Raw genomic sequence first — 64,441 nt, 5'->3', positions numbered from 1 at the left:
TTCTAAACGAAATAAATAGCGTTAGAGTTGGAAATTATTTGAAAAGGGCCTAAGGTGAAGTTTATTTTGTATTTATAAGGACGTGACGTGAAATGTATATATTTTTGTTTTATTTGCAAGTGTCCGTGAATTTATTTCTTAGAGTACAATTTTTATGCGCTCGCCATGTCCAATCCGATTGGACTGTCGTGATGGAATTGACTCAGAACTTTCCCTGGTAAAACAAAAGAGGCTTTAATCCAGATGTGTGACATTAACGGAGGGGTTACTTTTTAAAATATTTTGAGGAGTAATAATGCTAGTAACCTTTTGAAGGTTTCTTGCAATGCTGACTCTAAGGTTGACAACAAAGGACTTGGTGGTGGGATTTTGTGCAAGGGACTACTTACAAATCATTTATTCTACCACCAAGCAAGAATGCTTATTATCGTTATGTTTCGGTTTGAAGGGTGAGTGAGCCAGTGTAACCACTGGCAAAAGATATAACGTCATAGTGCCTAAGGTTTGTGACGCATTAGCGATGTATGGTGTGGTATATAATACAGAGCCAGTGTCTATGTACGATGGTGCCCATCAGGTGGTACATGTCTGCTTACCAATATCATTAAAAAAAAAGAAACAGTCCAGTTCTCATGTAGGTTTAACTTCAGAAATCAGGAATCGTCATTTTACAAGGTAATATTAAAATTAAGATTGAAATGAAGATTCTCTACAGAAGAACCGAAAGTAAGAACTTAGTCATACAACAATTAAAAAACGTAACAAGTTATTCTGTATAAAATGTACCTTACAACCTTCTTCGAATTTCAAGTTTGGTTCATCGATGACTTCAATCGAAGTATTGTTTTTCTATATATTTATTTACATATAGCTATATGTCAGACAATTATGGTACCTTGGAATAATTTGACTTGAAATTGAAAATCCTTACACGAGCCGCCATGTTTGTTTTTGAGCGGTAAATTCAAAGACTGGTTTTGACGTTATATAACGGAAATATTAAATAAGAATAATTGGTGGTAAAGCTTGGGGGAGGTACCACCCACTTATTATAAATTCTACCACCAATCAGCCACGTTTAATATTTATTTTCCGGCTAAATGATTTACAGAACAGTTAACATTTCTTACAGCACCAATATTCATGAGCAGTGATATCCACTCACCACCCGGTGGTCCATGCAGTGATAACATCTTTGATGAATGAAATCAAAGACCAAAAATCGCTTCCGCTTATGAATTGTACACTTTAAACTCTCTTATAATTCAAAGAATAATAAAAATTTTATTTTCCTGCTTCGACGTAACGACGCGAATTCCTGGACTATTATCCGACCAAGGATAGTGGAACTATGTAATAGCTTTGTAATATTTCAAGTGACTTTTAAAATGGTCGAGTTATATTGATCTGCGAACTTAGACAAAGTCGATTATTTGCAGAAGCAATGCGTATAATAGTAATTTAATTTTATAGAATTTTATAACAGTCAAGTCGAGTCTATGGATTTTTCACCTTCATTTAATAAATAATAATAATAATAAATATTGGACAACATCACATACATTACTCTGACCCCAATGTAAGTAGCTAAAGCACTTGTGTTATGGAAAATCAGAAGTAACGACGGTACCACAAACACCCAGACCCAAGACAACATAGAAAACTAATGAACTTTTTCTACATCGACTCGGCCGGGAATCGATCCCGAGAGACCTCGGACTGGCGTACCCATGAAAACCGGTGTACACACTATTCGACCACGGAGGTCGTCAAATATATATCATATATAATCTATGTTAACAATTTCGTGCAGGTCTACGATAGACCCGAACGAAAGCTATCCATAATTGTAGATCGTTAAAAAATAATGATTTTCAGTCGACAACATAATTATATCCGCGAAATTCGTATTATGGATATATTTCGATATTAAATCCATAAAATTCAGTGACGTGACAGTTCAACGGGCGGCCATGTTTGACGTTTACGGGTGCGTTCGGAAAGCTGTGTTCCAGATAATAATTTCGCACAGACTCGATGGAATATGATCCACAAAAAAATCAGATCAAACTTTTTAAAAAAGTTATATCAAAAGTAAAGTATAAACCGTATTTGTTTTTAATTTTATTTACATATTTTACGTGAGCAAAGCCTTTTCATCTATTTTTTTATTAAATTCATGCACTAAAATTTCAATTCATTTCGCGCCTCAGAGTTATGGGATAGACATTGGATACGACTCTTCTGTGTTTTTGGCTCGTGAAATCACAAAATCCTTACAAACAAATAAGACGATTTTATGGAATCTGAAATTGACAGAACTACAAATCGAATCTACATTAAACTTATATCAGAAGCGGCGCCTTCCGGAGGATGTTTTAGTATATAATATTACAATAATGGCTGAGGTCCGCAGTGTTGCCCGTTTCAAATTTAGACAGTTGACGTGGCCGTGAATATTATGTTCTTGTGTTGTATCTACAGGCAGATTTGAAGGGACCTCTAATACATACAAGTGATAGGTTAGTAATATCCTTGACGTAATTTGATTTAAGATTATTAAATGTTAACCATTCCTTCAGTACCGTCTTTACCATTGGGCTCGTGCCCAGGGCCCCCATCCTGAGAGGGCCCCGAAGATCCAACAATTTCTGCTATGTATATTTTCGAAAGTGATATATTTGTAAGAAATAACTAACATATTTATAAAAAAAGGCTATTGACGATAGTCTATGCCAAAATTAGAAAGTCGTGCTCTTCATGATATAAATAGATATACTATAAAATAGCCATAAGATTGTACAACCAATTAGATTCTTACGAATTTACGAAAATTAAAGCCTGGCCATTAGCAAATTATTTGTACATGGTAGTAAATATCTACCAAATGGGCCCCAAATTCATGGGCGCCCAAGGGCCCCAGCATAGCTTGAGACGGCTCTGCACCACCGATGGGCCGCCAACCTTGGGAACTAAGATGTTATGTCCCTTGTGCCTGTAGTTACATTGGCTCACTCACCCTTCATAAGCATTGTTGTTTGAAATGATATCCTGAGTTGGACTATCTCAGACGGACCCAGAACCATCTTCGTTTATTCTTCAAATACCAAGATTATTGGTAAATCTACTGTACCAAAAAAACTTGTCAGTAAAGAATCTAGAAGTTCAGACTAGTTCCAACTTTTAACGTCTAAACGTACGTGGATTTAACGCGAGACAGGGCGCCATTTTGAATGTCAATTCGTTCGAAGTTTGAATTTAACTTAGATTTATTTTGCACGAGAGATTTACTTTGAGTCTACTTTAATGACGTTTCCTTTTGGCTTCGGTGATGTTCATATCGTATAACTCAGCCACATCAATCAATACCGGTTTTTGTTACAAATCAGTTTCCACCTACGTGTGTATTTGTGTGTGTGTATGTTGTTAGGAAGCCTAAGTGTTTTTCTGTACCCCGCGCATGTGTGCACAATTTTATGATGATCAGTTTAGTAGTTAAGATGTAAATCTAATGAACTGGCTTTATATTTATAGTTGGTATTTATGGGATCCTGTGATTTATATAATTTTATCCATGGTGGATGAAGTGGCGGCAGGTTACGGGAACAATTTGTGACCGCCGTATTCCGCTTAATCTTGACAGACCCGCTGTTCTATATGGATCAGAGTGTTGGACTACAAAAGGGATGACTGAAAGACAATGGCGTGTGGCGGAGATGAGAATGTTGAGAGGAATTGTGGTGTTACGCGAATAGATAGAGTAAGGAGTGAGTACATAAGAGGAATGAAATATTTGAAAGTGTCACCGGTAACCGAGAAGCTATGTGGAAACCGGCTAACATGGTATGGGCATGTCATGCGGAGGAATGAGGACCATGTTTTGAGGAAGGTCTTGAGCGTGGACGTGGGCGGATATAGAGGTAGGGGACGACCAATGAAATGATGATGGATTGTGTGAGAGACGATATGGTTAGAAAGAATGTTACTTGTTAGATGACGTCCGACAGAGAAGTATGGAAGAAGAAGACATGCTGCGCCGACCCCAAGTAAAATTGGGATAAAGGCTGATGATGGTGGACGATGATTTCTGGGGTCCTATGGTTATAAAATCTCTTCACCTACAAATAGTTGATTCCTTTTTATATTACTAGCTGAACCTGCGGCTTAATCGGCGCGATATTTATAAAACACAAACTTCCATCCCCCATTTCCACCTTAGGGAAGGAGTTTCGTAAATCCATTCTCAGAGTCTTCACCCTATAAGTAACCTGCCTGCCAAATTTCAAGTTTGCAGGTGTTATAGTTTCTGACATTTCGTGATTAATCAATGAGATATATTTCGCTTTTATATATAAACATATAAAGATTTGATGAACAAATTATTTAATATTTAAATTTATAGTTTCTTGAAGTGTCTTCTCACTGGAAGCTACTTTCCGAAACGATGGTGAAGTCGAACTACTGTCCATTCAAAAATGCTTTATTGTACAGTTTACTTCAGAAAATATTTAATATTGGATTTGGATTTAAAATCGTCCGAGAATGTTTTGAATACATTATATCTGAAAAGAATACTAATTAAAACATTTCGATTTCGAATATTTTAATATATTTTTCCTTATTTGCTTTTGTAATCTCCAATTGTAAAATTAAAAAGGACTGCTCTGCTGTCTTTCTTACCGGTTCTTCTCAGGTCCGGTAATTATTACGGAATCGGTGGTAGACTTTTGTCAGTCAATAGACAAGTTTACTCTTTCTGAATTTAAGATAAGATCATGGAATTTCTTAGGTTTCCATACAAACAAATTTCACAAACCATGTTGGGTGGTAGGGCTTTGTGCAAGCCCGTCTGGGTAGGTACCACCCACTCATCAGATATTCTACCGCCAAACAGCAGTACTCAGTATTGTTGTGTTCCGCTTTGAAGGGTGAGAACGTCTCAAGGGACGTAACATCTTAGTTCCACCGTTGGTGGCGCATTGGTGATGTAAGGAATGGTTAAATATTTCTTACATCGCCATTGACTTTGGGCTGTGGTGACCACTTACCATCAAGTTACACATTTGCTCGTCCGCTTACCGATATCATAAAAAAAAACATATTTATTAGTACAAGTCCAACCCCTTAAATGCGTCAGCTCGCGTTTTAGGGATTGATCGTTTCGTGTGAGATATAAAGCCTATGTCTTTTCTTGGAGTTCAAGCTTCCTTCAAATCAAGTTCAACACAGCAGACAGAGTTACTTTATAATATTAGTATAAATATTTCGAATTGGCGTAAGAATTCGACGCCATGTAGTCGTCCAATACATTTTATTCCATTCAATTTAAGATCTCTAATAAAACTAAAATTGTATCAAGATTTGGCAAAGTTACAAATATTAAAAGGTTTTCCAGAAAAACTTCATGAACAGCATTATATAATAAAATGTAAGCTGTTAAGATCTCCTTTAATATTTCTGGCTGAGTGGGAAAAACCTTTGCTTGTTTAAAACATATATATATTTTTTTCATTTAGAATTAATTTTCAGGTTTTTGGCGTAACTTTCTTTGCGAAATCTATGACTGTATCTTACACTCTGTGACTGTTGCTAGAATAAGACATAAAGGATTTTACAAAGTTCAGCTCCTAAGGGATTTAAATAGGGGATGAAAGCTATATATTTAAGTATATCTGCTAATGCCTGTTGTATTGTTTAACTAACACAACTTTGTATTTTAAATGTTGAAACAGATTAACAACTGAGTTTCTCGTCGGTTCTTCTCGGTAGAATCTACATTCCGGACCGGTGGTAGCTTCAGTTAATATAGTTTGTAAAATGACGATTAAATAGTGCTCTTAAAAGACTACTTGGATCAAGTATATTTTGATTTTGGGTGTTACAGCATTACAAGAAAAAGTATTTTTAATATTTCTTTGTTTTTATTTTTTGACTGCGACTTTTTACATCACTAGGCGGTCCGTAAACTTTTGCTAAATTGACGCTTATAATTAGAATACGGAATAGTAGAAATTTAAATTGAATTAGAACATAAGAATGATAGCAAATACTCGTGTCTGTGTTGGATGATCCGGTCCGGAATTGTCCGGCGGTTAGAGGTGCGACGAAGTCTGTCTGTGTGTTGCTCTACCACCAAACCACTGAACTAGATGATATTTGGTATTAAGCAAAGTTGAACTCAAACGAAGAACATTACAGGCTACCTTTATGCCTAACGACGAACTCCTGAAACGCGAACGAAGCCTTAATTACGTATATTTGTCTGTTTGTACGTTAACTTCACTTTAACTTTGCCGTTTCATAAATTCAAATCATTTGTAAAAAATACATCGGTAAAGAAGGCAAATTATTCGATATTGATGATAAAAAAGCGTGGAGTTAAGGCTCGTTGACTTCCAGGCGGGAGACGTGACATACATATATAATTGTATTTAACTAACATGACTGTATTTTTAGATGTCGATAAAGAGTAACTACTCATTTTCTTGCCGGTTCCTCTCGGTAGAATCTACATTCCGAACCGGTCGTAGCTCTACTTTAAATAGTGTGTTAAATGACGATTCAAAAGTGCTTGTAAAAGCCTACTTGAATAAAGTATATTTTGATTTGATTTGATTTGACTACTGAACGGATATTCATTTTATTTTCTAGAAAGTTTTAGGTGTTGATTCATTATGGGTTTGTGTTAATCGTCTGAAATATGATGGTCTTCGACTTTTAGTAAGTTTGGTACCACCCACTCATCAGACATTCTACCCCAAGGGGCTGTACTCAGTATTGTGTTCCTGTTTGATGGGTGGATGAGCAGAGCCGTCTCAAGCTATGCTGGGTTCCTTGGGCACCCATGAATTTGGGGCCCTTTTGCTAGATATTTTTTGGTTTAATTTGATAAATTGTTAGTTCTTCTAGATTTTTTTTGACTTACATGGTCTATGTCTATGGAGGTGGTGAGCGGTGATGACTACTTACCATGAAGTTCATATGCCAGTTTACCTTATTCAAAATAAAATATATTTAAGTCTCCATTGTTAGAACAATGATTGTTTCCATTGTCAAAGAGAAAAGAGCATTTTCGTATTGTAGTCTATCAATCGCCCCTCGCTTCTGTTATATGAATTTCGAGAGGCATTTTTATTAATAAAATTTATGATTGATCTTTTTTTCATGTATTGTTAGAGATAAAATATTAGTACAGAGTCCATTATGATGATGTCGTTCTGATCGATTTTGGCCACGTCAGCCAATATCAGAGAATAATAGGCTCCATGGACATGCGAGCGACGCCACAGGCACCAACTAGTAAATAAAAATAAAATACCAAGCTGTAATTGACTTTATTTCGAAATCAGTTTCAGAAATTTATAATCAAATGTTTTTCATAAATAATTTGGAATTCCATGAGCCAATAACTATGACATATAATTGGGTTGTTGGCAGGATTGGCACGGCGACACCAACATTGGCCGTGGCGATATCGGACAGGGTGGTGGTACTGCAGGCGGTGTGTATACAGTCGCGGAACACGTGCATGGTGGCGATGGTCTTGGGATGCATATCGAAGGCTGCCCAATGATTGGTTTCCCTAAATCTCCGAAGCAAACCATAGAACCATCTTGTTGCTTCACACACCGCCAAGGTGCGGCCAGACTGGAGCTGATGATGGCTGTTAATCAACAAGTTCCGTTTAGAAATCTTATATATTAATAGCGTAAACCGATTTTTGTCCCAGTGATTATGGGATGATGGCTGCACATAAAAGATCGGTTATGGTCTTATTTCGAAGAGCTTCTGTCGTAGATGTGCAGAGAATTAAAGAGGATTCCTGATAGCAATTTATTAAATTGTTATGATTTAACAAAGAATTAATTTTAGAGAACGGAAAATAGTTCCTGACCGCGTAGAGAGCGGCGCTGTGGCTGTAAAACGTGCGAACAGGCGTCGTCAGTTTATAAAGAAATAAAATTAAAAAAAAACCTGTCACAGGTTTTGAAGTTTGTAAAAATCTGTCGAATAAACGAGAAGTTTCGCGTTTTTTTTTTTTTGCATTAGCAGCCTGTAAATTTCCCACTGTTGGGCTAAAGGCCTCCTCTCCCTTTGAAGAGAAGGTTTGGAGCATATTCCACCACGCTGCTCCAATGCGGGTTGGCGGAATACACATGTGGCGGAATTTCGTTGAAATTAGACACATGCACCACCGAGCAAGAGATCAACACAATTCGAAATGCCGAAACGAAATCAATACACAGACAGAACACTCACACATAAAAGTGTTCAGAATAAACAAATTAATTGGTCCTTGAATGTGATCAAACTAACAAGTTTGCGAGTCGAGTTTATTGGGAAACTTCGGTTAAAGGCCTTCGGCCGTCAAATAGTGAAGTCAAATTAAGAAAGTTCTGAATTTAAAGACGATATTCAACGGGGATGTATATTGAATACTCGAATACAAATTATTGAGATTAAATTCTGAAAAAGGTAGCTGAATGAATAAATTATTTCAGACACAAAGGGTTTTAAGGCTTAGTACTTAGTCACGGCTAAATAATTTAGAACTTTGAAACGAACAATTATATATTTCCATAACAGAATTACGTAATAACATAGTATAAAACAAAGTCGTTTCCCGCTGTCTGTCTGTCCCTGTGTATGCTTATATCTTTAAAATTACGCAACGAATTATGATGCGGGGTTTTTTAGTAGATTGAGTAATTTTAGAGGAAGGTTTTTTTGTACAATACATGTATAATATAGTAGAGAAATATTGATCATTTTAGAGGTTTCTAATGTCTGATGAAAACTACATTGCCATGTATAAAAAATTAGCTTCGCACGGATGCAATGCTGATACTAAACAGACTACAGACTGTCTTTATAAACAACGTTCAAAGCTTTTTTGTCATTAGACAATACAAACCGCTATGTGCCTGCATATTAAATCTGTAATAACTTCGAAAATATTAATAATGATTAAGGCTGTATTACTTAGAATCACTTTTTAAATAAGCAATTATTTCTCGTAGAGGATAAAAAATGGTTATTGTGGGCTATTCCTGATAGATATAGACACTCCATACATTTTTGTAGACCTTTCCAAGGTGTACAATAATGTAGTACATTATTTTGATCGATCTATTAAAAGAAATGTCTTTATTTACTACATATACAATGAGCCAATTTGAATGAGCCAAAATGTAAACAAGTCCGAACCCTAGAGATCGTAGTTAATTCAATTTACTCGTATAAAATATAAAGGCTCGTAAAATAAAGAAAATATTCCCGTTAATGTTACGCTATAGATACTGCAATCATGATTTTATTATACGAGCTGTTATATATTTTATGGCGGCAATGAGACTTATCACACATATGTATGTTGCTATTTACAATATATATATATATGCTTTGTTGGATAACCTACATAACCGATTTAGATGAAATTTGGTGTAGAGATAAGTTGAGTCCTCGAGGGTGTAAAATGAGGGGGGGTATGGGTAAAGTTTTATATATTATGCGCGGTTAAAGGAGCACGTTTATCTGGTTTTATATTTGTTCTTCAACATAGTGTTCTATTTATAAATAGTGAGCCACGATGTTTTAGTTGTTATAAGACGTGAATCTGAACTGATGGTTTTGAGTATTTTTATTAAAATGTGCGTAATTTGTATTTATAATCCCATCAAAAACATAAATGTAAAAGTGAGATACCTTGCTTGTTGACTTCAACGACAAAAGAAGTAAGAATGGGTGCCAAGTTCAATTTTTTGTTCAAAGTTCAAGTGGTTATGAAATTTGGAACACATATGTATCTCGCAAGTCTTAATATATGAGCCAAATTTGACATGTTTATGTCAAATAGTTTTTGAGTTATGAGGAGGTCAAAAGTGGCTCCAAATGGTTCATGTAATGTAACACGGTGCTGCTCGCCAGTTCTGTTACTTGAACTTGGCTGACACGCTACCGCGTATCCAGATTTATTTCAGAAACATCGTGAGGAGTTCTGCACGTGGATGCGAATCTGCCACGTATATTCACCAACCCATTAGTGGGCTATCCCTAAGAGTAGAGACATACCATCGCTGACTTTTGTGTAGACGTTTTTGAGATGTACAATACTGTAGTACATTATTTTGATATATCTCCTAGGGTTTAGCCAGCGTTTGCAATTTAAGCGCAAAAAATGTGTTTATTTACGACATCACTTTAGAAACCTCTAAAATTATCAGTGTTTCTCTACTATATTGTGCATGTATTATACATATAAACCTTCCTCTTGAATCATCTATCTATTAAAATCCGTTGTGTAATTTTAAAGATCTAAGCATACACAGGGACAGACAGCGGTAAGCGACTTTGTTTTATACTAAGTAATGATTGTGTCCTTACAAACTAAGTATATTAATATGTTATATTCCTCTGAGTATAAAAGTTTAATTTTCCGAATTTTTGGGCATATTTTGACGAAACTATATTACACGTAACAAAACTTAATTAAGAGATATACGAATATAAAAATTATGAACTAAAAGTCCTGTTTTTTGTTTGGTCACAGTAACCACAATTTCGTTCAAAAATGTACTGTTTAAAAGTAACTTTAGCTCAGTGTATTTAGTTACATTGAAATAAATAAAAGTTTTTTTGATGACAATCCGATTCATAGAAAACAATTTGGATTTACGAGGGGTCGCTCGACTACCGACGCAGGTATCGAACTTATAAGAAATATCTATGAAGCCTGGGAGAGGTCGCAGGATGCCTTAAGGATTTTCTGCGACTTATCCAAAGCCTTTGATTGTGTTCAACATGAAACTCTGGTCAGGAAACTATATCACTATGGAATTAGAGAATGTGCACTCGACCTTCTGACTTCTTATCTTAACAATAGAATTCAGAGGGTTTACATTAAAGGGACAAGGTCTCCTGGGGGTCTCAGTTGGTATGGGGGTCCCACAAGGATCAATTCTTGGACCTTTTCTATTCCTCATATACATAAATGACTTGCCCTTTCTTGTGGGGAACAAAAAGATATAGTATTGTTTGCTGATGATACCTCTGTGGTTTTTAAAATTAATAGGAAACAGGTACAGTATGACGATGTAAACAATGCTATGTCTGATATAGTACACTGGTTTAGCGTAAATAATCTTAGTCTGAATAGTAAAAAAAATAAAATTGTAAAATTTAGCACACCAAACGTGCAAAATGTAAAACCCGATGTACTTATCAATGGGGAATCGAGGGATCCAGTTGAAACAACTGAATTTCTTGGCCTTACTCTTTATGCCAAGTTACAGTGGCTCCCCCATATAAACGGATTGGCGGGTAGACTGAGTTCTGTGGCATTTGCGGTCAACAAAATTAGATTATTTACCGATGTTGATACGGCTCGCCTAGTTTATTTCAGTTACTTTCACAGTATAATGTCCTAAGGTATTATGCTTTGGGGTAACGCAGCCGCTATCCATACTGTATTTGTGCTGCAGAAAAGGGCTATTCGCGCAATCTATATCCTAGGAGCCAAGGAATCATTAAGGTATAAATTTAAATATATCAAGATATTAAATGTTGCTTCTAAATATATATTCTGTAATGTTTTGTATGTACGGAAAAATATTAATGTTTTTATGAGAAAAATGATTCTCATAACATTGATACAAGGAACAAACATAATCTTGTTACTCCTGTTACTACTACATAGAGTCAGTAACTCTTGTGGGGCAATGTATACGCTTCTACAACAGGATCCCAGAAACCGTTCAAAATGCTTCAGTTGCCAAATTTAAAAAAATTGTTAAAGAACGCTTGTGTGCGAAAGGTTTCTATACAATTAGTGAGTTTATGTTTGATAGCACACCTTGGGAATGAAACGATCGCCTCCTAGCTGTTTCTATTCATATACAATTATGTATCTAATTAATTTGACAAAAAAATAAGACCCGCTGAGTTCTTTCGCCGGTTCTTCTCAGGTCAGGGTGTTCCTTTTTCCGAACCGGTGGTAGTGTTTAATTTGACCATCAATAAGTAAGTGTAATGCTTCTATGTTGCATAAAGGAATTTGAGTTTGAGTTTGAGTTTAAAGATAACTTTCGTTTTTCTCCCCTTGAATTTGACACTGAGAGAGTCAGCGCTAACTAAATGTCAAGTCAATTGGACCTCTAGTTTTAAAGAGCGCATGATTTATTACGTGTAATAGCTACCCATCTGGACTATATAACATTTTAGATTGAAGAACAGACATATTTTTATTATCTCTGTCCTTGATTTGTGTTAATAATTTATCTTTGAGTAAGCCTGCATGTGTCTAATTTAAATATAATTTTACTACGTGTATATCCACCTACCCTTAATGTGAATTGGAACAGCGTGGCGTATACAAGTTCCGATTCATCTCCTCAGGAGGGTAAGGAGGCCTTAGCCCAGTACTGGTACATTGACAGATTGTAAATTTTCTTTTTTTTTTAATGATATTTAATACAGTTATTTGAAAGATTCGAAAAGCTGAAAGAACGAAAAATACCAGAAATGTTCCGTTCAAAACGTTGCTTTCATCGGAATTTAGTGAATTTACTAAAATTTTAATTAAATTGAAACACTTACCAAAGAGTACAAGTCCGTATAACGCCATCTTTATCGAATGCAAAATTTTTCATATCTACTTCCCTTATATACAATCATCAATTTTATTATTAATAAACAATAATACACTTTATATTTAAAACTATAAGGTATGTTTTGCGATACGAAAATTTATTTTTCCAAAACTTCCAAATGGCGAAGTATATCAAAACAGTGCATATTTGTGTATGAATGCTCAAATTGTTATGTTTTTTTAAACATATTAAAACGTTGAAGCATAAAAGCGCTTGATTTGTATAAAATGCTCAGATAGTCTTGATACTTTGACACGCAAGGATGGCGCGATCGGCTGCTTTGGGCATTATCGGTAATTATCTTGAATATTATTATTTTGAAAGTGAGTTTTGAAGTTTACTGATTGGTGGAGCTGTGTGCCGGTCTGGGTATCGTCGTATACTATCAAGCAGTATCTTGTACTGTTGGTTGTGTTGCGGTTTGAAGAGTAAGCCAGTGTAACTACAGGGACAAGTCATGATAACTTAGTTTCAAAATTTGGTGGCGCATTGGAGATGTAAGGAATTATTATAATTTTTTTACAGCGCCAATGATTACATTTGTGAATAACAAAACAAAATACTTTAAATAATATTTTATAAAAACGTATACGATAGAAAGAGACAGAGATAAAGGAAAGAGAGGGAAAGGTTGTCTCTCCCTCTCTCTCTTATTTATCAAGATCAGGTTGGCGATGAAGTGATGGTTAGTACTTAATGAGTGGTAACGTTTATGGGTAACGGTGACTACCTACCGTCAGTGCCACTCAGCCTACCTACAATTATGTAGCTGTCTAACTTCGTAATTTTATTATTTGAATTAATTTCGTTCCGCCGTAAAATTTTACCCTCGACGCGCCTAAAGATGTAAAACTTCAAAGAACTTGATCGAAATAATTCTCAACGTCTGTCGAAAAACATTTTAAAATCAGAATATGTATCTATGGTCAATTCCAACTACAAGAGGACAAAAGATAATCAAAATGTCAAATGGACATTAAATTGAAGCGATATCAGTCGAATGCCTAATCTATGATATTCACTATGGATTTGCGAAAACAATGGCGTTTTGAACGTTGACGAAGCTGTTATCGGAACTTGGATATAAGTATTTAAGTGCAAAGTGTCGTTATAAATAATAATATTAAACAAAAAATGTTAGTAGTGTACAATATATCATCACAAATCTTGCTTAGATTGACGTATTCCAAGCAAATTCTTTGGTATTTCTTCATTCCTTCTTCAACAGTATACTAACTTCTGCCCGTAACGCTCGAGGAAGGGAAGGAACCAAGTGTTAGGTTACCTATATGTTAAGTTAGGTTATAAGCTATGTCGACCTCCGTAGTCGAGTAGTGTGTACAACGGTTTTCATGGGTACGCCACTCCGAGGTCCCGGGTTCAATTCCCGGCCGAGTCGATGTAGAAAAAGTTCATAAGTTTTCTATGTTGTCTCGGGTCTGGGTGTTTGTGGTACCGTCGTTACTTCTGATTTTCCATAACACAAGTGCTTTAGATACTTACATTGGGATCAGAGTAATGTATGTGATGTTGTCCAATATTTATATTTATTTATTATTAAGCTATATTTCATACAAATCCGTTGCATAGTTTATATCTGAAAGATTAACGAAGATCCATTCAAGCATCATAAACTTTCTCGTTTATAATATTACTGCGGACTGGAAAATGGTACGATGGTAAATAATCACCGCTGTCCTTAAACATTGGTACTGTAATAAATAATAATCAATGATAATATCACCAATGTACCAGCCAAAAAACTAAGCTTTTATGTCCCTTGTGCCTGTAGTTACACGGTTCCCTCACCCTTCAAACCGAAACAGCAATACCAAGCATACTGTTGACGGTAGAATATATGATCAGTGGTGCCCTACCTAAGCCCTACCATAAACTAATAAACAAACTATTCGAATGAATCTTGTAAGCCTTCGTTAAGTTTCGATATAAAAAATAATGGTCGTGTAACAATAATCTGGACAATAGTTAATCCAATTTCCAAGTAAATCCAATCAACGATTCATCCAACTCTAATAAAACGAGTAGGCATCAATTCGATAAGGGAATCTTCAGACGTTTATGATATTTCTATCGAACGTGCAGTGATGTTTATTTTTATCTGTTTGATAATCAGAACTTTTTCATTAATATACCCGGGAAGACGGTCAAGTAAAACGTCTTAAGGAAAACTCGGATATGGACTTTTGTCAAGCATTGGAACAGTTACTTATTGTCAATATATTTTCAATTTGCTGTCTCGTTGATTGAGTGGCTAGATCGGGCCGTTGATCCTGAGTCCTGGGCTTAAATCCCAGCGGCTAGTTCGTATACCGAATTTCAAAATAATAGCCATTCGTCAATTGTTAAAATTCGTTCGATTAGTTGCGAGAATTTATAAATTTTGGGCTAAAATTTATAAATACAGTCTTGGTAGTTGTAGTGTTGCGTTCATGTGTTTGTTACCAATGGTATGAGAATCACATTTCCTCATAAAAACATTAATATTTTTCCGTACATACAAAACATTACAGAATATATATTGAGAAGCAACAGTTAATATCTAAATTTCTTTAAATTTATACCTTAATGATTCCTTGGCTCCTAGGATATAGATTGCGCGAATAGCCCTCTTCTGCAGCATAAATATAGTATGGATAGCGGCTGCGTTACCCCAAAGCATAATACTGTAGGACATTATAATGTGAAAGTAACAGAAATAAACTAGGCGAGCCGTACTACTTTCACTGGCAGATAGCTGATGTAATAAGGAATAACTTTGGCTACAACAATAACTTTTTGTTAAATTCAAACGCGCACTAAGTCGCGGGCCCAGCTATTAAGTAATATAATGGAAACGAAAATGAGTCTGTTTAGATGTTTGTTTGTTTTATACGCTCTAAATTTCATAATGATTGGTTAGTTGAGGTGTTCAACTAACCAATCATTATGAAGTTTTGCTTACATCGTATATTTTAAGTAAATAAATGAAAATCAAAATGTTCTTCATTCAAGTAGGCTCATAAAAGCACTTTTGAATCGTTATGTTACAACGTTAAACTAAATTTAAGGCTACCAAGGGTTCGAAAAGTAGATTCTACTGAAAAGAACCGCCAAGAACTCAGTAGTTACTCTTTTCCACCATTATTATACTAAGTTAACATTTTTATCTTTAATATAATCTTGTATTGAGTAATATGCCTTATTTAACAATGTTTTTGGATTTGAGCCGAGATGACCCAGTGGTTAGAACGCGTGCATCTTAACCGATGATTTCGCGTTCAAACCCAGGCAGGCACCACTGAATTTTCATGTGCTTAATTTGTGTTTATAATTCATCTCGTGCTCGCCGGTGAAGGAAAACATCGTGAGGAAACCTGCATGTGTCTAATTTCAGCGAAATTCTGCCACATGTGTATTCCACCAACCCGCATTGGAGCAGCGTGGTGGAATATGCTCCATACCTTCTCCTCAAAGGAAGAGGAGGCCTTAGCCCAGCAGTGGGAAATTTACAGGCTGTTTATGTATGTTTATGTTATGTTGGATATGAGCTTTAAATTATTTAATAGGTCTAGTTAAAATATATGGTCCGTGTAGGTGACACGGACAGATAGCGAAGCCAAAGGCGGAGACTAGTGGGTAATAAAACTAATCGCAGGTCTGTTTTCAGGTCTCCTGTCATCAGTGTTGGCTGCACCAGCACCACAAGTATGCTCGATGCTCTCAAACTTGCAGCCTCCCTCATTGCTACCGAACCCGAATGCTAATTCAAATCTCTATATCCCGATAATTCAGCCCAGTGAGTATTTTTTTTTTTAGCATTTCATCTTTTATACCCTTCATTTGTTCATGCCGATTTAATATATTCAATCTTCAGTAATTAACCTGAATCTTGTATTACTCAGATCCCAACGACGATGGAGCCATCAAAGTTATTATTCAAAAAGATAACGTGCCAGAAAGACTGCAAGCTGCTGGTTTCCGGACCTACCCAGTACCAGGCGGAAGTTTTTACATTCGTCCGAACCCTGATATTACCATTCAACCTCGTCCAATTGTTATCAGACCTCCTCATTTGAAACCAATCCAACCATGTCCAGTAGAGGTCCAGCCACCTCCCCTCGCACCAATAACGCCGCCCCCGATGACAATCCGACCACCGCGGTTACGGCCAATAAATGTACCACCAATATGCGTGAGGCCCAAGCCTTTGGGACTAATCACGCCGCCGGCTATCATGGTCAAACCGCCTTGTCAACAGCCAATACAACCACCAGCTATATTGATACGTCAGCCGGAGCTACCGTTGATAACTCCGTCACAAATAGTGGTGAGACCACCATCGCCAGCAAATGTTCAACCACCGACGATTTGTTTCAAGACATCAGCCTTGACGAAGGGTAATGACTGTCCATACCCTCAACCCGTATATCCTTCGAATAGCTGTTCGTGTTCCAATTAGTGAGTTCAATAAAAATTTAATTACTGCAAAATTATATAATTAATATGTTCTTTAAATAATGTTACTTTATTAGTTTAAATCGAATACTGTTTTTCCTAAGCCTGCCTTGACCCCTGAATGTTATCAAGACCCAATTTTTTTTATTACAACGATTTTGATGGACCATTCCTTAAAATTTTGCGACCTAGTAACCGTTTAAATTAGATATCGGAAGTAAAACTGAAAAAATCATTTAAGTCTTAAATGGATTTGTCAAGAACTATTCCAAAAATTTTGGTTTTCTTTTTGAATAAGGTTACGTCAAGAATTAAAAGTTAATTTTCTTATAGTTTTTATAAATTACTGTGTAATTCAATCTGTGTTATCTATCTTTAAAGTGTATTATTATTAACATATTGTTATATATCTTTGCGTAATCTAAATGTTTCTGTCTCCAGATCTCGAATACGCTTATGGACAACGGATTGTTTAATCTTGTATGATTTCGTTCGTTCGTTTTGTTTCAAATCTTGCAAATGTATGTCTTGCGTATAGTATTTATATATTACGAGTAATAAAATTAAATGATTTCATTGAAATATGTTTTTTATTTCTGACGGTTTTAAAGAAAACATTAATTCTCCTAGTTCTTCGTCTTTTTTAAAGTTTTTATGAGATGTTATAAGAAGGGATGATGATGATGGTTTCGTTAATATGGAGGGTAGGTTGAATTAACATAATAAAAACATAACATAATCAGCCTGTAAATTTCCCACTGCTGGGCTAAGGCCTCCTCTCCCGTTGAGGAGAAGGTATGGAGCATATTCCACCACGCTGCTCCAATGCGGGTTGGTGGAATTATAGATTCGGTTTTCTTTTTCAGGCGGGCTTGTACATAGCTTTGTTATCAAGTAATGATTGCGTTACATTCCTTAAAACAAATTAAGATTTTAATATTATACATTATAAAAACCAGAAGTAAATTTAAAAAATAAATAAACACGCAACTAATCTCTTTAAAACAACACGCAACTAATATCTTTGAAAAACAATTTAAACGTTAAAACTATTTCTTACACTTCCTAAAACCAACGCAACCGTTTAATCAATAAGAACATTACATACATAACATTAGCAGCCTGTAAATTTCCTACTGCTGGGCTAAAGCCTCCCCTCTTGAGGAGAAGATTTGGAGCATATTCCACCAAGCTGCTCCAATGCGGGTTGGTGGAATACACATGTGGCAGAATTTCGTTGCAATTAGACACATGCAGGTTTCCTCACGATGTTTTCCTTCACCGCCGAGCACGAGATGAATTATAAATACAAATTAAGCGCATGAAAATGCTTGCCTGCACGCGTTCTAACCTCTGGGCCATCTCGGCTAAATAAGAACAATTATTACGAATAACGAAACTAGCAAAATGTAATTATAAAATGAAAAGGACCATGAATACTACAAAAGCAACAATCTATCGACCACTGCTCGCAAAGGGCCGCACCAAAGTGAGCCTGAGGATGTCGTGATCCCTCTGACGTAGCTTCTTTCGTCTACCCGACACTGACGACCGTTGAGAAACAATTGGTAGGAAATGCTAGCTATGTCTTATTTCCTTGCAAATTCTCTAATAATTTATAATTATTTAAATTTTATATTTATTACAAAAATAATATACGATATACAATGAAGTATTATAATATATGCAAAACACACACAAGGGAGTAGAGAACAGCGGTGGAGAGGGGGCATGACGGCAACAATAAGATGTTATTGCTGTGATGACCAGCACATCGGTCTCTTCCCCGAGGTGCGCCAAGTTCTGCCAAGCATCCCGTGACGAACACATTTCATTATCTTTTATTTAATTTCATCTGTTTTTTTTTGAATAAGTTGTAGTGTTTAATACATTAAAGTTCCAAAATATTCATAAATAAATAAGAATTTTTACGTTTGAACCCAAATCGATCTTCTGATTAAAGCGAGATAAAAGTCTTCTAATTTTTTTCTTAATGATTACCTGAGCAAACGAATTCAGAAGATTCATCTAAATTATAATAAGCCTCCCGGGGCTCCGGTAAGTATGGGGGTCCTACAAGGATCTATTCTTGATCCATTTCTTTTCCCCATTCTTATAAATGACGTAACACTTTGTCTTCAAAATAAAAAGGCCTATATCATATAATATCCTACGATGTCAATAAGTTTAATATCAATAACTTACTGTGAATTAAGTAACGGTTAGTAATCAAATGTTAAAAATGTGAAAAGAATTGATGTACTACTGAATAGGGGAGCATTATACCTTATTGACACTATAAAATCTCTTGATACTTTAGATGCTCAAATGCCCAATGGGGCCCTTATATTAATGACTTGGATAGTATACAAAACTTTGTAGCAATGCTGCAAGACAACTAAATGAATATACATAGATAGACAGAATATATATATACAAAATGTGATCGTCATTTGTGAAGTTTATTACTTGTAAAAATTCCTCAATTCGTTCATCGATATTTATTTAAAAATTTGAAATTCATATTGGAAATTTATTTAAATTCAAAAAATTTAAAATTCATTAAATCGTTTCGACGCAAAGCTTAGTTGGCAGAGCACCCCGCACGGTTTGGAACTACTTGTTCGAGTCCTGGTTGATATTTAAATATAATTTGCTTAAATGTCAACTGGTATCGTTTAACTAAAGATTGCAGGTTTAAATCCAAGCTCGTCGGCAGTTTTTCCTATGTTATTTTATATGTTTTTAGAATTATAAAATTACATGAGTTTACGTGACACGAGTTCCTTTCGTACAAAATTGTATAGAACAAATTTTTGAGTTCTTTTTTTACGATATTGGTCACATCATAGTCATCAGCGCCTTACATCGTCAATGTTGTAAGGAATGGTTAATATATCTTAATACTTTGGCAACTAATATGTTATGTTTCTTGTACATGTAGTTGCACTAAGTCATCCTTCAACCCGGTGTTTGGCGAAAGAATATCTTAAGAGTAGGTATCTACCCAGACAGGCTTGTACAAAGCCCTAAAAATTAGAAGATTTTTTTCTCGCTTTAAGTATCTATATTCAAATAAAAAATGGTTAATTAAAAATACATTTTTAACTATTAATTTATTTAATTTACTATGTCAGTTTAGGTCAAAAGTTGGACATTGAATTAGAATCTTATCCTATGGAGTTAAAACTTGGCAAGTTGATCGTGAACTAATTCTACACCATTATTGGCATCTCAACTCATCAACAGCATAGACATTCTGTTTAACAATACTTATCGAATCGTGAGACTTTTATTTTATACTAGCTGAACCTGCGGTTTTACTCACGAGAAATTTATAAAAGCACACAAATGTCCTTCACCGGGACTCGAACTGTCTCCACACCAAATTTCATTTAATCGGTTTAGCGGATTAGGCGTTAAGAGGTGACAGACAGAGTTACTTTCGCGTTTATAATATCAGTATAGATTTTCGTAGAAAAGAGTTTGCGTGCCTTTGCGATGTTGACTAAATACTTAAATTGCCTCGTTGATATATTTAGACAATAGAGATAGAGTGACTTAGGAGCTTAAGAATTCAAACATCGGCCATCGAAGTCAAAATGGATCAGCAGTTAAAACCAGAGTAATTCTTAGTAATCGAGTATCTTATTCTCATCTAGAAAATGCTTTGTCTTAACCTAAATCCTTGAAAACCTTTAAAGGAAACTGTATTAAAATTGATCGCCCCTAAAAACGACTTTACGACGCCCATAAAAAAAATTTTAGATAGATTTTTATTACATTTTTAAAGACCTCTTCAATACATTGCATTTTGTATTCCTGTTAAAGTGACATCCTGGAATTACGACTGCAAAGGGCTTTGTTGAAATGGCATATATATTGACCAGCTTTCGACCATGACTTAGTCGACTTATAGGGGCACGTGTTATCCTATGTGAATAACCATAAGCAGTGACGGATTTATGGGATGGAGACTAAAGGTGAGTGTTCAAGCGCCTCCCAAAAGCTTCTGAATTTCTCATTCAACTTAACTAGCTAGTATTTATCCTTGATTTTCTAATGCATAAGCTCTCTGATCCGTTAAATACTTTTTGCGTTAAAGAGTAATGAAGATCCGTCCAGCATCACAAACTTTCCCCACGATCTTCTTCTCAAAAACGAGTGGTGGCTTTAGCCCAGCATTGGGATATTAACAGGCTGTTTCTTTTGTACTTTGTTCTTATATAAAGACAAACAGAAGAGCCGAGACGTTCCAGTGGTTAGAACGCGTGCATCCTAACCGATGATTGCGGGTTCAAACCCAGACGAGCACCACTGAATTTAAATGTGCTTAATTTGTGTTTATAATTTATCTCGTGCTCGGCGGTGAAGGAAAAATCGTGAGGAAATCTGTGTTTAATTTCAACGAAATTCTGCCACATGTGTACCCACCAACCCATATTTTACCAGCGTGGTAGAATATACTTCAAACCTACTCCTCGAAGGGTGAAGAGGCCTTAGCCCAGCAGTGGGAAATTTACAGGCTGCTAATGTTATGTATGTAACACAAGGGCCCCTAAAATAGAGGTTCCGACTAGTTAAGAATTTTAATGTAATGTTTGGATACCTTTTTTTTTTTCGCTGGTAAAACGCGTTACGCTTTTCCCCCACGTGGAAGTGGGGGGGTATGTGGGACTCTCCGGTGCCCAAGATGTTGGCGACACACCGGAATACCCACTAAAAAACCAGCGGTATCCTCTCCGTCTCATCGGTGGGCGCCAGGGGATCGCTTTCGCATGCTACCGTAACGAATGCTTAGATACCTGGATATAGTAAAAATAACAATAACATTACTTATTACTGTTTTAAAATACACTGATACAAAGAGAAAATATTTTATTGACAATTTTTACTGATAAAAATGAAATTGTTCGTATTAATTAAGGAGCCTCCACTCCTCTGTTGCCCACGGCCCTCCAAATCCGGTCCTGCAGACAAATGTATCATCCTCAGGCTCGAAGAGGAAACAATTTTAAATATCAAATTGGATTTGCCGTCAGAGCTTGGACGCTTCATGGTAAGTGCTCACCATGATCATAGACGTTTGTCCTGTAAGAAATATTTGCGGTTCCATAATTCACCAATGGGATCTAAGATGTTACGCCCCTTGTGCCTGTAGTTACACTGTCTAACTCAAACTTCAAACTGAAACTCAACAATAAGTATCGACGCTGGTTGGTGGTTGAATATTTGATGAGTGAGTGGTACCCACCCGGACCCTACCAACAATTAATCTTATTAATCAAGAAATGCGATGTTGACAGACTAAAAACAACGGTAACTCTTAATGTCTGCCTTCATGACGCAACGTCAATTTATTCAGTTAACTTTTTTGATATTAAGATAATTAACAGGCTTTTGTGATATTAAGTCTATGGTTGGTAGGAGGCACCCGACGTGACGGACGGACAGTATTTCGATATTGCAGCGTGACTTTAAAGTAAGTAAAAAAAGTAAGTCTAAGTTACTCCTTATTAAATCAGCTATCTGCCAGTGAAAGTCCCGTCAAAATCGGTGCAGCCGTTCCAGAGATTAGCCGGAACAAACAGAGAGACAGACAAAAATTGTAAAAAATGTTATTTTGGTATATGTACCGTGTACATACATTTCAGTAAAAAGTGTTTTTTTTTAATATTACAAACAGACACTCCAATTTTATTATATGTGTATAGATTAGAATTTATTTGTCTTGTTTCTGTTTGACAGAATTGTGTACAGGTGGTGAAGATTGATGGTCTTGATGGAGGTACCATTAAAATTTTAAGAATGCAATCCATTTCGTAAGTTTAACTAATGCGTTTTTGCTCTAATCATTATAAAAGTTAAGCACGACTTAACTTAGGTATTTAAAAATCTTATCTTTACGGGCATTGTAATTATTATTTAAATAAAACAATATTTTTTTTACGATTGGAAAGAAAAATATTTAAGAAATAAAATAAAACCATTTTATAATAAATTAAGCGTTTTAAAATAAGTCCTTCGAGTGTGACATAACTTTTTTTTTTATTTTTAAAAACAAAATCGCGACTATATCATTTTGAATTTTATCACGGTAGATTAGAGTTCATTTTCGTGTACAGTTATATTGCAAAAAATACGAAAACAAATGCTGATTTTTTTTATCGTTCCTTTATATTTAAAGCAACGTTCCGACGGTACCGTCAGACGGCAGAATGGCAACGGTGACTGTTATTTGGTTGACGGGTAATTTTTTCCACTACTTACTAAAGTATCATTATATATTATAAAACAAGTCCAAACTCACGCCTCTGTGTCAGAACGAGTTAAACTCAAAACTACGGAACGGATTTCCATACTCACAAATGTAGGCTCACGAGGAAGATTCAGATGTTTAATTCGTTTGGTAAAGTATTGATAAAGATTACCTCTGCGCAAAGTTGAGGCTTTGTCGTACCAGTCTGGGTAGATCCCACCCACTCATCAATCATTGCCAAACAGCAGTACTCAGTATTTTTGTGTTCTGATTTGCGGGAACCCGTGTTAAAAACAGGCAAAAGGGACCAAGTCTTAGTTGTCAAAATTGTCGCATTGGCGATGTAAGGAATGGTTAGTAGGTAGGATATTGGGCAGGTAGGTAGATGATCACTTAACATGAGGTGGCTCTATTGCCCGTTCGCCTACCTATATAAATCTAAATTAGTTCAAATATGACCAAAATTATTGGATATGTCAAACAATCATGCTGACTGAATTACCTGGCGTGCTCCACGGAAATATGTATTACGATTTTAACTTATTGTGTAGACTGTTTTATTGTATCCGAAGCGCGAATTGTAAAGAAATTCTGTTGAAACGAGAACTCCCTGAACTATTTTGATTCTCCTCATGTCGTAGAATTCTAAAATTAAAATTTAAAAATCTATTTTAATATGTTAGATACGTCAGTTTCTGTTTAACTTAATTTGTTTTTCAGGTCTTCTCCTGGGTTCAGTTTTCAGTCAACCGCTTCCTAACCCCCAATACATATGCCTCGACTCGTATAATAATCCAGATCCATGTCAAATACCGATTCCACCGTGCCAGCCTCCACCGTGCCCGCCTCCGCCATGTCCACCACCACCTTGCCCTGATCCTTGCCAGAACCCTTGTCCTTGTCCTAATCCTAACCCACCTTGCATCAACGTTCCCCCACCTTGTCCTGAACCTATTCCACCATGCCCCAACCCAATCCCACCATGCGAAAATCCTGCCCCATACAATGACAATCCATGTAATTGTGAATCGGATCAATTGATATCTGGATTTGATCAATTTCAAAATGTGATTCAACTGAGACCATGTAACCCAAATGAACCAGCTGTGAATTACATCTACGGTCAAGCTCCTCAGGGTAAGATATTTTTTGGTATTGACCAGTCTGTTTTTCTCAATTCAAAATGTGTCGAGGTATCTCAGGATATGATATCATAGATCCAACCCAACCAAATGGCATTTTTCTAACCGAATAAGGTCTGAAAAAAAAATTATGGTTTACTTTAAGAGGGATCGTATGCAGATGTGTATGTGATCGTATCTATGAGGTCCTGGGTTCAAATCCCAGGTTGGGTCAATAATACTTCAGTAAGTTATTCTAATAATTTTTTAGTAATCGTTTAGTTTTCAGTTGTTACACTTTTGAATTAGGAGCGTGTATCTGTGCTTACGAACAAAATGCACTGTTATATCTCCGCAGTATGCTAGTCTATAGTCTACCATAATGTCTGAAATCCATCACCAGCTTATCATTATCTGGAATTATGAAGTTGTTCAAGTTTGCTAAAGCGATTCGAAAAACAGCCCATGCGTCTTGAGTACCCATTTTTTGGAATTCCGTACCCAAACGGTAAAACGGACCCTATTACTAAGCTGTCTGTCCGTCCGTCCGTCCTACTGTCACCTGGTTGTATCTCTTCATTGAAATTTTCGCAAATTATGTATTTCCGTTGCCGCTATAACAATAAATACTAAAAAAACAGAATAAAATTAATATTTAAGGGGGCTTCCATACAACAGACATGATTTATTGCCGTTTTTATAGATAATGGTACGGAACCCTTCGTGCGCGAGTCGGTTTTCTATATAGTTCAATAAATAAACAAATCATATAACGATCAGAACGTTAAGTTTGAATTTCGGTACTAATATAGTAAAAAATACGACTTACAAAGATTACCGATTTGTTTTTCAGGATCGGTTTTAATAAAACCTGGTCTAATTCGTTTCCCACCACCTAAACCTATAATTGTGAAGCCGGGAACCGTCAAGCCACCAGCACTGCCTATTATATGGGTCAAGCCAGCTGCGATACGACCTCCGGCGCTCGCCCCGATACGCGTCCAACCTCCACCGGTTCAACCACCAACTCCTCCGTCGATAATGGTCCGGCCACAGCCCGTGTGGCCCCCAAACCCGGAACCAATCATTGTCAGGCCACCCCCTGTAAATCCGCCCACAATACCGAGGATTAAGGTAAATTTAATATTATTTTAAAGTGGGGCGTGTGTTATAATTCAGTACCAATAAATGATGCTGAGCGATTATTTGCATATATTTAATGTTTAGGTATTAATAAGGTATTTGTGAGTAGCTTTACCAATATGGGAATTGCTACCGAATTATTTTAGCTTAAGTCTCGCCTCTGAGAGAACATTCGCATGACGTCTATCGGACCACGATAAGCGCAAGACGTGGCAAGTAGCTTAATTAACCATCCAACGAAACGCCTAGCCACTTCACTAAGAGGCGCCGTTCAACCAGTCGCCTGAATGACACGCCAATTCATCTTTCATTCATAGAATACGCTTTAGAATTGGCTTGGTATTTGGTCTTCTCGGTCTGACCTCTGATTCTATGAATGAAAGATGTATTGGCCGGTCTCATTCAGGCCGCTGGCTGAATGGCGTCCTTTAGGAAAGTGTCTAGGCCGTTAATTAAAAGGCTTATTTAACCAGCTTCCTGCGACTGATTCAGTAAAAAAAAACAGTTGACATTATAGCATTGCTTGTAATATGACGTAATTTTATATTATTTGTTAGGCTTTGTGCTAGCTTGTCTGGGTGAGTATCGACCCCTCATCAATTATTGTACCGATAAATATCAATACTTGTTGCTGGTGTGTTTTGGTTTTGAGGGGTTGTAGAGACGCCATTGATGGTGGAAATAGCTATGATGTCAGCGTCAATGTCTGAGGTCGGCGCTTTTCAAATCAAATCAAAATATACTTTATTCAAGTTAACAAACTATTTAAAGTAAAGCTACCACCGGTTCGGATTGTAGATTCTACCGAGAAGAACCGGCAAGAAACTCAGTAGTTACTCTTTTTCAACATCTAAAAATACAGTCATGTTAGTTAAATACAATTATATATGCATGTCACGTCTCCCGCCTGGAAGTCAACGAGCGTAAACTCCACTTTTTTTTTATCACCAATATAATCTTGTAGTGACATTTCAAGTAGCCAATTTTACGTTTTATTGAATAAATCTTATTTATTCCAGGTAACCCCATCGAGGATCCAGCCTCCACCACCTGATATGCTCATCGTTCAGCCCCAGAAAATAATCGTTACCCAACCCCCAACAATCTGCTTCAAGCCTTCACCCCCTTGCTTTAGAACGTGCGGATGCGCAAGCGTTTCCATATTCAAACCTTATGCCAACCCCATGCCGCCCTGCCCTCCACCATCCCCTTGTGGGTGTCCTGGCACTTAAAACGTTTGACCCCCAATGTATTTGGTTTATTATATTAATATGTAATCATGTATAGTATTATAATTATTAAGGCGACATTTGCAAATTATTTGAACGAACGAAAAATACAAATAACTGAATGTTTTATTATTTTTTTAATACTATCCTTTAAAACGAAATATGTATCACCGTAGAATTGTAAATACCGTTAGATTGTAATCTATCTCGAGAGATTGTAGCCTAAATATTTGTGAACGGCGATTTAAGTCAAAATAAAACGCCAAAAATGATATTTCGTTTAGGTTAGGTTAGAGTTTTTATAATTTAACTTTAATTAGTTCCGGTGGATTATCTGCCGTAAAGTAATGCGTTAAATTGTAAGCAGTATGTTACGGTTGACAATCTCGCGAGATAGATTGTAATCTAACATACCGTTATAATTTTACGGTGACGTATAAACTAATATATAGTACCTCTTCATGTTATTCCATTTTATCGTACTTCGGTATAAGTACAGTTATCGTTCAGAAGGAAAACCCTGCCAGCATTGTTGGTATTAAATGTTGATCTGTATCATTATTTAAGACATCACTAGGAGAGGTTTTGTTTTTTTTTAATACACACAGACTTTAAGCACAACACCAAAAACCATTCGGCCAAAAAAGAAACGAAAAAATTATAATATATAAATACGTTTATTCCAATGAATTATATATGACGATAGAAATTTTTACAAAATAGATCACAATTATTATTTTTTTTGTATTCAAACGTTCATTAGTTTATTGATATATTTCATTTAAATTTAAATCCATCGGCATGATCGCCAGATACGAAAAAAAAAAACGGCATTTTTCGGACTTCAAACAAATCGTATTTAAATTTAGAACAGATGTAACCTCAAAGACAAACAAATCGGTTGTTTTATTTGAATCGTTTTTTTTTTAAATTCCAATTAAAGAACTATGAACGCTTGATTTTTTTTTAAATTGCTGCAATATGTTAATCAAATGAGACCGAAGGATCAAACACCGTGTTAATTACATTATATAAATTGTTAGATCACAAGGCGAATGCCATGCCTCCGAGCATTGGTAGTGCTTTCCCAAAGGGCAGTCCTCCTAGCATGCCATACGGGGGTCCATAAATATTGGGATTCGATTCACAGACTGTAGCCATACCGGCTGCTGGCAATGGCAAATTGTAATAGTTGGCGTATGGACTAAATGGCATAGGTAGGCCAATATTTGGAGTGGACTCGCACACTGTTGTGCTGCCTGCCATCGTTGGGTATGGGCCATACGGGGCGAGACCGTGTGAGAAATTCGGTGCGGTCTCACAGATGGTAGACGCTCCGCCTGCTACCGGATTAAAAGGTGTATAGGGACCATAGGAAAAGTTTGGGGCAGTCTCACACACAGTTGTTGCTCCACCTGGCATAGCATTGAATGGTGGATATGGGTAAGGACCATAGGAGAAATTTGGACTAGTCTCGCACACAGTCGTGGCTCCGCCTGGGATAGGATTGAAAGCGGTATACGGGGTAAGACCGTATGGAAAGTTCGGTGCAGTCTCACACACAGTTGTTGCTCCACCTGCCATTGCCGGATATGGGGCATAAGGGGCAATACCATATGGAAAGTTCGGCGTAGATTCGCAAACAGTTGTCGTTCCGCCTGGCATCATGTTCATACCCAAGGGTCCCAAGCCCATGGAACCATATCCGATGAGGTTTGGAGTTGATTCACAGACGGTGGTCGATCCTGGATTGATGACATTTGGTATGTGTTCGCAGATTGTTGGCACTATGGGGTTGCACTGGGCAGCGCAGAATAGAGCTAAAATAAATACAATTTAATTATTACAGCGCAATGGTGCTTAAGCCTTGGGCTATTGTAACGCCAAGTTTCCGACTCCGCAAAGTCAATAAATCATTCTTTGGGCAAGGTATCCGTTTCTATAATAAAATTACGCAGACATTTTTAACTTTTTCGTTTCATAGATTCATATCATTTGTAAAAAATCCATCGGTAAAGAAGGGACATTATTCGATACAAGATTATATTGATGATAAAAAAGCGTGGAGTTAACGCTTGTTGACTTCCAGGCGGGAGACGTGACATACATATATAATTGTATTTAACTAACATGACTGTATTTTTAGATGTTGAAAAAGAGTAACTACTGAGTTTCTCGCCGGTTCTTCTCGGTAGAATCTACATTGCGAACCGGTGGTAGCTTTACTTTAAATAGTTTGTTAAATGACTAGTCAAAAGTGCTTGTAAGAGCCTACTTGAATAAAGTATATTTCGATTTGATTTGATTGTCGTCTTCACTTCTAAAGTTTTGAACATAATTGGAGGATTAAGCTAGTAATTTCTTACACTGGGTCACTGCTAGTATTCTTTTTTTAAATAAAGTTACATAATACATACAATATCTCTTTGCTTTATTTAAAGGGGATACTCCAGTAACTTTCTAGTATCCTTCAGTGTGACGTGTAAGGATTTCTAAGATGCGTCTAGAACCTGGATTCGAATCAGCGATTGTTGCTTTCGAAATCATGCTTTTTTTTCACAAATTTGAAATACGATCAGAATCTTCTACTGAGTAACATTACTTATAACATCGGTATGTCTGTTGTCATAGTAACATATAAAAAAAAATCTAATTAACTTTATTAATAATCATCTGATATCGTACTGTCAAACAGCAATTAGTATTTATGAGTGAGCCAGTGTAGCTACAGGCACAAGACATTACATCTTAGTTCCCAAGATCGATATCGTATTGGCGATGTGGGGAATGATTAACATTTCTAACAGCGCCAATGTCTATGGACTGTGGTGACCATTTCCCGTTGTGGTAACTGTACCAAATTAAGTAAAAACTCACCAATAAACAAAAGGATCACTTTTATCACCATTTTTTTGAATCCACCGTACTGTGAAGTTTAGTTGAAAGATCCAGTCCTTTTATACGAAAAAAATAAAAAAACTAATTCCGAATGTATACGTTTCATGGTTCACGGCGTTTCAGGTTCGAATTAGAAAAAAAAGCATTGATTAAAAAACGTTTACAAACTTCGTAATCAACCAAATTTTATTTTAGGTTGACTACGTCTTATGTACTAGCTCCTCGTCCCGACTTGACACAGTCATAATAAGGGTTAATACCTCTTATTCGGTACCGGGTAGAAGTCGAAATTCTGTCTCTACTTTAATATGCACGTATTACCTTACTCTTGAATAGCTCTGAGGGTAGATTCTCCTCACCAATAACGGCTAACGTTCCCGATTCTACCCTTTTTAAATTACTCATTAGGGGTAAATATTAGTAACTCCTTAATTAATTTGGGGCATCACTTCTATCTATAATATAAAAACAAATCACTGGATGTAGAGCCGAGATGGCCCAGTGGTTAGAACGCGTGCATCTTAACCGATGATTTCGGGTACCCAGGCAGGCACCACTGAATTTTCACGTGCTTAATTTGTGTTTATAATTCATCTCGTGCTCGTGTGAAGAAAAACATCGTGAGGAAACCTGCATGTATATAATACATAATCAGCCTGTAAATTTCCCACTGCTGGGCTAAGGCCTCCTCTCCCGTTGAGGAGAAGGTATGGAGCATATTCCACCACGCTGCTCCAATGCGGGTTGGTGGAATACACATGTGGCAGAATTTCGTTGAAATTAGACACATACAGGTTTCCTCACGATGTTTTCCTTCACCGCCGAGCACGAGATGAATTATAAACACAAATTAAGCACATGAAAATTCAGTGGTGCCTGCCTGGGTTTGAACCCGAAATCATCGGTTAAGATGCTCGCGTACCTGCATGTGTTCTATTTCAACTAAATTCTGCCACATGTGTATTCCACCAACCCGCATTGGAGCAGTTTGGTGGAATATGCTGCAAACCTTCTCCTCAAAAGGAGAGGAGGCCTTAGCCCAGCAGTGGGAAATTTACAGTTTGATGTAATTAATGTATTGCTTAGCGCAAATCTCGAGTACAGCTGAACTGATTTCGCTTATTCTTTTTTTAGAATATTCCTTGGAGTACGAGGACGGTTATTACGTTAGAGAAAAATTTATAATCTCATACAAACGATTCGTACATCTTAAAAGTCAATTTGAACTTTAATAACACACCATAAAGTTCAATGTTAGTGGAGAGGTTCCAGGAAGGCAAAAATGAGTGTCGTTAGTATCTTATGAATAGATCAATATGGCCTTTACAGCGTGTAATTTCAATGAATATTTTCGTAGATATTACAGATTTAAAACGCAGGGACATAGCGGTTTGTATTGTCTAACGACAGAAACTGTGAACGTTGGAAGACATTCTGTAGTATATTTAGTATCAGCATTGCACCCGTGCGAAGCCGGGGCGGGTTGCTAGTCATTTAAAATAAATGTTTTTTCACTGAGTAACATTTATTGATTTAAAAAATTGCGTTTCGAACGTCGACGAAACTCTATCGGAATTTTGGAAGTAAAATTAAAGTGGATATAAGTAGTTAAGTGTAACAGTGTTGTATTATAAATAGAGATATGTTAATCATAAACTCTTAGTGTGCACAACATAGCTGAGATATTAGCGAATCGCATGAAATACGTAAATCTAAGGTTTGTTTATCTTTTTTCCTACTTCACTTGACACTATCGATATTTTTTTTATGGCATTGTTTGGCGGATGAGCATATGGGCCACCTGATGGTAAGTGGTCACCACCGCTCATTCACCCTTCTAACCAGAACACAACAATACTGAGTACTTTTATTTGGCGGTAGAATATCTGATGAGTGGGTGGTACCAACCCAGACGGGCTTGCACAAAGCCCCAACACCAAGTAAAGTTTGAACACACTCATTTCAAGATCTTTATAAACAGATCGTTTATTAAAAAGTTTACAGACTATACAAAAACATGTCACTTGAGTTTGAATCGTCAATAGTCTAAACTGCGAAGCGTAACTACGCATATTCGCGTCGCCATTGGTCAAAATTCGACCGTAATCGTAAATTATTAGGCTCAATTGGGTCGATACCTTCAACATTACAATAAAAAAAAATACAAATTACAAAAGAAGCGTCATTAATTTTAAGCTTTGACGTGACGTGTGCTGTCATTGGTGCTCTAAGCTGTAGATTGTGAACATTTCATGTTAAATATTATATATTTATACTGTCTAAACCCGCGGCTTTAACCGCGCGAAATTTATAAAACACAAACATTCAACCCTTTTGGAGTGGAGTTATATAAAATCCGTTCGTAGCGGATGTTCCTTTAAGGAACCTGCTTGCGAAATTTCAAGTTTTTATTTTGTAGGTTTGAGATTACGTGATTAACCAGTGACTTGTATTTCGAGTTTACGTATATTGATATACATTAAAGGATCACAGAAGGATAATATAAAACAAAAAAAATAAAACACACATATTTGTGTGGGTGTCTTTTAAATTGAGATTTCGCTGCGACCTACAAGGACGCACATGTATCCAAACAATACTAAAAACGATAAGTACAAATACTTACAGATGTATTTAAGTTGAAATATGACTGTTACCTGAAACACAGAACAATATATTAATCATACATAAAATATTATTGTTTGTTTTTTTTAAGCTGACTGTCTCATATGATATTCTACCCCCAAACAGAAATACTTAGTACCGTTGTGTTGTGGTTCGAACGGTCAAACCAGTATTAATGTTTTTGATAATCTTATGTATGTACGCCAAAAACATAAATGATTTTTCGAGAAATTGTGACGTACAATTTATTAATACTAGGAACAAGAATGAACTTGTTACTCCAAGTACCCGATTACACAGGGTTAGTGACCCTTTTTTGGAGCAATGTATACGTTTTACAACAGGATCCCAGAAAACGTTCAAAAATACTCAATTGTAAAATTTTAACGAATCGTTAAAGAGCGTTTGTGTGCTAAAGGATATTACAACACTAATGACTTTTTAGTTGACTGCACACCTTGGGAATGAAATGATCGCCTCCAGGCTGTTTCAAATAGCTTAAATATAATTATTATTGTACATGCAAAATGAAAAAAAAAAAATATCCCGCTGAGTTTCTTTCGCCGGTTCTTCTCAGGTCCGAGGTGTTAAATTCCGAACCGGTGGTAGATTTTTGACTATCAATAAGCAAGTGTATCAATAAGCAAGTAATCACTTCTACATTGAATAAAGATTTTTGACTTTGACTTTAACAGGTACAAGGGACATAATGCCTGGGATATACGGGGTCAGTACAGTGAGCTAGTCCAGCGCTGACCTGCTACTGGACTCGTGTAGACACCTAGTTTACAAAATGAAAATCAAAATATACTTTATTCAAGTAGGCTTTTACTAGCACTTTTGAATCGTCATTTAACAAACTATTTAAAGTAAAGCTACCACCGGTTCGGAATGTAGATTCCACCGAGAAGAACCGGCAAGAAACTCAGAAGTCTTTTTTAACATCTAAAAATACAGTCATGTTAGTTAAATACAATTATATATATGTATGTCACGTCTCCCGCCTGGAAGTCAACGAGCGTTAACTCCACGCTTTTTTTTAATATCAATATAATCTCGTATCGAATAATATGCCTTCTTTACTGATGTATTTTTTACAAATTATTTGAATTTATGAATCGGCAAAGTTAAAAATATCTGCATAATTTCATTATAGAAACGGATACCTCGCCCCAAAAATAAATTTTAAATAATTTTCAAATAGATTCAACTTTCCAACTAATACAAACAGTACTTATATAATATCGTTAACAGACATACAATACCAATCAATATAAACATATATATTTAAAATAAACATCAATTCTTCACACTTGCATAACGACTTACAGAATAATAACCGGCAAACAGAAATCACCTTTAACATTCAAAGAATAAGGTTCGAATTGAATTGAAAATAAATTTGTCAACGAAATTATAAAAACTGGCATTGAATAATTTTGTAGATCTATTTGAATTACGCGTATTCGGAGCATTGAAAATGTCCTGGCTCATTGTTTTCTTATTGATCCACGGTATGTATGTATATTTCACATATTTATCAAGTAATATGTTTACGTGAATGGTTAGAGTAAGGAGTACGTAAGAGCCGAGACGGCCCAGTGGTTAGAACGCGTGCATCTAAACCGATGATTTCGGGTTCAAACCCAGGCAGGCACCACTGAATTTTCATGTGCTTAATTTGTGTTTATAATTCATCTCGTGCTCGGCGGTGAAGGAAAACATCGTGAGGAAACCTGCATGTGTCTAATTTCAATGAAATTCTGCCACATGTGTATTCCACCAACCCGCATTGGAGCAGCGTGGTGGAATATGCTCCATACCTTCTCCTCAACGGGAGAGGAGGCCTTAGCCCAGCAGTGGGAAATTTACAGGCTGATTATGTAAGAGGAAGTTTGAAAGTGGCACCGGTAACCGAGAAGCTATCTGAAAGCCGGCTGTCTTGGTATGGGCATGTTATGCGGAGGAATGAGGACCATGTTGTGAGGAAGGTTCTGAGAATGGATGTGGATGGATATAGAGGTAGGGGACGACCCAAGAAACGATGGATGGATTGTGTGAAAGACGAAATGGTTAGAAAGAATTTTACTAGTGAGATGACGTCCGACAGAGAAGTATGGAAGGAGACGTAAATTAGCCACTGCTGGGCTAAGACGTCCTATCCCTTTGAGGAGAAGGTTTCGAGCAAATTCCACCACGATGCTCCAATGCGCGTTGGTGGATACATATGTGGCAGAATTTCGTTGAAATTAGACAGCGGGTTTCCTCACGATATTTTCCTTCGTCGAGCACAAGATTAGTTATAAACACAATTAGGCACGTGAAAATTCAGTGGTGTTTGTCTGGGTTTGAACCCGCAATCATCGGTTGAGAACGCTTTCTATCCACTGACTAACCACGTGAGGAAAGCTGTATAATTGTATATGTTTAATTTCAACAAAATTCTGCTTCATGTGTATCCGTACGTTAACCGACATTGGAGCAGCGTGGTGAAGATTCTCTAAGGGAGAGGAGGCCTTAGCCCAGCGGTGGGAAAAGTACAGGCTCCTAATTAAACCTTCTTGTATATCAATATAGATTCTGTATTGAACTGTCAAACTAAAACTAAAAATTTATAACCGTCACGAGACACCCAGTAGAGGTGATAATTACTTGGTGGTAGAGCCGTGTGCAAACCCGTCTGGGGAGGTACCACCGAACAGCGATACTTAGTGTTGTGCTGTTTCACTTGGCTCAGGATAATAACTGGTTACTGTGGATTATCTTTGAGATATGGACATATGCCATTGCTGACTTTTTGTAGACATTTTTAAGGTTTACAATACTGTAGTACATTATTTTGATCTATCTCGTAGGGTTCAGCCAGGGTTTATTTACGTCATCATTTCAGAAACCTCCAAAATTATCAGTGTTTCTCTACTATATTGTGCATGTATTATACATATAAACCTTCCTCTTGAATCACTCTATCTATTAAAATAAACCGCATCAAAATCCGTTGCGTAGTTTTAAAGATCTAAGCGCACATAGGGTCAGACAGCGGGAAGAGACGTTTTATACTATATAGTGCTATATAGCAACGAAGTAAATAATATGGTTTATGTTTAGGCATCTAGGGCATTCTTTTCGTGTCAATTAAAGATACTTGAATCTACATTCAAATCTACATTCCGAACCGGTGGTAATTGTAAAAAATACATTAGTAAAGAAGGCACATTATTCGATACAAGATTATATTGATGATAAAAAAGCGTGGAGTTAACGCTCGTTGACTTCCAGGCAGGAGACATGACATACATAAGTAATTGTATTTAACTAACGTGACTGTATTTTTAGATGTTGAAAAAGAGTAACTACTGAGTTTCTTGCCAGTTCTTCTCGGTGGAATCTACATTCCGTACCGGTGGTAGCTTTACTTTAAATTGTTTGTTAAATGACGATTCAAAAGTGCTTGTAAATGCCTACTCGAATAAAGTATATTTTGTTTTTTTTTTCATTATCTGTGGCTTTAAATCTTATAATTAAACCAACGAAATATAAAAGCGGAAGTAACTGTCTGCTGTCTGCTTGTTATTGGGTGTTATATATTAAATCACTGAACCTAAAAATATAGACTTCAAGTTATATTTTAACTTCTTAGTTAAAGGGGATAGTCACAAATTTGCCACATGTGTGGCCATCAACTCGGATTGGCGTAACATGGTGGGATAAGCTGCATACTCTTGATGTAGAGGACGTTTTTGCCCAGCAGTGGGATATATACAGGTTGTTACGTAACTACGACGACCTCCGTGGTCGAGTAGTGTGTACACCGGTTTTCATGGGTACGCCACTCCGAGGTCTCGGGTTCGATTGTTGTCTCGAGTCTGGGTGTTTGTGGTGCCGTCGTTACTTCTGATCTTCCATAACACAAGTGCTTTAGCTACTCACATTGGGATCAGAGTAATGTACGTATATTTATTTACTAATTTTTGTGATTTATTTTCAGAATACGAAATAATAACAGCAATACCGTGCGGATATTACAACAGCCCTTGTCCTGTTATGAGTGCAGTACCGATGCCCAGTGCTACCCCCTACGTCAACCCTAGCCCCGGTAATCTTAACGTTATAGTCCCCGGGTACGATGAAAGTAAGTAACAAGGTCCTCCTGACTCGTAACGTTAATATCCCAGTTTATTTTATACTATAATTAAATATATATTTGGGTTTATAGTGAGTGAAACGTTTTAAAAGGAGTGATATTTCTTTAATAACTCCGGAATCAAAATCAACACGTCCTACATCGGGTTACGTTCTCGGACAGCTGTCTAATGTCATCATCATCCTCCTGCCCTTATCCCAATTTAACTCGGGGTCGGTGCATGTCTCCTTCCATACATCTCTGTCGGACGTCATCTCACGAGTAACATTGTTTCTAACCATATCGTCTTTCACACGATCCATCCATCGTTTCTTTGGCCTACTTGAATAAAGTATGTTTTAATTTTGATTTTTTGGTCGTCTTGGACCTGAGCAGAAGAGAGACCTGGCAGAAATTGTCAGATCAGGAAGCGTTACGCCCTTTTCAAGCGATCCTCTGTTTCTAATGTTATTGTTTTAATTCACACTTGAGCCGGTGCAACTGCAGGCACAAGGGGCATAACATCTTAGTTCCCAAGGTCGACAGCGCCATTGTCTATCGGTGGTGATCACTAACCATCAGGTGGCCCGTATGTTCGCCAGACTATGCCATTAAAAAAGCACGGCATTTTTAAAACAATTTTGAGATTTAATTGTTCTCAAACTATGTACATTAACGATGATGGTGATTTCGTCACGACAATGACGACGATGTTTTTGGTGACGGCGCCCAGTCTCATGGGAGACTGGGAGTCACGCCCAGGACATATTATGATGCGCAAGTGCACTCTCGATTCCGTTACTCATAAACCGATGGGACGGCAAATCTTATCATTACATTAGCAGCCTGTAAATTTCCCACTGCTGGGCTAAGGCCTCCTCTCCGTTTGAGGAGAAGGTTTTCGAGCATATTCCTCCACGCTGCTCCAATGCGTGTTGGTGGAATACACATGTGACAGGATTTCGTTGAAATTAGACACATACAGGTTTCCTCACGATGTTTTCCTTCATCGAGCACGAGATGAATTATAAACACAAATTAAGCACATGAAAATTCAGTGGTGCTTGCCTGGGTTTGAACCCGCAATCATCGGTTAAGGTGCACGCGTTCTAACCACTGGGCCATCTCGGCTCTTATTGTCTTATCGGTCCACCTTAAAACCCCGAGATCTTCGACCATGTCTCCTGACATTAGAATCGACTATAATTATTCTAATTATTACATTTTAATTTCACAGGAATATCCATTTATAACCGAAAACCAGGCAGTCCTCTGAAAAATCTACTGGTTAACGTCCTCAGTTTGCCAGGAGTGGCTGCCGATACAATATTTGCGGATATGTAAATGCAGCAACTTTAAATTCCCCTGTAAACTAATATTAAGGCATAAATAGTATTTACTCATACAATAAACAAAGTGATAAATTAAAAAAAAAACTGATCGCTAAAATAATTACACAAATTAAACATTAAATGTCATATTTTTTTTCATATACGATAGTTTTAATATATCTTAAATACTTATTGAGTTTAACACACATATTTTTGAAAAGAAAATCAAATTGTATTTTAGCTCTGGCAACATTATAATTCAATTTAAATTGTGTTGAAATATTGTTATGTATAAAAAAGGAATTACATGAAAATATTTTAATAATCTTTGTCATAAATAAACACTAGTATTTATGGTAATTGTTAATTGTGTAAATATATTAATATTTAATGGTTCGTTTTTTTACGGAGCCATTCATCAACAACAGTCCTGCGAATAATTCGACCAGAAACGTGAATGACAGATGGGCGTGCATGAAAATCAGTTCATTAGTCACGTTCAAGGTTTACCGAAGTTTCTCGAATCCCGAATGTTATATTTCGAAAAGATTATTAAGTTTTTGATAACAATGCATCGTGATGTTACCAGAGTTCGCTATATATTTTAAATACACGTACAGTATCTATAAATATATATTATTGAATATAATTTGTTTTAATAGCCATTGTATAAAGGTTTAATACAATTTTTCTAATGTTTCAAATAATAAATTATTTTCAATTACTTTGTGTAAGTATAAATTATTTAAAAAAAGCATAAATATTACAAATAATATATTGAAATAAACTTAATGTTCTTTAAATGATAACGTCAACGATTTTTTAACGTGAATAATTTTCAAAACAGTTGACTTAGAAGGCGGCCATATTGAAAAATAATTATTTGACAGGTGCTACATCATGGCGCGCGTGACTCACGTATTCGGTGAAACCATGGAACGTTCTAGAAAATACGCTAATATTATTAAAATAACTATTGTACCTGTAACTTATTTCAAACAAAAGAGTACTGATAAATTAACAATTTTGACATTGAATCGACGCGATATCATTGGTCGAGATCTTGAATAATCCGTTCACTATTGAAGTTGTTATCGGAATTTTGGAAGTAAAATTAAAGTGGATATAAGTAGTTAAGTGTAATAGTGTTGTATTATAAACTAGCAACGCGCCCCGGTTTCGCACGAGTGCAATGCTGCCTCTAAGTATACTACAGAATGTCTTACAACATTCACAGTTTTGCAGTCTTGTTTTTTTGTTATTAAACAATACAAACCGCTATGTCCCTGCATTTTAAATCTGTAATATCTTCGAAAATATTCATTGAAATTACACGCTGTAAATGACCATATTGATCTTTATTAAACCCACAATGTATTTAATGCTGTATTGCTTAAAATCGCTTCCTAAATAAGCTCTTATTTCTCGCAAAAAGTAAAGTATAAAATATGGTTACTGTGGGTTACCTCTAAGATAGACATATAACATCCGTGACTTTTTTTTAGACATTTTTAAGGTGTGTACTTTGGTACATTATTTTGGTCTCTGGTTCAGTTCAATATTAATTAAAAACATTTTGCAGAATCATATCAGAGCTATAATTTTTTTTTTAATCTGTATTCGATTAGAACATGTATGTAGTGACTGCTTCATACACGAATGTATTTTAAATGTTTAAGTACGTTATATGTTCGAGTACTCATGTTTAAGTAATAAAATCAAAATAAATAATGTTATTATTTTTATTAATCAACTTTTAAATCAAATGAAATACTTTATTCGAGTAGGCTTTTACAAGCACTTTTGAATCGTCATTTAACAAACTATTTAAAGTAAAGCTACTACCGGTTCGGAATGTAGATTCTACCGAGAAGAACCGGCGAGAAACTCAGTAGTTACTCTTTTTCGACATCTAAAAATACAGTCGTGTTAGTTGAATACAATTATATATGTATGTCACGTCTCCCGCCTGGAAGTCAACGAGCGTTAACTCCACGCTTTTTTATCATCAATATAATCTTGTATCGAATAATATGCCTTCTTTACTAATGTATTTTATACAATTGACTTGAATGTATGAAACGGCAAAGTTAAAAATGTCTGCGGAATTTTATTATAGTAACAACTACAACAACACAAAATACAGTTGATATTTGATTTTTGATGAATTTTTATACGTCAGAGAAAAAAACACCCCTAAGATTATTGTATACTATACTAATATTACAAACGCCGAAGTATATCTGTATGTTTGTCTTTCACGGGCAAATCACTGAACCGAATTTGATGACATTTTCATAAAAAAGAGCTTGAACCACGAGGACGGACTGCTTCTTTATGCCTATAACATAACAACCAACCTCTTAAAACTCGAACGAAGTCGCGTACAGCAACTAGTAAACAATAAAGTGTAGCAAAATGGGAATCGACTTTAATAATCATTATTTTATTCAATTGATTATAATAAGCTAGTCCAATATAACTTACATACATAATCAGCCTGTAAATTTCCCACTGCTGGGCTAAGGCCTCCTCTCCCGTTGAGGAGAAGGTATGCAGCATATTCCACCACGCTGCTCCAATGCGGGTTGGTGGAATACACATGTGGCAGAATTTCGTTGAAATTAGACACATGCAGGTTTCCTCACGATGTTTTCCTTCACCGCCGAGCACGAGATGAATTATAAACACAAATTAAGCACATGAAAATTCAGTGGTGCCTGCCTGGGTTTGAACCCGAAATCATCGGTTAAGATGCACGCGTTCTAACCACTGGGCCATCTCGGCTTCATGTATGTGACACATTAAAATATTACAGAAATCTACTTTTGATGTTTCTTGTCAATAGATTAATTGTTCTAAAAAGATAACGTCGCTTGAATATTTCTGAGTAATTATTATAAATATTAAAGTTGAAGTAAAAATGTAAGTTCATCATACAGATCTGATTATACTTCATAAGCAGCGACCCGCCCCGGCTTCGCACGTAGATGGCAAACGAGCAGGAGGCTCACCTGATGGAAAGTGACTTCCACCGCCTATGGACATCTGCAAATCTGCAACACCGGGGGGCTTGCAGGTGCGTTGCCGGCCTTTCAGGAAAGAGTACGCTCTTTTCTAGAAGGTTCCCAAGTCGTATCGGTTCGGAAAAACCGTCGGCGAAAGCTGGTTCCACAGAGTGCGAGGCAGAAAATGTCTTAAAAATCGCGCTGTTGTGGATTTTCGGACATCTAGGTGGAAAAAGGGTTACATTGATCTATATTTAACACATAATGTATTTAAGGTACTTAATTGGATAAGGATTAATGCTGTATTGGTTATATTGTTATTTTACTTAGGCATGGTTATCTTGGATTATCCCTAAGACATAGATATATACCATCGAAAAGTTTATTTTAGACCTGTTTAAGGTGTACAATACTGTAGTATATTATTTTGATCTATCTCGTAGGATTCAGCCAGCGTTTGCAATGTAAGCGTAACGAATGTGTTTATTTACGAAATCACATTATAAACCTCTGAAATTAACAGTGTTTCTCATACATATAAACAATCCTCTTGAATACTCTATCTATTAAAAAAAACCGCATCAAAATCCGTTGCGTAGTTTTAAAGTTCGTACACAGGGACAGACAGACAGCGGGAAACGACTTTGTTTTACACTATGTTGTGAGGCATCAAAAGAATCTCCAAAAATAAATACCAAGCTCCCTTTAGAAGCAGATATCGCAATACTATAAAGATCCTAGAAATCCTCGAGCGAGGCTTTTGTCCAGCAGTGGACGTCTCGGCTAATACCCACTCAAACGCAGAGCCGGATCTACCATACCATTTTGGGCTTCAGCCCAGGGCCCCGTGGATTCAAGGGTGCCCCAGATAAGTCAAGTTAAAGTAAAAAATGCGATAGAATCCATAACTTTATTAAATTAAGCAGATCGTATGGTTGCAGCCCCGCGAATCCTGCAATTAATCAAACCCATTCAATTAATTTAATTCAAGTCTACGTTCAGATATGTCTTAGATGGGCCCCCAAGTAGTGTCAGCCCAGGAGCCCCGAAACTTACGGTCTGGCCCTGATCCCCAAGTAAATATTTGTACCTTGTATCTGGATACGATATCTGATATTCGTTGGACGAAAATTTTGACAATATTTCAACGAAATCAATAATTAATTATCACTTTTATTAAATAACAAACAAACCCTCAGCGCTAAACTTTGTACGAACGTTGGAATTCGATGAATTTCGGATGGAAAATCCGCTTTATTTGATCAAAACCAAGCCGATTGTCTGTGCGAAGTATTTTAATTTGTGTGTTTTGATTTGAATAATTGATGTTCGAACATAACGGCATTCTTTATGGAATTTTCCTACAGAATTAATTATTATTGACGAAGAATTGTTTTACTCAAGTGACCCGCTGAGTTTCTTTCGCCGGTTCTTCTCACGTCAGGGTGTTTCCTTTTCCGAACCGGTGGTAGTGTTTAACTTGACTATCAATAAGTAAGTGTAATGCTTCTATGTTGAATAAAGGAATTTGAGTTTGAGTTTTGAGTTTGATTATATTTATTTAAATACTACCGACCCTCATTAGCTTCGCACGGGTGCAATACATAACATACATACATAAACAGCCTGTAAATTTCCCACTACTGGGCTAAGGCCTCCTCTCCCTTTGAGGAGAAGTTATGGAGCATATTCCACCGCTGCTCCAATGCGGGTTGGTGGAATACACATGTGGCAGAATTTCGTTGAAATTAGACACATGCAGGTTTCCTCACGATGTTTTCCTTCACCGCCGAGCACGAGATGAATTATAAACACAAATTAAGCACATGAATATTCAGTGATGCTTGCCTGGGTTGAACCTGAAATCATCGGTTAAGATGCACGCGTTCTAACTACTGGGCCATCTCGGCTGCAATGCTGATACTAAATATACTACAGAATTTCTCTAAAATGATCAGCGTTTCTCTACTATATTGTGCATATATTATACATATAAACCTTCCTCGTGAATCAATCTATCTATTAAAAGAAACCGCATCAAGATCCGTTGTGTAATTTCAAAGATCTAAGCACACACAGGGACTGACAGCGGTAAGCGACTTTGTTTTATAGTATGTAAAGATACATTTCGCACCGACTTGGCAGGGGTTTGATTCCAATGTTGGTAGGGCTTTGGAGTGATGGTGGAATGTTTTTGGAATGAAGTTCTTTGACGCTTGCAGTAGAACTGGCAGAAATCACGCAATATTTCTTTTTCTGTTCTTATTTAATACTAGCATGTTAAAGCTCCAAAAGGTTGTTTAAAGATACATTATTAGTACACAAAACCGTTTAAAGAGCATACATTTTAAATTTCAAGTCTCTTGCTTCATAAACATAGACATTTCAGACGGAATTCTAACCCCCGTTTTGCCTCTTAGGGATGGAGTTTCGTAATATCCGTTTATCATGCGGATGTCTACACTATAAGGAACCTAACTGCTAAAATTCCACTTTTTAGGTGTTATTCTGAGATTTCGTGATTAATCAGGGAGTGGTATTTTGCTTCTATATATATATATGTTATAATTAAAATAATATATTAAATTCTATGGTTGACGTGGCGTACGTAAAAACGTAGTTTAATAATAATTAAAAATGGCTACGATTTTCTATTAAACATTTTAAAAACATAATCTCAGCCACGATTCGTTACGTTCGAGTTTTTCAAAACATAACTTCGGAGAGTTCATTAGCTAAATTGTAAATAATATTTTTTTTTTCAATTTTTTTTTTTAAAATTATTTACGCGGTCTTTTTTTCGCGATAACACTCCGGTTCCGATTTGCAATATGATCAGATTTGTAATCTGTTCATTTTTAAAGAATATTGGTAAGTCAATTTTTTTTTTTTTTTTTGGAACTAAGCTGACCATGACAAAAGAATATACGGCTTTCCCGGACAGACCGACATATGTTAAACATCGTTATTGATATTTAATAAATATGGAATAAATAAATAAAAACATACTTTCCATTTTAAGATATATGTTTATGTATATGGCTTTGTGCAAGCCCGTCTGGGTAGGTACCACCCAATCATCAGATATTCTACCGCCAAACAGCAGTACTCAGTATTGCTGTGTTCCGGTTTGAAGGGTGAGTGAGCCAGTGTAACTACAGGCACAAGAGACATAACATCTTAGTTCCCAAGGTTGGTGGCGCATTGGTGATGTAAGGATTGGTTAATATTTCTCACTTACCATCAGGTGGCCCATTTGCTCGTCCGCCTACCGATATCATAAAAAAAAGCTTCCCAAGAATGGATAATATTCCTTACAGCGCCATTGTCTATGGGCGGTCGTGACCACTTACATTCAGGCTGCCCATATGCTCGTCCGTCAACCAATGCCATAAAATATAAAAAAAAAAATCTATTGGTTACCTAGTTATATATCTTTTCAGGGACCGATCTAAATATGTCAGCATAAATATATCCCCAAGCGATATGAAAAAAACAATAAGGAACTACTGGATTACAAAATGTGAGTATCATTTTTAAGTGCACCGTCATTTATTTATTTATTTATTGGAAATAGTTACACCATGGACTTATCATTAACAAATTCACTTAGCAGTAGATACAGGGTATTAAATCTAGGTGAATAAATCATTACAGGTGTAAACGGTCATGAATCAGGACTGCACGAAATTACAGATCAGCTTTTAAATACTGCCAACGTTTAGTATATATTTAACTGGCGACCCGCCCCGCTTCGCACGTGTGCAATTCTGATACTAAATATACAACAGAATGTCTTTAGAAAAAGCAACGTTCATTCGGCTCCGATCGCGTTAGGTGGGGCGTGGGGGTGGCTGTCGTGGGTTTTAGGTGGGCTAGGTATAAAAAAGTAGCCTATATCCTTTTTTGGGTATCAAGCTTGCTTTGTTTTATATATATTTTTTAAGTTCTGTTCAGAGGCTTAGTCGTGAAAGCGTTACAGGCATACAGACAGACAGACAGACATAGTTATATAGATATAGAATAGACTACAAGTTTCTTAACATCTTAGTTCCCAAGTTTGGTGACACATTGGTTAAATGAGAAATTATTATATTATATACTAGATAAGAGCCGAGATGGCCCAGTGGTTAGAACGCGTGCATCTTAACCGATGATTTCGGGTTCAAACCCAGGCAGGCACCACTGGATTTTCATGTGCTTAATTTGTGTTTATAATTCATCTCGTGCTCGGCGGTGAAGGAAAACATCGTGAGGAAACCTGCATGTGTCTAATTTCAACGAAATTCTGCCACATGTGTATTCCACCAACCCGCATTGGAGCAGCGTGGTGGAATATGCTCCATACCTTCTCCTCAACGGGAGAGGAGGCCTTAGCCCAGCAGTGGGAAATTTACAGGCTGATTATATACTAGATAAAAACTCGGCTTCGCTCGAGTTAAATAAATTAAACTAAACAAATACGGTTTAAATTATACTTTTCGTATAACTTTTACATAAACGGTTTTATTATCAAACATCTATGTTTTATATTGAGGTGGTGAAATCTAACAATAATCATTCATTACACAGCTTTCCGAACGCACCCGTAAACGTCGAACATGGCCGCCCGTTGAACTGTCATGTGATTGAATTTCATGGATTTGATATCGAAATATCTCGATCATACGAATCTTGCGGATATACCACGCGGAAATTGGTAATTCGACGTACACGACAAAACATAAATTCGCTCTTTGAATGTCTCAAAAAAAATCAAAAAAATATTGAAATAATATATTTTTCCGTCTCGCATTTTTAAATTTGGACGGATAGTTACTATTTTAATATTGATAAATAACAAGCGTTTAATCGTTTTTACAAATAAGAAGAAAAAAATCGATTTTAATTGATGCTTTTTTTAAAATAAATTTTTGAATTTGCATTTTTGACTTACTTTGAAAAAATCTAAAAAACGTGATAACTCAAAAATGTTTCACTTTTGCATAATGCACATGGGGGTTAAAATTATCGCAAATAGTCACCCCTATCACCTCCTAGCGGGAATACGTCGAATTACCAATAACCCTGTACGTTGTCGACTGAAAATCATTATTTTTTAACGATCTATAATTGTGGATAGGTTTCGTTCGGGTCTATCGTAGACCTGCATTATTAATATAGATATATCTTACAGACCCATGTCTATGGCGACCATTTATAACCACGGAGCTCATTCGCCCGTTCACCTACATATATAACATAAAAGAAATAATACACAACAGCAAAAGCTTTTCAAATTTAAGTTAAACTAACTGTCACTTGAAAAAAAATCTCAAAGCTCTCCCCATTATAATTGCAAATGTCTGCTTTTAAGTCGGCCATTTTGTTGACTTATGCTTCAGAGTTCTGACAACACTGAGCGACTCTCAAATCTATATATAGAAAAATTATAATTTATCCGCCTTTGAGACTTTTATGTGTTCTAGATATCGGTCGCTTCGTACGTATGGAATAAATAGATTATTTTCGTCACCACCACCACAACCACTCCGGCCATTGTTGAAAGCGGTATAAAAATCTGTTCGATAGTTTTTGACTTCATCGCGTTCAGATAATTAAACAGACAGCGTTAGGACTTTGTTGTAATTATATAGAAAAGTATTAGTAAATGGCCCAATACTGGACTGAAGTCTCCCCCCCCCCCCCTTTTGGGGGAGCACTTGAAGAAAGTCTCAAAGATTTTCTCACGATAATAATATTTTTTTATTATTAGTTTTATTTTATATACCTTATAAGTCTGAGGTTAAAATATAATCAATATTGACAAAAATCTCCTATTTACGTCAAATGCGTGACCGCCATCTTATATTTCTAATTTTGCGCGGGAAAACATCTCGTATTCATTTTTAAAGCTATACGAGTGACGAGTGACATTCGGAAATCGATAACATTCATTTTTCTGAAATCGGATACAATAGCAAAATATGAGTTTATTAGATACTAGCTGGGCATTATTTAATATGGGCATATTTTATATATTACATTATACATACATATACATTTATATATTACAAACATACACTCCAATTTTATTATTTGTATAGATAACTCGGCGAGTTAAGTCCCCTTCCATCCGAGTAATCTTTCTCGTGTTCTTCGTCGTCATCAGACATCAGCAAACAATTTAGTAAAGAGCAATCAAGATTCCTCTTTAATTCTCAGCACATCTACGGCTGGAGCTCTTCAAAATGAGACCATAGCCGATTTTTTATGTGCAGCTATCGTCCCATAATCACTGGGACAAAAATCGGCTTACGCTATAAATATATAACATTACAACAACGCTTAAAGCTTCTCCAACCAGCGCCATATAATAAGGACCAACAGACTACCCAACAGTAAAATAAACTAGATAACTAATTTTGTTTGTTTCGAGAACATACACTGAAAAATTAGGAGAATTGTTAGCTTGCTTTTTTTAAGGGCAAAAATGTCCTCTATTTGAAAAACAAATGCCAATCCTGAAACGAAAGGTAAACACAAATCTCTGTGTTCCATCCACTAGGTGACAAATAAAAACAAACATATCGCATGCAGTACAAACTCAGCCAAATCACAAATTCTATAATTGAATTATACTACAAAGTCCATTTGCTGTGAGCGAAAATAATTGTTTCAAATTAATTTATTTCCAAACGACTATTCGCCCAGAGCTGTAGGTTGTAGGTTTTGGGTGTAAAAATGTCTGGCCTTTGTTCATCCTTGAGGTTCAAGCTTGTTTTAAAACCAAATTCATTAAATTCGGTTTGTTTAGGGGCAATGAAAGCCTAACAGACAGGCAGAGCGACTTTCGCATTTATAATATCTGTATAGATAATCCTATTTTGTTACTTTAAAACGATTTGACTACATCATCTTAAACTAAACGCAACTACTTATTAAGAAAGTAAATATTATAGGAAGAAGTCAATATTAGCGTCCGTTCATATGTTCGCTAAGTTATTCTTGGTTAGCTTAAGATAGTCGTCGAAAACGACAATGGTTACATATCTATCTTTTATCGATAGATCCCAGTGACCATGGAAAATAATATCCATTGCTAAGGCTTTTGTAAGTAAGAACGTAACCTGGATCCGCATCCGTGGTGATGCTGTAGGATTGTATCAATATAACGTGATACGTTACATTGCCTATCAGGATATCCTGTAGAAAGGTCGAGAGGACGTTGGATACATTTTCCAGTCCAAGATGACGATGTCATGAAACAAGACTAAAGCCTTTTACGCCGATTCCTAACGAAAAATCGTTGACACGACAGCATGTAGATAGAAGTCTCGAATTTTGCAGCTCAGGGCTGCCTCTACGCGTCCCATATGGAATAAATGTCTAAGTATGCTCATCTCATCCATGACCAAAAAGCTAGATCAACATAACACTAAATTCAAAGATAACAACACAAATAGCATTATAGTCTCTCGGAAAATAGGTTGGCACCATCTCACACCGCACGCGCTCATTGGTCAAATCAAATAACTCGGGATTCCCCGGTTTTCTGTAACACAATTCCGTACCTTTTCACGAAATCACAGATCGTGTGAAGGCAAGAGAAAATGTGACACCAAAAAGGAAGAAATATAACAGTTATACAATAACAATTATAATATTTATGTACCAGGATATCATAGGCAGTGAGATCTATTATAAAATTAATGACATCAATTTGAATAAATAGCCGGTTTTGTAACAAAATGGCATGATTTAGTAAGCGGTACACTCAAAGTCAAAGTCAAACATTTATTCAATATAGAAGCGTTCCCGTTGCTTACTGATAATCAAAAAATTCCACTGGTTTGGAAATGAACACCTCGGACCTGAGAAAACCCTGCGAAACAAGCTCAGCGGGATTACCCTATACCAACGAGACAGTTAATTTAAAAATAGATCCATAGATAAATATATAGAATGACAATTACGGGATTTACGTACCAGGTGATCATAAACGGTAAGGTTTAAGGGAACCCCGATGACAAATCTTAATTGTGAAGCGAATGTCACGCTTAGAAATAGTCTATAAGCCAGCTTAGACCGAGGCTGTTAAAATTTATGTAACATAACAATATCGCATCAACGCCAGAACTGCTGAGCCTAGGAAGCTGAAATATTGAATATAAGTTTATTTTATGACGTATGATATGTTGATGTCATAGGACCGATTTTGGGCACTGTGCCTAAACTCATGGGAGTCCAACTAACTACGTACGAAAGTGATCTCATTATCTGATGGGACCGGAAAGCTCAGGCTCAGAACAGCTTCAGAACCAACAGCTTTACATGTTTTCCAAGATATGGGAATCAGGTTGGTTGCTTAGTCGACCCGACTTTATTGAACCAAAATTGTCAAAATTGATTTGTCTGTGTTGATGTGAATATGTTTATTACAATATCAAAATATATGGTTAGGATCTCTATAAGGACAAGTACTTGTGTTCGGATGGCACGCTCTTCCATTTCAAAGAAAAAAAAATGCATGTACAATCTTTTGAAACAATAGCAATAAGTTAGACCAAACCTCAGAGTAATACGCCTGTGTGTGTGAGTGTGTTTATGTTTGTGTGTCAGAAACTCGTAATAAACTTTCTATTTCGTTGTAGTTTAAGTCTAGTAAGTCACCTGTCAATATTTTTTTACCGTTATTGTAATTTCACGGGTAGAAATTTACTTTTTGTTTCCAAATTGCTTCTGCCTTTGAGTCAAGAATTTTGAAAATTTCAACATTGACGTCGGAAAATTTTGTATAAATGTACAAAGTCGAGACCAGGAGCTAGTTTTAAAATAAAACAGTAGGAGTAGTTTTTGAAAAGTATTTAATGATGGACACGGCCTCGTTACAGTATTGTGTATGGATGTTTTAATTTCTTTAAAGCTCAGCATTTATTTTATTATTTTCTTGTTATTTCGTATCTTAATGGCGTTCTGGAAATGACGTTAAACGGGGAATTATAGTTATGTGATTTCAAATGGCTTTTAAATGATCTCAAACGGAATTGCGGTAAAGATTTTAAAAATAAAACCTTCTATTTTTAAAACATTTAAAAAAATAAATTTAGTTTATGGATAAGAGGAATGATTTTTTGTATTTTTATATTTTCCTTTAATACAAAAATCCGAGGTCAGATTTTAAATATGAACTTAGTATTGTTGTAAAACGTTTACAGTAAAAGTACATCGTTCCAAAATTATTATTTATACTAAGAAGTAGACACTATGACATATTTTTTTGTTTTTTTTTTTTTAACTGGACGAATGGGAATCACTTATGTGCCACGCGGATGACACGCGTATGCTACCTTCGCTAAAATACGGTACCAATTTGCACCAAACTAGAATAGGACTTCCGAAATACGTTTGCAAAAAAATCTTATGTCAGATTTAAAACTCATTGAATATTACTTGTAGTCGAATAATGGCGACCGAAAGTGCGATTTAAATTAGAATTGTTTATGTTCAATAACATGGTCGCTCTTAATTTTCTTACAGTAAAAACTTATGTGGATTCCAATTTCGTTTACGATTTCTTAAAAAACATTCTAGGACCGATAACACTATATTGAGTCAGAGTTAACAGAATCGGTTTTGTGTCGATTTTATACAATCAAATTTGTAAATCTAAGTTTTTAACAAATCACAACAAACAAAATGACCGTCAATCGAATTACGCGAGTCAAAATAGAAACTACAAACGACATATTTAAATATGAATAACGTCAGAACACTATCGTGACATTTGACATTTCGTTGACGTTCATTTAGCGTTTTGACATATGACAAGCACCTTATGTATATTGCATCCTTGTCGCACTTAAACAAAACAGTTACTCATCCTGCTCTTATAGTGATACTACGATCTATTTGACATATTTCCGCGTGTATAGGTTATGATGGTTTTTCTTAATTTTCGCGGAAACGATGCAGTTTTGCACGACGCGAATGGTACTGTTGTAATCAGGGACCAAACCTCTATCGAACACAACACTGAACTACTACTAAACCCAACACTCGATTTCTCTTATTTTGTATATTATTCTACCATGCATTTGAGGTTTGTTTTCTTGTTCTTCTTTTAAAAAGTTTACGTGTAACGTATTATATCGTATTTTTTAGTAATAATTTCGTGCAAGTCTAGACGAAATCTATTCACAATTATAGATCGTTAAAAAAATTAATGGTTTCTAGTCGATTATTATCAAGATATTTCGATTAGAATCTATAACATTCAACGACATGACAGTTCAACGGGCGGCCATGTTTGACGTTTACTGGGTGATATTATATACGTTTGATGATCACAATGTTTATGAAAAAGTTAAATATTATGCGTTATGTATGTTTGTAGGTGCTGTTTTATATCAAGAATTAACTTAACATAATATATTGTAAGAAATATTACCCATATTTTAAACTGCTAACGCCCTACCGACCTTGGGAACTAGGATACATTTGTTTAGCCTGTTACACGAGTTTACTAGTGACCCATAGACACAACTACCTCCACTAATACAATACTACCTATTGCTGTTCAGCGTTACAATATCTGATGGCAATGTATACGGTTCTACAACAGAATCCCAGAAAGCGTTCAAAATGCTTCTGTTGCCATATTAAAAAAAAAATGTTAAGGAACGTTTGTGTGCGAAAGGTTACTATACAATTAGTGAGTTTATGATTGATAGCACACCTTGGGAATGAAACGATCGCCTCCTGGCTGTTTCTATTCATATTCAATATATGTACTTAACTTGATTGACAAAAAAAAAAAAGACCCGCTGAGTTTCTTTCGCCGGTTCTTCTCAGGTCAGGGTGTATCCTTTTCCGAACCTGTGGTAGTGTTTAATTTGACTATCAATAAGTAAGTGTAATGCTTCTATATTGAATAAAGGAGTTCGAGTTTGAGTTTACACAAAGTTCTACCATGAAGCGAAACATATCTATCTCTAAATAATTGTATCTTATCTTTTCAGGTATTCTGAAATATATCGTCTTCAATGTAATTGCCTTAAGTTCAGCTTCATCGAATCGTCCACTTAAGTTTACGGTATTTACATTTTCATCCATATTTATCTCTCGTCGTGATTTAAAACAACTTTGTCAAATTATGTTTCCAAGTATCTTAATATTCAAAGTAAAACCATATAATTATTTGTCCTAAAATTTTCACCAATTATGGAAAGATAGGGAGACGATTTTGGAGGAAGAATTACTTTTCAATGAATTCGAAACAGAGCCGATAGTTACTCCCTTAGGTTTCTCAGTCGTATCACGTTATGATCTTAGGTAATAAGCCCTTGATAATGCATTTAAGCATAATTTTGTATGTTTTCAGTCAGATCAGAGTCTCCCGTTGTCTAATAATTATGATACAGTTATATCTGAACATGAAAACGAACCTACTTATAAAACATCCGTTGCTTTCAATTATAAAAATAGAAAAGACACAGATATTGATAATGACAAGCGTTTTGCGTACAATACTGACAACTTTGATGATGATACAAATATATTGGCAAAAAACGAAACGAATATCGTTAATAACGATCAAGCTGAAAGCGAAACGGTATTCAATGAACACATAGACAAGACCAATGAGCAGGAAATAACGAATAGTAACGTAACTACGATCTACTTAGCTGGATACGATGACGAGATTATTAAATTAAAACTAGACATCGAAGAAAAAGGCGAAGGTACTGAACTTCTTATATGTTTTTACCTATGCAAAGACTTACACTACAATGATTTAGGTTGCGTCTACACTGATATTAAAAATCTACAGGATGTTTCATGGAAATACTCACATATATTTTGCGTAGATAGTCAATTTTTAAAACCTACATGGTGTTTGGATGACGTGTATGCTACATACAATTTTCCTAAGCGCAAAGAAACTACAGATGGTAACGATCGTCCACTACAAAATATTGAATATACAGTCAATGGAATGTGCAAGAATAAAATTATAAAACCAAAAAAGAGTAATATAAACTATATCAATAATATATTTCCACTTAAACATAGTAAATATTTTCCAAACACTATTCGCCCAATTGAAAATGACTTACAAGATACTGACATAAATATTGACATTAATCAAAAATTAAAAGAACTAGGTATCACCAGAAAAAATGTCAACACGAGATATCTAAATCCTAACTATTATAACACGCAAGATTATATTGATCCCAATAGTGGTATAGTAGAAAATCCTTTAAGAAAAGAAAATAAACGAACCAATTCATCTATTTATCCTACAACATTTAAAAATATGATCAGTTATAACCATATAAATGATAAAGTTGATGACGGCAATGACCTTAACTACGCTGCTATAATACATAGTACGGAACCTGATATAATACCAAATATTAACAACGATGAAAATAATGATAACGAGCTTGAAAACTTTAGAAAAACTGAAACAACTGACGTCTTAGAAGATTCAATACCAAGTTTCCCTGAAACAGTTAACGGTACATATACTAACGAAGCTAATGTTTTACAATGTGGAAATTATTCGTTATTAACGAATAAAATAGCTACTAATGCAAACGATTCAAATTATGCAGACTATGGACGGTCTGACAGCAAAGTTTTTGATGAAAACTTAACGAATTTCACAGCGTGTGAAACTGATAAACTTGGACCTCTAAGTATAGAAATTATAGTGGAAGATAATCCTTTATATCGTAATTTTTTACCGGATATAGGTACACAGCAACCTAACCTAGATAAAATTCCTTTAACAGCAATATATAATAACATTGAACCGCCACCATTGTATAACAATAAACTTAAAAATATTTTAGTACCCTCGAATTTGAATGAAGCTAAAGATATTTTTGGACAACCTGAATATTCAGTAGAAAGATACCTACAGCAACCATCAGATTCTATAAAAATAAATTCAATTAAATTACCAAATAATGTACAAAATAAACAGCCTAACAAACTTTCTAGTAATTTACCTAATATGTATAATTATGCACCTTGGCCTACCAGTCCTTATAATGCGTGTGTCGTACAGCACGAATACCCAGTTTCATGTGTCAAAAATAATATACTATTAGGTCGTTTACCATCAACGTCTTTTAAATTCAATCAAAGAGCAGAAGATTCATTTCGAAGTATAATAAACGAGAAAATTGCACTGGAAAACAATCTTGGCATCAAGCAACATCGCTACGATGTGAAGCCATCAGCTGAAGAATCGCGAGTTTCAAGCTATCAAAATTCAGATTTAAAAGACAATTCATATGAAAATGTTGATCTGATATCTGCACGAAGAAATCCAACAACTGTAGACCATCTATATCCTGCAACTGGTATTATTGATCAATCTTATAATGATATAAGTCCTCTTTATGGGCATTATAAATGTTCAAAACCTCAAGACACACAAAGATACTTTAAAAATAATGTTTATTTAGATGCACAGAACACGCATATGAATGACTTGACAAAATGTAACTCCTATTCAAAAATTCATCCAACAAATAGCAATATTCTAAATGAATCCTATCAAACATTTTGTAAGAAAATTATTGATACTAAAGACATAGATTCTTCAACTTTAACGAACGTTTTTCCCACAGTTTCAAATTTACAAAATAAATCATTAGTTACATCTACTTATTCGAAATTTAAACCCAAACATTTACGCTGTCCTTATTCGTTTGCCTATGGACAAGGTGATGTACCTTATCTCCTAAAAACAAAAAAAAATCTTAGTAAATTGACAGATATATATTCTGCAGTTGATTTTATTCCATCGTTTTTATATCCGTTTAAATATATTTCAACCGATAAAACGTTACGTGAACTACAAAATCGACAAAATTCGAATATATTTCAACCTCGAAAAATTGATTCAATAAATCCAATTTTGTATGCAACCTCAAAAAAAGTTAATTTTCTATCTGAACTGTCTTATGACTTGCCACTAGAATCAGCTTACGATAGATCGAATAAAAAAAATCCTTACTTTCCCAACGCAATAACTTCTGTTACTTCTTCGTTAAATTTAAAATCTTCACAGAAAACATCTGTAATGTACCCAAACCAGAATGACAACATTTTTCCAATGAATGTTTTACCATCATTTGGTTCACCTTTTGTAAGTTTATATTCACCAACAAAGTCTCTACCTATCGCTTCTTTATATACGAAATCTTTATATAATTTCATGGACGTATATGGTATTGGACTAACTAAGTTTTTAGAAGGTAAAATATATCCATATTATTTTATTGGACCAATTATTATGTATCCTAATAATTATAAAACTAGTCTGCCAGCATCAATTCATAATAAAACTCGTTTGGTAGCGCCAATGCCATCTTTACCTAGTTCTTTTACGGATGATTTTAATTCAAATGGTATCCCAGCCCCTATTTTATCTTCGCCTACTTCGACGATTAAAGATTATAGTTCTAAGGTTTTTACATTACCTGTGGCACCGTTACTTAATGCAAATAAAGGACTGGGTGAGAATAATCTTCCAATTCCAATTTCATCAATGCCAATTCAATCTATCCCTATTTTATCGCCTTTAGATCGTGGACCAATGCCTATTCCAGTCCCTATTCAATCATTGCCTACTTTTTTGAATAAAGATCAAATACTAAAAGCTTATCCACTTCTTAGTTCATATCCACAAACTTTATTAAACCAAGATGTAAACTCGAACCGACTTCCTGATTTTCTTTCATTTTCACCTACTACTCCGTATACAGATTTAAGTTCAAAAGCTTTTGCATTACCTATTTCGGCAAAAAAAGAACTAAATGCAGATAGTCTTCGAATACCTACTTCACCTGTACCAATTTCATCTTGGTCTATTTCATTAACATCAAATCATGTACCAAAACTAATTCCGGAGCCAATTAAAACTTCGACAATTTTATCGAAGCCAAATGTAAGTTCAAAAGATTTTTCGCCTACTTTTTCCACTTTACCTGCTTCATCAAATGAAGATTTAACTTCACCACTAGCCACATCATCTTTACCTATTTCTATCACGCAACCTAGAACAAAAACTTTTCTAACACCTCCCAATTTTTTGCCTGTTTTAGTGAAGCCAGACAATCATTTAAAAGAATTTCCGACTGCTGCTTCATCTTTGCCTATTACACCGAATAAAGATTTTAGTTTAAAAGGATTCCCCGCTTCTGTTTCATTTTTTCCTTATTCATCAAACAAAGCTTCAAATTCGAAAGGTTCTGTAATTCCTATGTCATCTTTACCTGTTACGGCAAATAATGAAGAAGGTAGAATAAATCTTACAACTCCTATTCCATCAACATCAGAACGTAAACCAGAAACTATTACAATGCCTAAATCCTTACTTACTTCATCGAATCTAGATCATAGGTTAAAAGATTTTTATCCTTCTATCTTGACATGGCCTATTTTATCGACTTCAGATCGTAAACCAAAAACAATGCCAGTGCCAATTCAGTCTTTACCTATTTCATCGAATCTTGGCTTATGTTTAAAAGACTTACGAACTCCTATTTATTCGCCCCTGGAGACTGAAATAAAAACTCCTGCCTCCCCAGTTCTACCTTTACCTTCATCGAGTGTAGTTGAACCAATAATCCCTGTACGGCCTTTCTCATCTTTGCCCATTTCATCGACTTCAGAAATGAGATCAAAAAGTTTCCTTCCTAATATTCCATGTTTGCCAATTTCGTCAAATATAGGACTTCAACCAAAAATTATTACACATCCTATACCATATTCACCAATAACATCCAATATAGAACATGATCAAAACATTTTACCATCTACTTATGCCTCTTTACCAATTTCATCCACCTTAGGAATTAAACCAAAATATATTTCAGGACATATCCAATCTTTGCCTATTTCAACGAATATAGATACTAGTCCAAAAACATTAACAACTCCTATTTATTCTTTGCCAACTTCATCTAATAAAGATATTAATTTAAAAGGTTTTTCCCCTACTAATCTTGGCCTATCCTGGCCTTTTACATCGACTTCAGAAATAAAACCTAATGTGATTCCAACACCTATCCAAAGTTTGCCTATTGCATCGGATTATCTTATTTCAAACAAAATTCCATCTTCTATTTCATCGTCTTCAGAACTTAAGCCAGGAACTCCAAAGCCTTATCAATTTGTGCCTGTTCCATCAAATATTAATCGTTGCTTAAATGGTTTTCCCATTCCTTTTACATCGTTACCTATTTCACTGACTCGGGAATTCGTAACGAAAAACCTGTCCCTCCCTGTTTTACCTTTACCTTCATCAAATATAGGTGATGGACCAAAAAATTTTGTAACTCCTTTTTCATATTCGACTATTCCATCGACTTCAAAAATTGCGTCAAAAAGTTTTCCTTCTTCGGTTCCATATTTAACGTCAGATCCAGAACTTCAACCAAAAATCATTACGCCTTGTATGCCGTCTTTACCAGTTTCACCTAATACAGAACTTGGTCATAACAATTTACCTTCTCCTTGTTTATCGTTACCAAATCCATCGACTATAGGACTTAACCCAAAACATATACCGTTTGTACAATATTGGCCCATTTCATCGAATTTAGATGTTAATCCAAAAAGTTTTACACTTTCTTTACCAAAGATGCGAACTTCATCGAATGTAAATCTAAATTCAAAAGATTCCCTACCTCCTTTGTCAAATTTGCCCCATTCACCGGATAAAGATCTTAAGGTAAATAATTTTGCACCGACTAATTTATCTTGGATATTCCCATCGAATTTAGATGTTAAACCGAAAACTAATCAATTTGTGCCTATTCTACCATATTATAAAAGTTGGCAAGGTGTTCCATCTCGTATTTCAGCTTTACCTTCTTTATCCACTTTAGAAAATAAACCAAAAATATTTCCAGCACCTACAGAATCGATGCCTATTTCAGCGAATACTGATTCTCCATGTCTCGTTTCATCTTGGCCAAAATATATTTCACCCGATTTAAATTTACCTATACTCAAAAGTTCTGAGATTGGTTTAAAAACACCTCTTAATAAATCAAATGCAAGATTCGACACAATATTAATAGAACCTCATCAAACCTATAAAAATCAACCAACATTCGCTGAAAACAGGGATTTAAGGTATCCACAAGAAATTTCAAAGAAATTGCCAAACGTTTTTTATTTACAGCCTACACCTAGTGCCACTTTTCCTACACCTAAATCACCTTTTACAAAACCAATTACTTATCCAATCATTTCTCATAATCCATTTCATCAACGGCCTTTCATACCCAACTATTTTCCTTGTAAAGCAATAAATGACACACATTCAAAGCCATCGCTTAAGTCACCAGTTCCTTATTCATTGATTTCAAATGTTTCACCATCCGAAACTATTATGATTCCTAATTCTAATTCATATCCACAAGCAGATCAGTATTATTCTAATTTAGAATTAATGCCTAAGCCACTAGTTACAGTTTTGAACAACACTGTTTCAGATTCATTTATTGCAAATAGTTTACAATCTCAATACCCATGTAAAGCTGAGCCCAAATCTACGGTAACAGTTCAACCACAAACTCCATCGACAACATATTCGTATTTGCCATTTGAATCAAACCAAGAACTTGAAATTATACCACTAAGCAACAATACAGCTCAACCTTATCTTGATACTTACAGTCTAAGTTCTACACCTCATTATCACAAATCCACTCCACAATTAGACTCAAATGTGTTGCGAGAATTAGAAGAAATTAAATTAAAATCTATTCCCATACCCGAAAGTTTAAATTTAAGAAAACCCTTTCATTACCCAATATTTAAATCAACAATCAAAACACCACCTGTTCTAATACCACAATCAGACACGGAAGAAAATGAATCAAATATAACTCTTAAACTTCAAAATGAAATACAAGAACATTTAGTACCAAGTCTCTCAGATGCTAGTGAATATCCATTTAATACAGATAGGCCAATATTTGCTTCAAAGTTTGAGCCAATATATTCCAAATCCAGATTGCCGTCAACATCTCAAACCTTATTAACAATACCGTCCGATTACAAAGAAAAATTAATAAAAGTTTCACCTTACAATTCTAAAGTCCCTATACAACCTTCGAATGAAGAAGTACTTATCCCTTATCTATCTTTACCCTGTCGAAAAACTCCAATAAATTTCGATGCAAAACATTCCGGCTCGGTAAAATATCCTCAATATAAACCTAGAGAAATCTGTAATCCTATTCAATGGAATTTACAACGTATTGCCGATACACAAGTTCCAAAATCTAATAACGAAATTTATGATATTACAGATTCAAAATTAACACCACCGTATGCTCTATTTGATAAAATATACAATGTAGATAAGCTAAACGATATTATAATACCGATTCGTGGAACAGTTATAGTGAAATACGAACCAAATGATTTAATTAAAACCAATATAAAAACTAATAATCCTGATATAGAACTAAAAGTGTGGACGTCTAAACTGAGACTATTGAAAGCGAGAATTGTTTTAGACGAGGTTGAATTGATGACGTTTAATTTTGTTCCAATCGTTAAGAATATTTCAAACTACAAACCAGAAATGATTCTAGACACGGTTAAGAGGTATGTTGAGAAACATTACGGTGAACCCATTGTTTTAACAGGAATGCCCAGTTTTTATAAACCGTACGCGTTCATCGATGATTTAACAAAGAAAACGGGGGACATAGTATATTTAATATGGCCGACAAATTGTCAATGTTTTAATAAAAACTGTTGTTAAAGTTATAAGCGTAGCGAATACTTTTAATATTGTATTAAAGGGAAACCAAAATCTATTCGTTTTCATTATTTAATGTTAACCTCAAAACAATTAAACATCGGATTTTTTATGGTATTATTGGCGGACGAGCGTATGGGCCACCTAATGGTAAGTGGTCACCATCGCCCATAGACAATGGCGCTGTAAGAAATATTTACCATTCCTTACTTCACCAATGTGCCACCAACCTTGGGAAAATAAGTCTGTCCCTTGTGCCTGTAGTTAGGCTGGCTCACTCACCCTTCAAACCTGAACACAACAATACTGAGTACTGTTGTTTGGCGGTAGAATATCTGATTTGAGTAAGTACTTACCTAGACGGGCTAGCACAAAGCCCACCACCAAAAAATATTATATTTATTTGTATAATTACAACAATACAATATGTACCAAGATGAAAGGAGTCCAGCTCATTTAGCTCATAGTGTTCACACTCCCTCGGAAAGCACGTTAAACCGTTGAACCTGCGCCAGAACCCTTTCTGGTCTTGTTTGACGTTGTAACGGAAAATGACAGTGAGAGAAGAGGATTGCGTTTGTGTTTATGAACACACAAATACATTAAAAGATATCCTCTATATAGTTTCCAATCGAAATCGCACAGACGAACATCAGTGTTAAATATAAGTTATCTCTAATGTATGTACATATTCTATTGAAATATCACGTGAAAACAAATTAATAATAATAATTAATTCCTCTTCAGAAACAGACCTTACATCATAAAAAAATGATATTGTACATGCTTATCATTGTCTAGAACGATTGAGGAGCTGGACTAAGTTAAGCGTAGACCACCTGTGTTACAGAGCACCAGGTCCCACTTCACGCGAAAACAAATGCTTTAAAACGTCATAATATACCAGAGGTGGATACTAATTTGTTTATGTAAAAATTTGTTAGAATTAAGTTATTTAATTAAGTTAAAACTTAGAATAAGATCGTCGTCATCTGCAGACATTTGATCTAGAAACAAGCATAGTATATTTATATGAAATCGTAGGAAAAAAGATAAACAAATATATTTAGGTATTTCATGCGATTCGCTAATAACTCAGCTATATTGTGCACTACTGAGTTTATGATTAATATATCTCTATTTATAATACAACATTGTTACACTTAACTACTTATATCCACTTTAAATTTACTATAAAAGTATCGTCGACGTTCAAAACGCCATTTTTCGCAAATCCATAGTGAATATCATAGACTAATCGAGCTCTCGACCAATGATGTCGCGTCAATTTGCTGTCAAATGTTGTTTATTTGGCTTTTCTCCTCTTATGGTTGGAATAGAGTGTAGTTTACTTGGTGTTAGGGGTTTGTCTGGAATACCACCCACTTATTTATTATTATTTTATTCTGGTTTAAACGTCGAAAGAGCCAGTGTACCACAAGGGATTATATCCCTATATTAAGTCCAAAGTTTGATTGCGAATTGGTGTAAGGAATTATATATATTTGTGTTGACCTCGAGTTACTCCAATTAAATAACATTTAAGCGTAATAATAGTTCAGGTTAAAGTGTTATGTCGTGTACAATTGTAAATCGTGGAATGAGTTCATAATATTAGAGCTACTCTGTAAGAAAAAATCATAACTCGACACATTCAAATATCCGTTATGTCAGAATGTGATATTGACTATAATAATCATAGCATTTAAATGATGCAAAGATCAAAATTGCATATCAGCGTAAGTCGCTTACAACATTTTACGAAATGTCTTACAGAATGGAGTAAAACAATAACAAAAAATTAATAAAACCATATAAAATGTGACTAAGAGAAAGAGGGAGGGAAAGGTCAGCTGGAGGGGGCGTGACGCTTCCTTACGTGACTATTTCTGCCAGTTAACTCTACTGTAAACCGCGCAAAAAAACTTCGTTGCCAGTACTGTTTGTTAATGGATATTTTCTTTTAAGATTTTCTGTAAATTCTTGTTAATTTATCTAATTAGTTTAATAAAATAGTTTAATAAACATATATTTTTGATTTTTTTTATTATTAAATCAACCCTAACATCGGTAATGTAGTCAATTAAAGTTTGAAAATATATTATTTTCGGAAAATAATATTATCTAAAAATAAGAGAAGTCGTCGGATCTCCGGCTTGAACGAAATTTCCTTCGCTGTATATAACGTATTAAACAACAGACAATGAAATAAAATAACAATGTTTGAGAATAATTCAACGACAAGAAATGAAATTGTTATTAACAATCCTGTGATACTTAAAACAATAACAAAAACTTTAAAAAAAAACCGTATACTAGAAAGAGAGAGGAAGAGAAAGAAAGAGAGGCAAAGATCCTTACGTCACGATTTCTGTCAGTTCACTCTACTGTAAGCCGCGTTCAAGAACTTCGCTCCAATTATTTGACCTATGTACAATTTTAGTTGAGTTTCTTGGTGGGAGGGCTTTGTCCAAGCCCGTCTGGATAGGTACCTCCCACTCATCAGATATTCTACCGCCAAACAGCAGTACTCAGTATTGTTGTGTTTCAGTTTCAAGAGTGAGCAAGGGTAACTACATGCACAAGAGACATAAACTCTTAGTTCCCAAGTTTGGTGGCGCGTTGGCGACATTTCTTACGGCGCCATCGTCTATGGGCGATGGTGACCACTTACCATCAGGTGGCTTATCGACTCGTCCGCCAAAATATATCATAAAAAAAAAACAATTACGTGAATGAATTTTCAAAAATAATATAATTGTCAAAAAAACGAACCCAAACGATCAAAACGGAGGCACCGAAGAGCGGAAAAAACGTCAAAAGCTTTATGAAATTAAATTAGAGTTTCTAACGTGGTATTTTTCTATTGTTGTACGACAAATTGGTCGGTTCGCGGAAACAGCAATTCCAACGGTAAATCGATTATCTTTCGAACTCGTCAGACTAAAACATTGTCAAATTCAAATTCAAATATATTTATTCAAAATAAACTATTATGCATTCTCATTGATAGTCAAAATCTACCACCGATTCGGAAAGAGCACGAAATTCTGCCACGTGTATATTCCACCAACCGGCATTGGAGCAGCGTGGTGGAATATGCACAAAATCCTTCTCAAAGGGAGAGGAGGCTTTAGCCCAGCAGTGGGAAATTTACAGGCTGTTAATGTATGTATGTAATGTAACTAACTAAATAACCCAATTAATAATTTTGCTTAAAACAAATGTCCTTTCAAACGAAAGCCGCAACATCTTATTAAATACAATTACGAGGGTATACTTAAAAACTTTGCTGTAACGTGATTGTAGAGCTGAGGGTGCAATTTGTAATTATTTCTATTGGACCTAGGCTTCGGAGCGTGTTACTTAATATGTATGTAAAAGAAATACGCGCTCCTTTTCGCGACTTATGATTAAGATCCTTCGAAGTAGGAATTTTCTTATAGCTTAAAAAAACCGGCCAAGTGCGAATCGGACTCGCCCATGAAGGGTAGCAGCAAGTAACAAGGTATATGTTTATGAAATTATTTTTATATATGAGTCGATTGAATGAGGGTAGATTGCGGTTTACGATTTATGACGTATTAAAAAAAAATCTTACTAGATCTCGTTCAAACCAATTTTCGGTGGAAGTTTGTATGGTAATGTACATCATATATTTTTTTTAATTTTATCATTCTCTTATTTTAGAAGTTACAGGGGGGACACTGTTTTTACCACTTTGGAACTGTCTCTCGCGCAAACTATTCAGTTTAGAAAAAAGTGATATCAGAAACCTCTACATCATTTTTGAAGACCTATCCATAGACACCCCACACGTATGGATTTGATGAAAAAATTTTGATTTTCAGTTCTAAGTATGGGGAGACCCCAAAATTTATTGTTTCTTTTTCTATTTTTGTGTGAAAATCTTAACGCGATTCACAGAATACATCTACTTACCAAGTTTCAACAGTATAGTTCTTATAGTTTTGGAAAAAAGTGGCTGTGACATACGGACGGACAGACAGACATGACGAATCTATAAGGGTTCCGTTTTATGCCATCCGGCTACGGAACCCTAAAAATGATATCACACAAATAGAAAACAAGGTATAACGGCGCAATGTATGTTTCAAATGTTTCAACTGCTGTATCTCGATACTAACACAAATAAAACCTACACAATACACTTGGTGGTGGGTCTTCGTGCAGGGTAGATACCACTTATTAGTAAAATAAAACAACTCACATCACATTAACTTCAATTATATAAATAAACAACTCGATACCGTACATTACTTAAAACTTTAACAGCAAATCCGTCCTTCGTCCTCAGTTTTTTTTATTTTATTTATTTATTTATTTGGGAAACAAACAATTATAATTACACTTAATAGAAAAAAAAACAAGTATAAGAAAAACATAAATCAATCAAGTTTCCACTTAAAATTAGTACAAATAAATGACAACTTACAATGTTTTTGTCCAGTTTAAAATCCCGCGCTTCTCCGTGCCAGGCAGTACCATCTCGGCTCGCCACGCCACGAGACGGAACTGGCGGGAGTGTCACAACGGTGTCGATAACCGAATCAATAATCATACTTCATACATGTTATTTAAATAAAAAAAAACGTATTTAAAAATCAAAGCAGTACTAAATATTATTATTTCGATTAAAATTATATAAGTATATTTAAAAAATCATGACCATTAGATATTCGACAACAATAAAGGAATACTTATTACTGTTGTGTTCCAGTAACAAAGTGTATCAGCCGGCACAAGAGACGTAACATCTTCCCAAGGTCGCAGCATTCCCATACACCACCATAA

General features: G+C 35.6%; 3 protein-coding genes across 3 annotated transcripts; 2 read left to right on the top strand and 1 right to left on the bottom strand.

Moving 5' to 3' along the window:
* The first annotated feature begins 12,877 nt into the window (after nucleotides 1–12,877).
* On the top strand, nucleotides 12,878–26,979 carry LOC113393719 (uncharacterized). The gene is made up of 7 exons (XM_064220059.1): nucleotides 12,878–12,940; nucleotides 16,315–16,443; nucleotides 16,550–17,105; nucleotides 23,290–23,351; nucleotides 24,082–24,498; nucleotides 25,336–25,616; nucleotides 26,645–26,979. The coding sequence occupies exons 1-7, from the start codon at nucleotides 12,910–12,912 to the stop codon at nucleotides 26,855–26,857; spliced, it is 1,689 nt and encodes a 562-aa protein (XP_064076129.1). The 5' UTR covers nucleotides 12,878–12,909; the 3' UTR covers nucleotides 26,858–26,979.
* A 611-nt stretch (nucleotides 26,980–27,590) lies between these two features.
* On the bottom strand, nucleotides 27,591–29,794 carry LOC135194524 (uncharacterized). Its single transcript, XM_064220108.1, has 2 exons — nucleotides 29,732–29,794; nucleotides 27,591–28,674 (listed from the first exon to the last, which is right to left on the bottom strand). The coding sequence occupies exons 1-2, from the start codon at nucleotides 29,760–29,762 to the stop codon at nucleotides 27,899–27,901; spliced, it is 807 nt and encodes a 268-aa protein (XP_064076178.1). The 5' UTR covers nucleotides 29,763–29,794; the 3' UTR covers nucleotides 27,591–27,898.
* A 14,510-nt stretch (nucleotides 29,795–44,304) lies between these two features.
* On the top strand, nucleotides 44,305–64,192 carry LOC135194514 (uncharacterized). Its single transcript, XM_064220058.1, has 6 exons — nucleotides 44,305–44,362; nucleotides 51,840–51,913; nucleotides 52,202–53,582; nucleotides 58,347–58,799; nucleotides 59,169–59,469; nucleotides 64,126–64,192. The coding sequence occupies exons 1-6, from the start codon at nucleotides 44,326–44,328 to the stop codon at nucleotides 64,190–64,192; spliced, it is 2,313 nt and encodes a 770-aa protein (XP_064076128.1). The 5' UTR covers nucleotides 44,305–44,325.
* Nucleotides 64,193–64,441: the final 249 nt, after the last annotated feature.

Source organism: Vanessa tameamea, chromosome 31 (assembly GCF_037043105.1).
Source record: "Vanessa tameamea isolate UH-Manoa-2023 chromosome 31, ilVanTame1 primary haplotype, whole genome shotgun sequence".
In the NCBI taxonomy this organism is placed as follows: Eukaryota; Metazoa; Arthropoda; class Insecta; order Lepidoptera; family Nymphalidae; genus Vanessa; species Vanessa tameamea.
This window is presented reverse-complemented; position numbering and strand designations above follow the sequence as displayed.

What these genes read in the sequence shown, in the direction of transcription:
- LOC113393719 (XM_064220059.1), top strand. Translation starts at nt 12,910, where the DNA reads ATGGCGCGATCGGCTGCTTTGGGCATTATCG. An exon ending in TATCCCGATAATTCAGCCCA is followed by an intron (nt 16,444 to 16,549) that starts GTGAGTATTTTT and finishes TGTATTACTCAG; the next exon opens with ATCCCAACGACGATGGAGCC. An exon ending in AGCTGTTCGTGTTCCAATTA is followed by an intron (nt 17,106 to 23,289) that starts GTGAGTTCAATA and finishes TTATATTTAAAG; the next exon opens with CAACGTTCCGACGGTACCGT.
- LOC135194524 (XM_064220108.1), bottom strand. Translation starts at nt 29,762, where the DNA reads ATGGTGATAAAAGTGATCCTTTTGTTTATTG. An exon ending in AGTGATCCTTTTGTTTATTG is followed by an intron (nt 28,675 to 29,731) that starts GTGAGTTTTTAC and finishes TATTTATTTTAG; the next exon opens with CTCTATTCTGCGCTGCCCAG.
- LOC135194514 (XM_064220058.1), top strand. Translation starts at nt 44,326, where the DNA reads ATGAAAAAAACAATAAGGAACTACTGGATTACAAAAT. An exon ending in ACCAAGTCTCTCAGATGCTA is followed by an intron (nt 58,800 to 59,168) that starts GTGAATATCCAT and finishes ATGATATTACAG; the next exon opens with ATTCAAAATTAACACCACCG. An exon ending in ATTCTAGACACGGTTAAGAG is followed by an intron (nt 59,470 to 64,125) that starts GTATGTTGAGAA and finishes TCTCCGTGCCAG; the next exon opens with GCAGTACCATCTCGGCTCGC.